At 42.9% G+C, this 55,347-nt stretch overlaps 2 protein-coding genes and 1 long non-coding RNA gene across 3 annotated transcripts; 1 reads left to right on the top strand and 2 right to left on the bottom strand.

Annotated features, from left to right (window-relative positions):
- Positions 1-12: 12 nt before the first annotated feature.
- On the bottom strand, positions 13-3,094 carry LOC129848759 (uncharacterized). The gene is made up of 4 exons (XR_008758544.1): positions 2,838-3,094; positions 2,529-2,737; positions 978-1,075; positions 13-688 (listed from the first exon to the last, which is right to left on the bottom strand). It is a non-coding gene; the product is annotated as an uncharacterized LOC129848759 (long non-coding RNA).
- A 4,741-nt stretch (positions 3,095-7,835) lies between these two features.
- On the top strand, positions 7,836-20,745 carry pex16 (peroxisomal biogenesis factor 16). The gene is made up of 11 exons (XM_055915860.1): positions 7,836-8,047; positions 8,720-8,755; positions 8,868-8,944; positions 11,387-11,520; positions 12,524-12,621; positions 12,931-13,011; positions 13,130-13,276; positions 13,642-13,714; positions 13,941-14,060; positions 18,532-18,596; positions 18,777-20,745. Exons 1-11 carry the CDS (start codon positions 7,921-7,923, stop codon positions 18,833-18,835), a joined length of 1,017 nt encoding a protein of 338 aa, XP_055771835.1. The 5' UTR covers positions 7,836-7,920; the 3' UTR covers positions 18,836-20,745.
- Positions 20,746-24,017: 3,272 nt separating this feature from the next.
- On the bottom strand, positions 24,018-55,318 carry LOC129848757 (ADP-ribosylation factor GTPase-activating protein 2-like; the record flags this gene model as incomplete). The annotated part of the gene is made up of 14 exons (XM_055915859.1): positions 24,018-24,397; positions 33,148-33,269; positions 33,458-33,548; positions 44,385-44,661; positions 45,619-45,747; positions 46,941-47,072; positions 47,512-47,648; positions 47,965-48,017; positions 50,786-50,830; positions 51,185-51,247; positions 51,365-51,470; positions 51,594-51,677; positions 53,314-53,445; positions 55,145-55,318. Coding segments are annotated over 14 exons (1,566 nt in total), but the record flags the coding sequence as incomplete, so codon positions are not given.
- Positions 55,319-55,347: the final 29 nt, after the last annotated feature.

Raw genomic sequence — 55,347 nt, 5'->3', positions numbered from 1 at the left:
TCTGTTAGAGGGCTGTCTAGTACAGTAGATCCTAGTACAGGAGGTCCTATAGGATCTGTTAGAGGGCTGTCTAGTACAGTAGATCCTAGTACAGTAGATCATATAGGATCTGTTAGAGGGCTGTCTAGTACAGTAGATCCTAGTACAGTAGATCACATAGTATCTGTTAGAGGGCTGTCTAGTACAGTAGATCCTAGTACAGGAGATACTATAGGATCTGTTAGAGGGCTGTCTAGTACAGTAGATACTATAGGATCTGTTAGAGGGCTGTCTAGTACAGTAGATCCTAGTACAGGAGGTCCTAAAGGATCTGTTAGAGGGCTGTCTAGTACAGTAGGTCCTAGGCACGGTACATACACTGGGGACTTATCTGGGAGTTTGAGTATGAAGGGAACAACAGTTAGTATATCTGTCTCTAACTGTGATTGTGTAATTGCTGTGGATCATGTCATGCAGGGCTCCCTTGAAAAAGAGACCTTGCTCTCAATGGGACTCCCTGCTAAAATAAAGGTTAAATAAACAACAGGCAGTGTAGCACTTACCAGGCAAGCCATGCATCAAGACAGCGGGGAGTTTGTGGATGAAGAGCATGAGAGGACTGTCAGCTATCGCTAGTAACCCATAGTAGACTACAGAGGCAGTGCAGGATAGACACATTGCTGCCCTGGCACCAAAAAGGTCTGCAAACCTACCGACAACAGAAAAATAACACTGATCTATATTGACATCTGCCAACATATGGCCACCAACACACACCAGCTGCGATCTTGTGTCTGGACTCAGGTCTGATAAGCCCTCTCTGTATGGTTCGTTGCCCCGAGTCATTGAACCATAACTCAATTACATTTAAGTGACAGCACTTTAAAACTCAATTTGCCGGCAGCAAATTGTGCATCTTTGACCAGGGTTGGAGATTAAAGATACAGACTGTGGTTATGTAACAGATTGTGTATTTCATTCAACAGAGTTTTGCTCACCTGCCAAATATCGGGCCTCCCAACAATTGGACGACACCAACCATGGTTTGCAAATAGCCAATCCATAGGGTGTCAAATCCCAGCTTCTTCGCCAAATACTGAATGGTGAGAGTTCAAACTTAAATACATATACTTTTTAAAATATTATAATAATTAATCAGTGGTGACCTGTCATTCAGGGCTGTTTTGAGCCCCACATTTTTTGCTAAATATAATTTAAAAAATGCTTTAAATTTTTTGGGCCTTGCCTGTTTTGCATGTTATTTTGACATTAATACGTGTAACATATCAGTTTGCAAACAATGTTAAAAATGTTTGTCATTGAGTTAATAAAGCTGCATACAAACATGGTCTCTCTTTAGTTTTCTTGAGTAAGGCAGTTGCAAAATGCAGGTGTTTCAGCCTAGTTCAGTGCTTTCTGTGGTGGTGGTGGTGGGGCAAGTCAGCGGAAAATACGGAGCGTTGAGCCGTGATTTGCCGCAAATTCAACAATGAGTTGTTTGGAATGAATCAGTGGCTAACTGCAAGCATTGCAAAGCAATAATGAAAGCCTGCTATTCAGTGGAGTGGCTGTGTGGTCCCAAGTCTAAGATTACGGGTCTCTTTTCCTAGTTTAAAATGATAAACATTCAACATTGGCCATGCTGTCAATGAAGCATGATTTGTGCCATGCTAAAAACGGCCCATGTTCTGAATTCTGTCGTTGTACATTTCAAAAGTGCTGAACAAATAGTTATATTGACTAAATCAGTCCTAGCTCGCTCATTAATGTCTTCATCGAAATTACGGATTGCCTCTTATCCTCTGGTCGTCCCCTTATGACATAGTTTGTACATCTCAATTGTCAGTAGAAACCACATTTGTTAAAGCAAGTCAGCCTGGTTTTTCCAGGGAGACATCAGCTATGTTTTTTTAAAGGCATTAAATGAGGCTGAATGAACTGTTTCGCTGCCAGACAAGGCTCCGCAGAAAGCCAGGTGTAGCAGTGGTAAGGTGTTGGGACAGATTTAGGTAGGCCCTAACAGTTTGTGGGCACCGTTTGTCAACGTTATAGTGCAATTCTTATATTGTTTAATGTTGTGTTGTGTTTTTGCTGGCATGTATCCCACACTATTTGTTTTGGTCGCACCAAGATTTACATACTAAAATCGCCACTGTAATTAATTCATACTAGATTGTCATAGATATACTGCTTTCAAAGCGCGTAGTCACAATCCTCTATCAAAAACGATGGTGCCCTCAAGAAGGCCTAGGTGAGGCCATTTTTCTATCTATTGTTTTAGATGTAGGCATATGTCAACAATCCCAAGGCCATTTATAACTGTTCAAACCTATTAGCAAATGGCAAATATCTACAATACATTTGAATAACAGCAAATGAATGCATAGGACACGTAGCCTACTTTTTGTAGCCATTCTGATATCGAAAGTATTGAAATAAACGGCATTGTTTTCTTTCTCATCTCTCAATATAGGCGAATCATATAACAGCAAAAACAACCACTTTTGTAACCTGGGTACTAGAATAGACATTAAAACACAAATACTTACAGGAGTGATGGAAAACTGTAAAAACATGCATGTGATATCCAGGACAGCTATGAGGTAAGTAACGTAAATTACTCTCTGCATCTTTGAGCCTGTATGTACATCGGTAACCGCGGTGGGTGAGTCTGATTTAACTCGTGACATTTTACTGTAACGTTAAGCCTAAACCCAATTCGGTACACCCTCTTGCATACAATAGCCTCCTGGAAAACCTGGAACAAGGATAAATAAATGATGAAATAACAAACAACGGCATAAGACAATATAATGCCAACACTGTGGCTGTCAAGTATTGAGATTAAACACACTTACCTTTGTTTATCTGAAGACGAAGTTCTTATAAATGCATAATACATCTGTCAAAAGTGTTCCTGCCGTTACTACCGATATATGTTGATTTCACACTATGAGCGCCCCACCGGAAAAGAAAGGTGACGGTCAAACGCCATCGTTCATTCAATAAAGCAATTCGTAAGGATTAACTTTAGGAATGATTTCTCACGCATAATATTTCCCTATGTTCTTGTACTTTGATCTTTAGATTATGTAATATGTTTGCCGGCAGCACAAAAACGGAACTTCCTGTTTTCAGGCTTCAAAATAAAAGCTCTCATGAACTCATGCTGTTGTGCCCTTGAGCAAGGCACTTAAAACCTCTTAAATGCTCCAGGGGCGCTGACCCTGTGCTATTCCTCCAAACTCCCTGTGTGTGTGTGTTTGTGTGTGTGTGTGTGTGTGTGTGTGTGTGTGTGTGTGTGTGTGTGTGTGTGTGTGTGTGTGTGTGTGTGTGTGTGTGTGTGTGTGTGTGTGTGTGTGTGTGAGAGAGAGAAGCGGGCGGGATATAGGATAAAGACCATAGATAATAGTCCTTCCTATTCATGATGAACTCATTGAAGTCGAATTAATTGCCATATTGTTCAAATATATTCAATTCTTAATAAAAAAATCAAATAACCATTTTTTTCAGTTGGGGACCTTGCTCTGTATTTGTATTAATTTCTTAATTTCCCTCTAGTTTCAGTAGTGGACTTTTATTCTGACTATTCAACCAGAAGTTCATTGGTGAAACCCAGCTAACTCCACATGAGTCCTCCCACTTTACACAACCACAAGCGGCGTGACTACTAGATTTCAGTTTTCTATTAGGTCGTCATGTACGGGTAGGCTTACATGTGACAAGTGTTGAGTTGGTTAAAGTTCATCATTGTTGAGAATTACTATGTTCATATTCAATGGTGACCCGTCATTCAGGACAGGTGTAGCAGAGCCTCACCTGTTTTGAGCACCACATTTTTAGCAAAAAATATAGATTGTTATTGTTATGTTATTTTGGCATTAATACGTGGCACATATCAGTTTGCAAACAATGTAAAAATATATATATTATAATTGAGTTAATAAAGCCGCATACAAAGTCTTTTTAGTTTTCTTGAGTAAGGCAGTTCCAAATGCAGGTGTTTCTGCCTAGCTCAGGGCTTTCTATGGTGGTGGGGCAAGCCAGCAGAAAATAGCTGGCGTTGCACCTTGATTGGCTCAGTGCTCTGTCACTCATGGGGACACTACGTCACCGCCAAGTCTAAGGGTAGAACTCGAAAATTCATAGAGTTACACTAGAAGTGCCCATACAAGAAGCCTCAAGGTCATTGGCCACAGATAAAATGATGTCAAATTACATTATATCTACAGTAGCTTTGATTCGATTGATCATGTCAACATCATACTTTCAAAATCTTAGCTAAATGATGACATCATGAATCAAGTCGACAATCTACTGGCAAATATTTTTTAATCCTTGTCATATGAAGAGAAATAATAAAGAGAAATTATAGATAAAACGTATCGGTGCTCATCGGCCATTGGACATAAACATTACACAACAAGTTGGAAATCGCAAATTCAACAATGAGTTGTTTGGAAGGAATCAGTGGCTAACTGCAAGCATTGCAAAGCAATCATTAGCCTACTATTCAGTGGAGTGGCTGTGTGGTCCTAAGTCTAAAATTAAGGGGGGTCTCTTTTCCTAGTTTAAAATGATAAACATTCAACATTGGCCATGCTGTCAATGAAGCATGATTTGTGCCATGCTCAAACCAACTGTTAACACGGAAGTGCAAAATCTGACTTTAGTGAGTTCAAGACAACTGGGACCTCGGGTAAACGAGTTTCGACTGGGAAAATACATTTAGAACTTTCATCCAACTCGGAATTGTAAATCGGGAACTCGGGTCTCTTTCTAGAGCTACGACCTGAAGATCACTGATAATTTCTTGAGTTCCCAGTTGTCTTGAAAGCCCCATAAATCCAGAGAATACAAGACTTTGCTGACAAAGTTTGATGACAAAATTTGCCCTCGGAGGACCGCCACGCCACCTTCCTGTTCAAGTGCCAGAGAGATATGTATACTGTAGCAAAGGAAGCAATACTAAGTGTATGTTGTGTAGTAAGCTGTTAGTAGCCCAAGTGCCTCACCCTAATAATTTGGTCTATTTTCACCTCTTAATTTTGCCTACTGTTCTGACTTGGTGGTGCACATGTAGCCTATAACCTGTTTTTGAGAAATGTAATCATCGAATATTGTAAGAGCTTTCATTGTCTGGTTATATGCCCCTTTTATTTATCCTACGATTCTGACTTGGTGTACAGAGAGAATACTGTAAGAATGGCCCATGTTCTGAATTCTGTTGCTGTACATTTCAAAAGTGCTGAACAAATAGTTATATTGACTACGTCCGTCCTAGCGCGCTCATTAATGTCTTAATTGAAATTACGGATTGCCTCTTATCCACTTGTCGTTCCCTTATGACATAGTTCGTACATCTCAATTGTCAGCCGTATCAGCTATGTTTTTATTAAAGGCATTAAATGAGGCTGAATGAACTGTTTCGCTGCCAGACAAGGCTCCGCTGATAGCCAGATGTAGCAGTGATAAGGTGTTGGGACTGCTGTTGGGACAGATTTATGTAGGCTCTAACAGTTTGTGGGCATCGTTTGCCACCGTTATAGTGCAATTAATGTATTGTTTAGTGTTGTGTTGTGGCTTTGCTGGTATGTGTAACGGATGTGAAATGGCTAGCTAGTTAGCGGTGGTCCACGCTAATAGCGTTTCAACCGGTTACGTCACTCGCTTTGAGACCTTGAAGTAGTGGTTCCCCTTGATCTGCAAGAGCCGTAGCTTTTGTGGAGCGATGGGTAACGATGCTTCGTGGGTGTCAGTTGTTGATGTGTGCAGAGGGTCCCTGGTTCGTGCCCGGGTCGGGGCTAGGGGACGGACTAAAGTTAAACTGTTACATATGCATCCCACTTCTTTTTGCCCCACCAAGATTTACATGCTATAATCGCAACTGTCCGTATTGTAAGCTAAGTTAACGATATTGCTTCTTCTCAAACATGGTTACTCTGACAATCTAACAAATACCGCTCAGGATATACAACCTCAGTCAGTAAAGATGTTCTAAATGTATTCTGTCACAACAAAACATGCTGTGCTATAAAAGGGAACATTGATTTACTCTGTGAATTGTTACCGGGGTCCTGGGCCGGGCGTAAAGGCCTGCTGGTCTGTCAGGATGTGTGTGGGGACGAGCTAGACCAGGTATGGGGGTCACAAAAAAATCAGAACTCTTCATGAGGGGCGCAGTGGCTCGCGGGTCTGTACACCCAAATCTATACCCACACATGCAGTCAGAGCATTTTTGGTGGCCTCACTAAATACCAACCATTTAAATCAGTTGATACGTTGATACAGCAAAACATAATTATAATAAAGCTAATAAAATAGTTTAAGACATAAGGCTAACATTTATACAACATGTTAGTTCCACACTCTCTTAAGGACTTGAAGCCCACCTGGGAGCAGTGTAAATTACTTAAGTAAAAATACTTTAAATTACTACTTAAGTCGTTTTTTGGGGTATCTGTACTTTACTTTACTATTTATATTCTTGACAACTATTACTTTTACTTCACTACATTACTAAAGAAAATATTTAACTTTTTACTCCATACAGTTTCCCTGACAACCCAAAGTACTTGTTACATTTTGAATGCTTAGCAGGACAGGACAATTGTGAAATTCACACACTTATCAAGAGAACACAGAGTCATCCCTACTGCCTCTGGTCTGGCGAACTCACTAAACACAAATGCATCTCTTATAAATAATGTCTGAGTGTTGGAGTGTGCCCCTGGCTATCCGTAAATTTTAAAAACAATAAAATGTTGCTGTCTGCTTTGCTTAATATAAGGAATTTGAAATTATTTATACTTTTACTTCTACTTTTGATACTTGAGTATATTTTAGCAATTACATGTACTTTTCATACTTAAGTATATTTAAAACCAAATACTTTTATACTTTTACTCAAGTACTATTTTACTGGGTGACTTTCACCTTTACTTGAGTAACTTCCTATTAAGGTATCTTTTACTCAAGTATGACAAATGGATACTTTTTCCCAACACTGCCTGGAAGGAACGTTTCTAGGGCTCCAAATAGACATTGTATCATTCAATTTTAAATTCCATGAGACCACAGCCGGTGTGTTGCATTATGTGTATACACATTTTAACAAATTGCAACTACATGTGGACTGCATGCACTTTACAAAAATCATATGATCAAAGATCATGCTGTTTTTATTTATTAAGTCGCTTCTCACCAACTGCACCATGCAGCCACCTACATTGTGGGAGGCACTATGTGCAAACCAATCATTTTGTGTTTTGTTTGATCCACGCGAACGTTGCCAAAGACTTGAATGAAACAGGAAACAACTTTACTGCTTTCTAAAGCTACAGGGAATACAAAATAAAGTTATATTTGAGACTTCTCTCTAACCAATTCATTGTAGTGTGTGATATGGAGGTAAACAAAAGTTTATTTTGACATGTATACAGAAAAACGTTTATAAACAATAGCAGCTATGTTGACACTACCATGATGATCTGAGCGCTGCCGTTGGAAAACCACTACAGTGTCCGACTGTTGGCTGTCGGAGATGCACCTCCCCGACTCCACTCGCCGACTTGTCTACAGTCGGCTTCGCTAGGCTTACTGCTCGAACACACTCAAAACCTTTGCCTTCGGCGCCCTGTCACAAGAAGGGACATACTATTTTCACGCCCCTTCGATAAAGCTACGACCGGAAGTGATTACCGTGGCAGGTTATGAGAGTGTTTTCGCCAACCCTAACCACAGATAACAATCTTATACAAATATTTGCCCTAACCCTTTTCCAAACATTAACCATAGTCTCATAACCTGCTACGTTTATTGTAACATAATACAAAAAAGTTACTTCCGGTGTTTTTCGTCACAGGAAGCAGACTTCAGTTGCGGAAGTATAATGTGTAGGTGATCGTTTCAGTACATGTTTTGATGTAGCAGTTTAGTGCAATGTCTAAACTGTACACAGAGAAACTGACCCGGCTCTACGAGCGGTATCGGGAGTACGTTACGAAGAACCCTGCAGCGACTGGACAACTGGAGAGCACCGTAAGAACGCTGTCGTACCTCATTTCAGGTGAGTTTAAAAGTGAAAGCCAGAGCGAATGGCTTGCTGCGTTCAAGAATAACTGGGAACTCGGAAAAATACGAGGTCAAATCACGACGTCAGTGATATTTTGGTCTGAAAGTCGGAGCTGCAGAAAGAGGCACGAATTCCCGAGTTGGATGACCGTTCAAAAAAGTTTTTCTGAGTCAGAACTCGATTTTTTTCCCCCGAGGTCACATTTGTTTTGAACGCACTGTAGTCGAAGTGGGAGATTCTGAATTCCCATTTGTTTTGAACGCAGCATCCTCTAAAATGTATCCAAGTTGCCAAGCTAATTGCCTACGCCTCTTCCCAAAACATTGACCATGCATCGCCTGATGTTCTTCTCAACACTACAATCTCGTGTTTGATCATGAAAACAAAGGAATGTTATTCTCTAATTCAGCATATGAAAAACAGTCACAGCCATGCATCTGGTGCATGATTCAGAGTGCAATCGTTAAATATAACTATTTGTTACATCGTGTTGTCAGTAGTCCTGTGTAGAGTCTGGCATGGCCCATGGCAGGCATAACTCTACCTTATGAAATGTAATTATTATCTGAAATATTTAGCCAAGTTCTTTGATTTGTTCTCTGTTGAAACAGCATTACATTAGTTTGACATACCATCAGTCCTCGAGTGTTTTTGTGTCTTTCACAGGGCGTTTCACTGACTCCCACGAAATCTCTGAATTGGGTAGGTTAGCACCTCACAGTTAAAGTTTTATTGACTGCAGTATAACCATGAACCAGAAGCATTCAGGAACTTCAACTGGTGGATCAGTTTGTTGTTGTGTGTGTTTTTGCAGTGTACTCTGCCTCCAACCTGCTGGTGCTGCTTAATGATGGCATTCTGCGCAAAGGGCTGTGTCGAACCCTACCCATGGTGAGGTTCACCTCCACCAGGTCAATCACAATAGTCTAACCTTACCCATGGTGAGGGTCACCTCCACCAGGTCAATCACAATAGTCTAACCTTACCCATGGTGAGGTCCACCTCCACCAGGTCAATCACAATAGTCTAACCTTACCCATGGTGAGGTCCACCTCCACCTGGTCAATCACACTAGTCTAACCCTACCCATGGTGAGGTCCACCTCCACCAGGTCAATCACAATAGTCGAATCCTACCCATGGTGAGGTCCACCTCCACCTGGTAAATCACAATAGTCTAACCCTACCCATGGTGAGGTCCACCTCCACCAGGTCAATCACAATAGTCTAACCCATGGTGAGGTCCACCTCCACCAGGTCAATCACAGTAGTCTTACCCATGGTGAGGTCCACCTCCACCAGGTCAATCACAGTAGTCTTACCCATGGTGAGGTCCACCTCCACCAGGTCAATCACAATAGTCGAATCCTACCCATGGTGAGGTCCACCTCCACCTGGTAAATCACAATAGTCTAACCCTACCCATGGTGAGGTCCACCTCCACCAGGTCAATCACAATAGTCTAACCCATGGTGAGGTCTTCCTCCACCAGGTCAATCACAATAGTCTAACCTTACCCATGGTGAGGTACATCTCCACCAGGTCAATCACAATAGTCGAATCCTACCCATGGTGAGGTCCACCTCCACCAGGTCAATCACAATAGTCTAACCTTACCCATGGTGAGGTCCACCTCCACCAGGTCAATCACAATAGTCTAACCTTACCCATGGTGAGGTCCACCTCCACCTGGTCAATCACAATAGTCTAACCTTACCCATGGTGAGGTCCACCTCCACCAGGTCAATCACAATAGTCTAACCTTACCCATGGTGAGGTCCACCTCCACCAGGTCAATCACAATAGTCTAACCTTACCCATGGTGAGGTCCACCTCCACCAGGTCAATCACAATAGTCGAACCCTACCCATGGTGAGGTCCACCTCCACCAGGTCAATCACAATAGTCGAACCCTACCCATGGTGAGGTCCACCTCCACCAGGTCAATCACAATAGTCTAACCTTACCCATGGTGAGGTCCACCTCCACCAGGTCAATCACAATAGTCTAACCCATGGTGAGGTTCACCTCCACCAGGTCAATCACAATAGTCTAACCTTACCCATGGTGAGGTCCACCTCCACCAGGTCAATCACAATAGTCTAACCTTACCCATGGTGAGGTCCACCTCCACCAGGTCAATCACAATAGTCTAACCCATGGTGAGGTCCACCTCCACCAGGTCAATCACAATAGTCTAACCTTACCCATGGCGAGGTCCACCTCCACCAGGTCAATCACAATAGTCTAACCTTACCCATAGTGAGGTCCACCTCCACCAGGTCAATCACAATAGTCTAACCTTACCCATGGTGAGGTCCACCTCCACCAGGTCAATCACAATAGTCTAACCTTACCCATGGCGAGGTCCACCTCCACCAGGTCAATCACAATAGTCGAACCCTACCCATGGTGAGGTCCACCTCCACCAGGTCAATCACAATAGTCTAACCTTACCCATGGTGAGGTCCACCTCCACCAGGTCAATCACAATAGTCTAACCCATGGTGAGGTTCACCTCCACCAGGTCAATCACAATAGTCTAACCTTACCCATGGTGAGGTCCACCTCCACCAGGTCAATCACAATAGTCTAACCTTACCCATGGTGAGGTCCACCTCCACCAGGTCAATCACAATAGTCTAACCCATGGTGAGGTCCACCTCCACCAGGTCAATCACAATAGTCTAACCTTACCCATGGTGAGGTCCACCTCCACCAGGTCAATCACAATAGTCTAACCCATGGTGAGGTCCACCTCCACCAGGTCAATCACAATAGTCTAACCTTACCCATGGCGAGGTCCACCTCCACCAGGTCAATCACAATAGTCTAACCTTACCCATAGTGAGGTCCACCTCCACCAGGTCAATCACAATAGTCTAACCTTACCCATGGTGAGGTCCACCTCCACCAGGTCAATCACAATAGTCTAACCTTACCCATGGCGAGGTCCACCTCCACCAGGTCAATCACAATAGTCTAACCTTACCCATGGTGAGGTCCACCTCCACCAGGTCAATCACAATAGTCTAACCTTACCCATGGTGAGGTTCACCTCCACCAGGTCAATCACAATAGTCTAACCCATGGTGAGGTCCACCTCCACCTGGTCAATCACAATAGTCTAACCCTACCCATGGTGAGGTCCACCTCCACCAGGTCAATCACAATAGTCTAACTTTACCCATGGTGAGGTCCACGATAGTCTACATATGTGCTGGGTTGTGTTCATTGGGCACAAAATGGAAGAAAACACTCTGAAACAGGGAAGTGCTATCGGAACTGACTGTGCAATCCCTGACCGTGTGTGTGTGTGCGGTATTTTGTTCAGTCTCTCTCTCAGCAGAGGCTTCTCACCTGGCTGTCAGTGGTGGAGTACGTGGAGGTGTTCCTGGAGATGGGGGCCACCAAGCTGTGGGGGGAGGGAGGTCGCTGGCTGGTCATAGTGCTCATCCAGATCACTAAGTAAGGAATGAAGGAGCCCCTCGTGGAGCGATATCTAACCAACGCTTTCACTTGATCCCTTTTGATCCATCTACAACATGCTGTATAGTTTGCAAAGTCAAATAAATATGCAGGGATACATGGATTAGTAAAGACAATGAGATATTCAGGGATACATGGATTAGTAAAGACAATGAGATATTCAGGGATACATGGATTAGTAAAGACAATGAGATATTCAGGGATACATGGATTAGTAAAGACAATGAGATATGCAGTGATACATGGATTAGTAAAGAGTGAGATATTCAGTGATATATGGATTAGTGAGATATTCAGTGATACATGGATTAGTAAAGAGTGAGATATTCAGTGATACTTGGATTAGTAAAGACAATGAGATATTAAGTGATACATGGATTAGTAAAGACAATGACATATTCAGTGATACATGGATTCGTAAAGAGTGAGATATTCACTGATACATGGATTAGTAAAGAGTGAGCTATTCAGTGATACATGGATTAGTAAAGAGTGAGATATTCAGTGATACATGTATTAGTAAAGAGTGAGATATTCAGTGATACATGGATTAGTAAAGAGTGAGATATTCAGTGATACTTGGATTAGTAAAGACAATGAGATATTCAGTGATACATGGATTAGTAAAGACAATGAGATATTCAGTGATACATGGATTAGTAAAGACAATGAGATATTCAGTGATACATGGATTAGTAAAGACAATGAGATATTCAGTGATACATGGATTAGTAAAGACAATGAGATATTCAGTGATACAGGGATTAGTAAAGGACAATGAGATATTCAGTGATACATGGATTAGTAAGGACAATGTCAGCCTGTTGGTCTAATATTATAAAGTGCTTTTCTTTAGATTGTCTCTGATGGTTGAAAAACGTCATGGTTACTGGGATGTTATGTTGCATGGTGTTACATTCCATTTCTCTCCTTCCACCTCACTCCTCTCTCTGTTCTTTCTCTCTGTCCAACATTTCTCCAGAGCCGTCTTGCGCTTCCTACTGCTCTTCTGGTACAAATCTGGCATGCAGACTTCCCCTCCTATTACCCCACTGGACAGGGAGGCACAGGGAGGCAACGGTAACAGAAGTCAAGAGTTTGCACGTCGGCATATATTTTATGTTGAACACATTTATTTTTAATAATGCAGGGTGTCTGGCAGATACCACTGTATCCAAACAATACGACTTAAACATGACTCTCTTTGTTCATTTGATTCAAAACAACTTTGGGGCAGTTCTGTGTCCGCTTCTTGTTCTGCTATCTCATTGGCTATAACCAATGTGCCAATGTCCTTGGTCGCACCATATACTGCAGAGTTCACAATCTAGACAACATGGAACTACTACCTGGACATAAATATATTTCTGTACCTCTCCCTCCTTACAGATGAGGACCATGATGACCACCAGGATGACAGCTCCTTCGTGGGCCAGCGGTCAGGGAGGGTGATGAGGCCGTTGGGCAATGGTAAGACTACACATGTTCCAGTACAATGTTTGCATTCAGGACCGTGCCAATACTATTTATCAGGAATGTACTATCTGTTCCTTACCTCTCTGTCTCTCTCGCTGTCTCTCTCTCTCAGCTCCCTCTCTGCAGGCCCGTCTGTGGGCAGCCCCCAGTAGGGAGAAGAGGTGTGCTGTGGAGGAGGATCTGACCTCTAGTCCCACTGCCCTGGGGGTCCAGGAGACCATAGCAGAGTCCATGTACATCGGACGCCCGCTGGTACACTGTATCCTTCCTACTCAGGGACTCTGCCACAAAAACACTAGATAATTAAACGTGCATAATGTCATCACATGATTACTGCCTCTATAGATTCTGGTCTGGTACGGCAGCTATAAAGTACATTGGCTGAAATGGTTGCATGATTCCATATCATACCTCTATATGGCCTAGAAGCATTCTGTTCATATTAACAGCACGTCCCTTACTAGTGGGATACATCACTGCACTGTATATACAGTATACTAGTATTTGACCTAATCAATGGTAAATGAAACCTCAAGGATTTCTCATTCTAACTCCAGTCAGTCTATACTTTGGAATGTGTTACTTCAGAGGGTGTGCTTTCCTCAACGCTGCTCCCAAACGCAGTGCTCTGCCTGGGAATGTGTGGGAGAGGCTCCTGGAAACCGTGGCTCGTATCTGGAGCCATGGAAATGACCAGGTAACCATGCTCTCTTCTCTTTACACTGACATGTGCTAAGAGGAATCACAAAAGAAATGCACACACTGACTGGGCACATGATATATGCATGATATGTGTTCCACTATTAAAACAAAATAGCCGTAGACATACTCTTCTATACAGGCCATTTAAAAGCTGTGTCATGAAGGAGGCACTGAAACATGAGTGGGATAAAGAGGTATCCCCTGGTCTGTTCTCTCCACAGTTTTGGTTTGATGAGTGACACTAAGTCTCTGAACCGGCGGGAGAGGGCGGAGGTGAGGAGGAGGGCCTTTCTGCTTCTGTACTACCTGCTCCGCTCCCCTTTCTACAACACATTCTCTGAGTGAGTAGAATCACAACAACAACACATTCTCTGAGTGAGTAGAATCACAACAACAACACATTCTCTGAGTGAGTAGAATCACAACACATTCTCTGAGTGAGTAGAATCACAACACATTCTCTGAGTGAGTAGAATCACAAAACATTCTCTGAGTGAGTAGAATCACAACACATTCTCTGAGTGAGTAGAATCACAACACATTCTCTGAGTGAGTAGAATCACAACACATTCTCTGAGTGAGTAGAATCACAACACATTCTCTGAGTGAGTAGAATCACAACACATTCTCTGAGTGAGTAGAATCACAACACATTCTCTGAGTGAGTAGAATCACAACACATTCTCTGAGTGAGTAGAATCACAACACATTCTCTGAGTGAGTAGAATCACAACACATTCTCTGAGTGAGTAGAATCACAACACATTCTCTGAGTGAGTAGAATCACAACACATTCTCTGAGTGAGTAGAATCACAACACATTCTCTGAGTGAGTAGAATCACAACACATTCTCTGAGTGAGTAGAATCACAACACATTCTCTGAGTGAGTAGAATCACAACACATTCTCTGAGTGAGTAGAATCACAACACATTCTCTGAGTGAGTAGAATCACAACACATTCTCTGAGTGAGTAGAATCACAACACATTCTCTGAGTGAGTAGAATCACAACACATTCTCTGAGTGAGTAGAATCACAACACATTCTCTGAGTGAGTAGAATCACAACACATTCTCTGAGTGAGTAGAATCACAACACATTCTCTGAGTGAGTAGAATCACAACACATTCTCTGAGTGAGTAGAATCACAACACATTCTCTGAGTGAGTAGAATCACAACACATTCTCTGAGTGAGTAGAATCACAACACATTCTCTGAGTGAGTAGAATCACAACACATTCTCTGAGTGAGTAGAATCACAACACATTCTCTGAGTGAGTAGAATCACAACACATTCTCTGAGTGAGTAGAATCACAACACATTCTCTGAGTGAGTAGAATCACAACACATTCTCTGAGTGAGTAGAATCACAACACATTCTCTGAGTGAGTAGAATCACAACACATTCTCTGAGTGAGTAGAATCACAACACATTCTCTGAGTGAGTAGAATCACAACACATTCTCTGAGTGAGTAGAATCACAACACATTCTCTGAGTGAGTAGAATCACAACACATTCTCTGAGTGAGTAGAATCACTACACATTCTCTGAGTGAGTAGAATCACTACACATTCTCTGAGTGAGTAGAATCACTACACATTCTCTGAGTGAGTAGAATCACTACACATTCTCTGAGTGAGTAGAATCACTACACATTCTCTGAGTGAGTAGAATCACTACACATTCTCTGAGTGAGTAGAATCACTACACATTCTCTGAGTGAGTAGAATCACTACACATTCTCTGAGTGAGTAGAATCACTACACATTCTCTGAGTGAGTAGAATCACTACACATTCTCTGAGTGAGTAGAACCACTACACATTCTCTGAGTGAGTAGAACCACTACACATTCTCTGAGTAGAACCACTACACATTCTCTGAGTAGAACCACTACACATTCTCTGAGTAGAATCACTACACATTCTCTGAGTAGAACCACTACACATTCTCTGAGTAGAACCACTACACATTCTCTGAGTAGAACCACTACACATTCTCTGAGTAGAACCACTACACATTCTCTGAGTAGAACCACTACACATTCTCTGAGTAGAACCACTACACATTCTCTGAGTAGAACCACTACACATTCTCTGAGTAGAACCACTACACATTCTCTGAGTAGAACCACTACACATTCTCTGAGTAGAACCACTACACATTCTCTGAGTAGAACCACTACACATTCTCTGAGTAGAACCACTACACATTCTCTGAGTAGAATCACTACACATTCTCTGAGTAGAATCACTACACATTCTCTGAGTGAGTAGAATCACTACACATTCTCTGAGTGAGTAGAATCACTACACATTCTCTGAGTGAGTAGAATCACTACACATTCTCTGAGTGAGTAGAATCACTACACATTCTCTGAGTGAGTAGAATCACTACACATTCTCTGAGTGAGTAGAATCACTACACATTCTCTGAGTGAGTAGAATCACTACACATTCTCTGAGTAGAATCACTACACATTCTCTGAGTAGAATCACTACACATTCTCTGAGTAGAACCACTACACATTCTCTGAGTAGAACCACTACACATTCTCTGAGTAGAATCACTACACATTCTCTGAGTAGAATCACTACACATTCTCTGAGTAGAATCACTACACATTCTCTGAGTAGAACCACTACACATTCTCTGAGTAGAACCACTACACATTCTCTGAGTGGAACCACTACACATTCTCTGAGTGGAACCACTACACATTCTCTGAGTGGAACCACTACACATTCTCTGAGTGGAACCACTACACATTCTCTGAGTGGAACCACTACACATTCTCTGAGTGGAACCACTACACATTCTCTGAGTGGAACCACTACACATTCTCTGAGTGAGTAGAACCACTACACATTCTCTGAGTGAGTAGAACCACTACACATTCTCTGAGTGAGTAGAACCACTACACATTCTCTGAGTGAGTAGAACCACTACACATTCTCTGAGTGAGTAGAACCACTACACATTCTCTGAGTGAGTAGAACCACTACACATTCTCTGAGTGAGTAGAACCACTACACATTCTCTGAGTGAGTAGAACCACTACACATTCTCTGAGTGAGTAGAACCACTACACATTCTCTGAGTGAGTAGAACCACTACACATTCTCTGAGTGAGTAGAACCACTACACATTCTCTGAGTGAGTAGAACCACTACACATTCTCTGAGTGAGTAGAACCACTACACATTCTCTGAGTGAGTAGAACCACTACACATTCTCTGAGTGAGTAGAACCACTACACATTCTCTGAGTGAGTAGAACCACTACACATTCTCTGAGTGAGTAGAACCACTACACATTCTCTGAGTGAGTAGAACCACTACACATTCTCTGAGTGAGTAGAACCACTACACATTCTCTGAGTGAGTAGAACCACTACACATTCTCTGAGTGAGTAGAACCACTACACATTCTCTGAGTGAGTAGAACCACTACACATTCTCTGAGTGAGTAGAACCACTACACATTCTCTGAGTGAGTAGAACCACTACACATTCTCTGAGTGAGTAGAACCACTACACATTCTCTGAGTGAGTAGAACCACTACACATTCTCTGAGTGAGTAGAACCACTACACATTCTCTGAGTGAGTAGAACCACTACACATTCTCTGAGTGAGTAGAACCACTACACATTCTCTGAGTGAGTAGAACCACTACACATTCTCTGAGTGAGTAGAACCACTACACATTCTCTGAGTGAGTAGAACCACTACACATTCTCTGAGTGAGTAGAACCACTACACATTCTCTGAGTGAGTAGAACCACTACACATTCTCTGAGTGAGTAGAACCACTACACATTCTCTGAGTGAGTAGAACCACTACACATTCTCTGAGTGAGTAGAACCACTACACATTCTCTGAGTGAGTAGAACCACTACACATTCTCTGAGTGAGTAGAACCACTACACATTCTCTGAGTGAGTAGAACCACTACACATTCTCTGAGTGAGTAGAACCACTACACATTCTCTGAGTGAGTAGAACCACTACACATTCTCTGAGTGAGTAGAACCACTACACATTCTCTGAGTGAGTAGAACCACTACACATTCTCTGAGTGAGTAGAACCACTACACATTCTCTGAGTGAGTAGAACCACTACACATTCTCTGAGTGAGTAGAACCACTACACATTCTCTGAGTGAGTAGAACCACTACACATTCTCTGAGTGAGTAGAACCACTACACATTCTCTGAGTGAGTAGAACCACTACACATTCAGAATCAGAACTACAACAGATTCTGAGTTAGTAGAATCAGAACTACAACAGAAAACTAAATGTATGCTGTTATCTAATTCTCGTAGATATATTTGATGGCTTACACATTTATGCATTGGATGGTTCTTTCATTGTGCATGTTCCCGCCTATAAATATCTGGGCTTATAGCCTACAAAACTCCCTACATCTCAACTCTCTAGTGCCTGTAGGGCAGTTTAGGACTTTAATGTTGAAGAAATGTAATGAGAATTGCAACTGTTTGGATTGAATGTAAATGATTGTACAGCATTTGTGGTGTTTGAAGCTGTAGTGTTGATTCTGTAATTTGTAGTTTATTTTATTTGTATTGATCATTTTGGATTTGTTGTATTGTTGTCCTCAGGGCACCATTGTAAACTAGACTCTGGTCTTAATGGGTTCCCCTGAATAAAATACATTCAAGTAAAATCAAAACCAACAGATTCTCTGGCTAGAGAAGTTCTTTACCATAATGACCATTGGAACGTGGCATATTTTCTATCATGTGTGCTGCTTTTTAAACCTTTTGATTTTGTTTCACGTAGGACAAAGATCCTGTTCCTACTCCGATTTCTGTCAGACAACGTTCCCGGCGTCGGGCTGGTTGCTCGTAAGTGTTTACTTTTTATAGAAACCAAGCATCTGAAAATGGCATGGGATGCATTTGTTCCATTGTTTACCTTTTTGGTGGTCCACTGTCTGCTGACATGCACTGTGGCTTCCAAATTCTGCCAATCAATGTGTTCATTGTCCTGATTGGCTTAACCTTAACCTCCACTTGTCCTTCCAGGACCTCTAATGGATTACCTACCTGTCTGGCAGAAGATCTACTTCTATAACTGGGGCTGAGGGCAAGAGGTGGTTGAAGGTCACCTGGCCAGCTGGATAGGGATCGACACTAAAGAGGGAGACCCTCAGTAAAATACAGAGACAGAGACACACAGGGACTCAAGTCCCCCACAGACTCACTGGAAAACCTGCGCTGGTTAATCTGCTCTATTTCAACTGGGACCCTCAAATAAGATCCAACATGCAGTTATGTTGCTAGGGCATGCCAGAGTACCTTACGGATCCTTCCGTTCTGTTGCTAGGGCATGCCAGAGTACCTTACGGATCCTTCCGTTCTGTTGCTAGGGCATGCCAGAGTACCTTACGGATCCTTCCGTTCTGTTGCTAGGGCATGCCAGAGTACCTTACGGATCGTTCTGTTGCTAGGGCATGCCAGAGTACCTTACGGATCCTTCCGTTCTGTTGCTAGGGCATGCCAGAGTATCTTACGGATCCTTGCCTTTTGCATTCCCTCCTTTATTTTTGTAATCTGAGTGATATCTGTCATATCTTCCTTCAGACTGATCTTGAACCAATGATTATATGATGAATTGATGCTGATTTAGTTTTCTTATTTTGTAAACTATACATTACCCAGTGGTGTTATTGACCGAGTGGTATGAGATATCTTTGGCACCGCTGGTGATGATCACCATCTTGTCAGTCAGTTTTGCTGTCTGTCACTGGGAACAATCCCTCCTAAATGTCTCCAGTTAAACAACCCACTACAGCTAGCCCTGATGGGTTCTGTGCAGTTGGTCCTACAGCATTACATCAAATGACTTTGAGGCTGGTTGAAGTTCTCTCTATGGGGCTGTCCCAATATCTAATTTCTCCCAAAGTGTGCACTTGTTCACGCCTTCCCACATCTAGATATGTATTTGGCATGGGCTAGTGGGAGTTTCCACCATATTTCGTATACTAGTCAATTCCTTTCAAATCTGTGAAGGGACATTAATTGGAAGGAGAGAATTGGGCCCTTATGTTTGTCAGATTGGGTAGAAAAACAAATGAACAATGTATGTGACCATGATATGGAATCTAACATTTGTATATTAAATATATGCTGTATTCTCATTTAACTAGGCAAGTCAGTTAAGAACAAATTCTTATTTACAATGACGGCCTAGGAACAGTGGGTTAACTGCCTTGTTCAGGGGCAAAACAACATTTTTACCTTGTCAGCTCGGGGATTAAATCCAGCAACCTTTCGGTTACTGGCCCAACGCTCTAACCACTAGACTACCTGCCGTCCCGTCTAATTGTTACTTAATTGAGGTTGAGAATTAAGAATCGATTTTTGTAGTTTATCCAGACTACTTGAAGACAACCATCTGGAAATACATTGAAACCGGGTTGTTTTCCCTGTGTGATAAAAGTGTTGATGATTGGGGGAAGTGGAATGTTGTGGCTGTTGAAGATGATTGGGGGAAGTGGAATGTTGTGGCTGTTGAAGATGATTGGGGGAAGTGGAATGTTGTGGCTGTTGAAGATGATTGGGGGAAGTGGAATGTTGTGGCTGTTGAAGATGATTGGGGGAAGTGGAATGTTGTGGCTGTTGAAGATGATTGGGGGAAGTGGAATGTTGTGGCTGTTGAAGATGATTGGGGGAAGTGGAATGTTGTGGCTGTTGAAGATGATTGGGGGAAGTGGAATGTTGTGGCTGTTGAAGATGATTGGGGGAAGTGGAATGTTGTGGCTGTTGAAGATGATTGGGGGAAGTGGAATGTTGTGGCTGTTGAAGATGATTGGGGGAAGTGGAATGTTGTGGCTGTTGAAGATGATTGGGGGAAGTGGAATGTTGTGGCTCTGAGTGCCTTTTCAAAAGTTGACTTACCAGAGGAAAAAGGAAAGGTCTAATGTACTTATTTGAAATTGTGTGAATGTTTATGAGTCCTATAAATGTGTTCAATAAATCAACAGAATAATAATCTGGTACCGCCCAGTCATTGTTTATTTTAGGTAGGTTTTCATAACTACCATTACTTTGCTGTTATGCAATGTGCTACTACGGCTGCATTTACACACACTGTACAAATGAGATCAGCTCTGATTGGGGGAAAAAAGATCCGAATTGGGCAGCATTTGTAAACACAGCCCTTGTCATGCAGACAATTAGGATTCAGTCCATGAACTTAACAGCGGGCAACCAGAGTGATGGATTTCAATCTTTATTGACACAAATCTAACTCTTTTTGTAGCCTACAATAAATAACTTTTGTTTTCATGGGTCATTGGGATAGCCATTCAGGCTTTATTCATCACTAGGGGGACAGACCGGGCCGCATGAGGGCATGGGTGAACACACTCAAACCCATGGTGACAGTCATGCCTTAAAAATAAATGAGAAGTTATCAACAGGTCAGTGGTGGTATAGTCCAGAGATTTCCTCCAAACTCAGTCCTGGGCTGCCCCGTGCACGTTTTGGTTTTTGCCCTAGCACTACACAGCTGATTAAAATATTCAAAGCTTGACAAGTTTTTTTAAACTCAGCTGTGTAGTGTTAGGGCGAAAACCAAAACGGGGCCCCAGGATCAAGTTTGGAGTTTACCATAAAACACTGATCTCAACAAACACACGGCTGTTAGAGAAACAGGAGATGCCTTTTGAATGTCCTTCCAACAGACAACCATCTAACATGTCCATCAGTGGAGGCTGCTGAGGGGAGGACGGCTCATAATGGTCGGACTGAACGGAATGGCATCAAACACCTGGAAACCATGTGTTTGATACCATTCCACAGATTCTGCTCCAGCCATTACCACGAGCCCATCCTCCCCAATTAAGGTGCCATCAACCTCCTGTGGTGTATATCAAACTAAGGGGACTGTCCAGGACGGTGTAACCTTCTCCAGTCCATTACTGCTGCCATCAGGGGACTGTCCAGGACGGTGTAACCTTCTCCAGTCCATTACTGCTGCCATCAGGGGACTGTCCAGGACGGTGTAACCTTCTCCAGTCCATTACTGCTGCCATCAGGGGACTGTCCAGGACGGTGTAACCTTCTCCAGTTCATTACTGCTGCCATCAGGGGACTGTCCAGGACGGTGTAACCTTCTCCAGTTCATTACTGCTGCCATCAGGGGACTGTCCAGGACTGTCCAGGACGGTGTAACCTTCTCCAGTCCATTACTGCTGCCATCAGGGGACTGTCCAGGACGGTGTAACCTTCTCCAGTTCATTACTGCTGCCATCAGGGGACTGTCCAGGACTGTCCAGGACGGTGTAACCTTCTCCAGTTCATTACTGCTGCCATCAGGGGACTGTCCAGGACGGTGTAACCTTCTCCAGTCCATTACTGCTGCCATCAGGGGACTGTCCAGGACGGTGTAACCTTCTCCAGTCCATTACTGCTGCCGCGATGCAGCCCAGGAATGAGAGCCTCAACTCTGTAATGATCATCTCAGCAAGCACCAATAAAATAGACGGAAAGGGGACCTCCATACAAAAACAGACAATGGCGTTAAATGACTTTGAACCAAGTGCATATCTAGTGCTATGGAAGGTGCTAGATCAACCCCCGCTACTACTACCAATGGTGACATTCAAGGTCATCTTTTTTTGTAGTCGCAGAATATATATATATCAATCTTCTGAGATGAGCAACTACAAAACAGACATCCTGGAACACCAACCGTTGGTATAATGCAATTCCACCTTCCAGGCTCTGTGATACCAGACACCCTTTCTGTTCATGATGAGATATCAGATAGAAATGTATTGTGTAGAACATACACTAGTCAGGAACAAGAGATAATCACGTCACCTCTATATGTATTATATAGTATTTTTACCTGTTACATCCATTCATATATTTTCTTTGCCAAATAAGACATTCGTGACTGGACCTTCTCAAATAGTACTGAGGTACCCCTGTTCTAGACGTTACACCTCACTGAATTTACCCCCCGGGTTCCAAGGGTGGTAGGCTCCTCTTCCCCGTTCTCTCATTTTGATAGGCAGGTCACCAGAAATGAACATAAAACGACAAGGGACTGAGTGGCAGCCAGGCTCTGTCCAGTCACAGGTTTTACAACAATCTGATCAGCATGCCTTCCATTAGTCATTGCTCCTGCCATTCAACAAGACGGTACAGAATGAGGGATCAAACTCCCATTTAGAACAGAATGGAGGGATCAAACTCCCATTTAGAACAGAATGAGGGATCAAACTCCCATTTAGAACAGAATGAGGGATCAAACTCCCATTTAGAACAGAATGGAGGGATCAAACTCCCATTTAGAACAGAATGAGGGATCAAACTCCCATTTAGAACAGAATGAGGGATCAAACTCCCATTTAGAACAGAATGGAGGGATCAAACTCCCATTTAGAACAGAATGAGGGATCAAACTCCCATTTAGAACAGAATGAGGGATCAAACTCCCATTTAGACCAGAATGAGGGATCAAACTCCCATTTAGAACAGAATGAGGGATCAAACTCCCATTTAGTACAGAATGAGGGATCAAACTCCCATTTAGAACAGAATGAGGGATCAAACTCCCATTTAGAACAGAATGAGGGATCAAACTCCCATTTAGAACAGAATGAGGGATCAAACTCCCATTTAGAACAGAATGAGGGATCAAAGTGTGTTTCTCGACATCGGAGGTTAATATGGCTTCCCAAAGTTTGTGTGGTGTGATTGTGTAAACCCAGTGACTGGACAAGCATAGACTGAAGGAGACCACCATCCACATTCTTACCAGCATCACCATTCAGTCGAAGCACCCGATCATTCCTAACACACACTGAACTCTTTCTGTTGAAAAAGGCTGAAAGCCAACCTTTCTTCTGACCCGACTGAAAACCTTTCAGACCCTGGTGAAGAACTCACATTACACTGCAAGATGGGCTAGGTCATTTTGTTTTTAAAATATACCCCCCGGTCCATCTCCTGACCTTGGTAGATTGCGTCACTCAGTCAGAGTGGAGGTGTTGCGTTTGATTCCTGCTGTGTGGAGTTCAGTTAAAACATCCTTACAATTTAACTTGGTGTGATTAACCCCATTCGACCAGAGAATGTCATCCATTGTCGTGGTAACTAAAATGGAAACGGATAAATCAACCGTACTGGACCACTGCTTCCCTTTGATGATGTTAATGCTGAATGGTTAAACATCAACGTCTGTTCAAATAGTGAGACACGGTTGAAAACACACAGGAAAAACAATGTCAAAAAGCATAGTACGAGAGAGGATTGGTTATCATATCATTCGTAGAGAATACTTTATATCATTAATATTTGTTGAAATCAGAGACCAAAACAGTATAGAAAACAAGACTAGTTAGAACAGGAAAAAAAACACTTTACACCTTCCAGAGCTTTCTTCGCTGAAAATAAAACTTTGTCTCACTCTCTATAAAGTGGATGGACAGAAACGGGGTTGGGGGGGGGGGGGGTGTAGGGTCCCCCTCCATTCATGCAATCTCTCTTCCCTTCTCTCACTACAGATACCAGTCAGTAGTGATTTGCTCTGTCCCCCCCTCCACTCTCTGTCAGTATGACGTCATGGCTCCCTCTCCCCCTGCAGCTGGGTGTTGGTCGTCCTGGTCTCTTCAGTAAGCGCCATAGCGATCCTAAAAACAAACACAAGAAGCTGGGTCAGCACATTAAGATCCATCTAGTGACGTTTTCCTACCAATACTAGAGAACAGAGCGGTATGTTTTCCTACCAATACTAGAGAACAGAGCGGTATGTTTTCCTACCAATACTAGAGAACAGAGCGGTATGTTTTCCTACCAATACTAGAGAACAGAGCGGTATGTTTTCCTACCAATACTAGAGAACAGAGCGGTATGTTTTCCTACCAATACTAGAGAACAGAGCGGTATGTTTACCTACCAATACTAGAGAACAGAGCAGTATGTTTTCCTACCAATACTAGAGAACAGAGCGGTATGTTTTCCTACCAATACTAGAGAACAGAGCGGTATGTTTTCCTACCAATACTAGAGAACAGAGCGGTATGTTTTCCTACCAATACTAGAGAACAGAGCGGTATGTTTTCCTACCAATACTAGAGAACAGAGCGGTATGTTTTCCTACCAATACTAGAGAACAGAGCGGTATGTTTACCTACCAATACTAGAGAACAGAGCGGTATGTTTTCCTACCAATACTAGAGAACAGAGCGGTACGTTTTCCTACCAATACTAGAGAACAGAGTGGTATGTTTACCTACCAATACTAGAGAACAGAGTGGAATTAATACTAGAGAACAGAGCGGTATGTTTTCCTACCAATACTAGAGAACAGAGCGGTATGTTTTCCTACCAATACTAGAGAACAGAGCGGTATGTTTTCCTACCAATACTAGAGAACAGAGCGGTATGTTTTCCTACCAATACTAGAGAACAGAGCGGTATGTTTTCCTACCAATACTAGAGAACACAGCGGTATGTTTTCCTACCAATACTAGAGAACAGAGCGGTATGTTTACCTACCAATACTAGAGAACAGAGTGGAATTAATACTAGAGAACAGAGCGGTATGTTTACCTACCAAAACTAGAGAACAGAGTGGAATTAATACTAGAGAACAGAGCGGTATGTTTACCTACCAATACTAGAGAACAGAGTGGAATTAATACTAGAGAACAGAGCGGTATGTTTTCCTACCAATACTAGAGAACAGAGCGGTATGTTTTCCTACCAATACTAGAGAACAGAGCGGTATGTTTTCCTACCAATACTAGAGAACAGAGCGGTATGTTTTCCTACCAATACTAGAGAACAGAGCGGTATGTTTTCCTACCAATACTAGAGAACAGAGCGGTATGTTTTCCTACCAATACTAGAGAACAGAGCGGTATGTTTTCCTACCAATACTAGAGAACAGAGCGGAATGTTTTCCTACCAATACTAGAGAACAGAGCGGTATGTTTTCCTACCAATACTAGAGAACAGAGCGGTATGTTTTCCTACCAATACTAGAGAACAGAGCGGTATGTTTTCCTACCAATACTAGAGAACACAGCGGTATGTTTTCCTACCAATACTAGAGAACACAGCGGTACGTTTTCCTACCAATACTAGAGAACAGAGCGGTACGTTTTCCTACCAATACTAGAGAACAGAGCGGAATGTTTTCCTACCAATACTAGAGAACACAGCGGTATGTTTTCCTACCAATACTAGAGAACAGAGCGGTATGTTTTCCTACCAATACTAGAGAACAGAGCGGTACGTTTTCCTACCAATACTAGAGAACAGAGCGGTACGTTTTCCTACCAATACTAGAGAACAGAGCGGTACGTTTTCCTACCAATACTAGAGAACAGAGCGGAATGTTTTCCTACCAATACTAGAGAACAGAGCAGTATGTTTTCCTACCAATACTAGAGAACAGAGCGGTATGTTTACCTACCAATACTAGAGAACAGAGCGGAATGTTTTCCTACCAATACTAGAGAACAGAGCGGTATGTTTACCTACCAATACTAGAGAACAGAGCGGTACGTTTTCCTACCAATACTAGAGAACAGAGCGGTATGTTTTCCTACCAATACTAGAGAACAGAGCGGTATGTTTACCTACCAATACTAGAGAACAGAGCGGTATGTTTACCTACCAATACTAGAGAACAGAGCGGTATGTTTTCCTACCAATACTAGAGAACAGAGCGGTATGTTTTCCTACCAATACTAGAGAACAGAGCGGTATGTTTTCCTACCAATACTAGAGAACAGAGCGGTATGTTTTCCTACCAATACTAGAGAACACAGCGGTATGTTTTCCTACCAATACTAGAGAACAGAGCGGTATGTTTTCCTACCAATACTAGAGAACAGAGCGGTATGTTTTCCTACCAATACTAGAGAACACAGTGGTATGTTTACCTACCAATACTAGAGAACAGAGTGGAATTAATACTAGAGAACAGAGCGGTATGTTTTCCTACCAATACTAGAGAACAGAGCGGTATGTTTTCCTACCAATACTAGAGAACAGAGCGGTATGTTTTCCTACCAATACTAGAGAACAGAGCGGTATGTTTTCCTACCAATACTAGAGAACAGAGCGGTATGTTTTCCTACCAATACTAGAGAACAGAGCGGTATGTTTTCCTACCAATACTAGAGAACAGAGCGGTATGTTTTCCTACCAATACTAGAGAACAGAGCGGTATGTTTTCCTACCAATACTAGAGAACACAGCGGTATGTTTTCCTACCAATACTAGAGAACAGAGCGGTATGTTTACCTACCAATACTAGAGAACAGAGTGGAATTAATACTAGAGAACAGAGCGGTATGTTTACCTACCAAAACTAGAGAACAGAGTGGAATTAATACTAGAGAACAGAGCGGTATGTTTACCTACCAATACTAGAGAACAGAGTGGAATTAATACTAGAGAACAGAGCGGTATGTTTTCCTACCAATACTAGAGAACAGAGCGGTATGTTTTCCTACCAATACTAGAGAACAGAGCGGTATGTTTTCCTACCAATACTAGAGAACAGAGCGGTATGTTTTCCTACCAATACTAGAGAACAGAGCGGTATGTTTTCCTACCAATACTAGAGAACAGAGCGGTATGTTTTCCTACCAATACTAGAGAACAGAGCGGTATGTTTTCCTACCAATACTAGAGAACAGAGCGGAATGTTTTCCTACCAATACTAGAGAACAGAGCGGTATGTTTTCCTACCAATACTAGAGAACAGAGCGGTATGTTTTCCTACCAATACTAGAGAACAGAGCGGTATGTTTTCCTACCAATACTAGAGAACAGAGCGGTATGTTTTCCTACCAATACTAGAGAACAGAGCGGTATGTTTTCCTACCAATACTAGAGAACACAGCGGTACGTTTTCCTACCAATACTAGAGAACAGAGCGGTACGTTTTCCTACCAATACTAGAGAACAGAGCGGTACGTTTTCCTACCAATACTAGAGAACAGAGCGGAATGTTTTCCTACCAATACTAGAGAACACAGCGGTATGTTTTCCTACCAATACTAGAGAACAGAGCGGTATGTTTTCCTACCAATACTAGAGAACAGAGCGGTACGTTTTCCTACCAATACTAGAGAACAGAGCGGTACGTTTTCCTACCAATACTAGAGAACAGAGCGGTACGTTTTCCTACCAATACTAGAGAACAGAGCGGAATGTTTTCCTACCAATACTAGAGAACAGAGCAGTATGTTTTCCTACCAATACTAGAGAACAGAGCGGTATGTTTACCTACCAATACTAGAGAACAGAGCGGAATGTTTACCTACCAATACTAGAGAACAGAGCGGAATGTTTTCCTACCAATACTAGAGAACAGAGCGGTATGTTTACCTACCAATACTAGAGAACAGAGCGGTACGTTTTCCTACCAATACTAGAGAACAGAGCGGTATGTTTACCTACCAATACTAGAGAACAGAGCGGTATGTTTACCTACCAATACTAGAGAACAGAGCGGTATGTTTACCTACCAATACTAGAGAACAGAGCGGTATGTTTTCCTACCAATACTAGAGAACAGAGCGGTATGTTTTCCTACCAATACTAGAGAACAGAGCGGTATGTTTTCCTACCAATACTAGAGAACAGAGCGGTATGTTTTCCTACCAATACTAGAGAACACAGCGGTATGTTTTCCTACCAATACTAGAGAACAGAGCGGTATGTTTTCCTACCAATACTAGAGAACAGAGCGGTATGTTTTCCTACCAATACTAGAGAACAGAGTGGAATTAATACTAGAGAACAGAGCGGTATGTTTTCCTACCAATACTAGAGAACAGAGTGGAATTAATACTAGAGAACAGAGCGGTATGTTTTCCTACCAATACTAGAGAACAGAGTGGAATTAATACTAGAGAACAGAGCGGTATGTTTTCCTACCAATACTAGAGAACAGAGTGGAATTAATACTAGAGAACAGAGCGGTATGTTTTCCTACCAATACTAGAGAACAGAGTGGAATTAATACTAGAGAACAGAGCGGTATGTTTTCCTACCAATACTAGAGAACAGAGCGGTATGTTTTCCTACCAATACTAGAGAACAGAGCGGTATGTTTTCCTACCAATACTAGAGAACAGAGCGGTATGTTTTCCTACCAATACTAGAGAACAGAGCAGTATGTTTTCCTACCAATACTAGAGAACAGAGCGGTATGTTTTCCTACCAATACTAGAGAACAGAGCGGTATGTTTTCCTACCAATACTAGAGAACAGAGCGGTATGTTTTCCTACCAATACTAGAGAACAGAGTGGAATTAATACTAGAGAACAGAGCGGTATGTTTTCCTACCAATACTAGAGAACAGAGCGGTATGTTTTCCTACCAATACTAGAGAACAGAGCGGTATGTTTTCCTACCAATACTAGAGAACAGAGCGGTATGTTTTCCTACCAATACTAGAGAACAGAGCGGTACGTTTTCCTACCAATACTAGAGAACAGAGCGGTACGTTTTCCTACCAATACTAGAGAACAGAGCGGTACGTTTTCCTACCAATACTAGAGAACAGAGCGGTACGTTTTCCTACCAATACTAGAGAACAGAGCGGTACGTTTTCCTACCAATACTAGAGAACAGAGCGGTATGTTTTCCTACCAATACTAGAGAACAGAGCGGTATGTTTACCTACCAATACTAGAGAACAGAGCGGTATGTTTACCTACCAATACTAGAGAACACAGCGGTATGTTTTCCTACCAATACTAGAGAACAGAGCGGTATGTTTACCTACCAATACTAGAGAACAGAGCGGTATGTTTTCCTACCAATACTAGAGAACAGAGCGGTATGTTTTCCTACCAATACTAGAGAACAGAGCGGTATGTTTTCCTACCAATACTAGAGAACAGAGCGGTATGTTTACCTACCAATACTAGAGAACAGAGCGGTATGTTTTCCTACCAATACAGAGAACAGAGCGGTATGTTTTCCTACCAATACTAGAGAACAGAGCGGTATGTTTTCCTACCAATACTAGAGAACACAGCGGTATGTTTTCCTACCAATACTAGAGAACAGAGCGGTATGTTTTCCTACCAATACTAGAGAACAGAGCAGTATGTTTTCCTACCAATACTAGAGAACAGAGCGGTATGTTTACCTACCAATACTAGAGAACAGAGCGGTATGTTTTCCTACCAATACTAGAGAACAGAGCGGTACGTTTTCCTACCAATACTAGAGAACAGAGTGGAATTAATACTAGAGAACAGAGCGGTATGTTTTCCTACCAATACTAGAGAACAGAGCAGTATGTTTTCCTACCAATACTAGAGAACAGAGCGGTATGTTTTCCTACCAATACTAGAGAACAGAGCGGTATGTTTTCCTACCAATACTAGAGAACAGAGCGGTATGTTTTCCTACCAATACTAGAGAACAGAGCGGTATGTTTTCCTACCAATACTAGAGAACAGAGCGGTATGTTTACCTACCAATACTAGAGAACAGAGCGGTATGTTTTCCTACCAATACTAGAGAACAGAGCGGTATGTTTTCCTACCAATACTAGAGAACAGAGCGGTATGTTTTCCTACCAATACTAGAGAACAGAGCGGTATGTTTTCCTACCAATACTAGAGAACAGAGCGGTATGTTTTCCTACCAATACTAGAGAACAGAGCGGTATGTTTTCCTACCAATACTAGAGAACAGAGCGGTATGTTTTCCTACCAATACTAGAGAACACAGCGGTATGTTTTCCTACCAATACTAGAGAACAGAGCGGTATGTTTTCCTACCAATACTAGAGAACAGAGTGGAATTAATACTAGAGAACACAGCGGTATGTTTTCCTACCAATACTAGAGAACAGAGCGGTATGTTTTCCTACCAATACTAGAGAACAGAGCGGTATGTTTTCCTACCAATACTAGAGAACAGAGCGGTATGTTTTCCTACCAATACTAGAGAACAGAGCGGTATGTTTTCCTACCAATACTAGAGAACAGAGTGGAATTAATACTAGAGAACACAGCGGTATGTTTTCCTACCAATACTAGAGAACAGAGCGGTATGTTTTCCTACCAATACTAGAGAACAGAGCGGTATGTTTTCCTACCAATACTAGAGAACAGAGCGGTATGTTTTCCTACCAATACTAGAGAACAGAGCGGAATGTTTTCCTACCAATACTAGAGAACAGAGCGGTACGTTTTCCTACCAATACTAGAGAACAGAGCGGAATGTTTTCCTACCAATACTAGAGAACACAGCGGTACGTTTACCTACCAATACTAGAGAACAGAGCGGTATGTTTTCCTACCAATACTAGAGAACAGAGCGGTACGTTTTCCTACCAATACTAGAGAACAGAGCGGTATGTTTTCCTACCAATACTAGAGAACAGAGCGGTATGTTTTCCTACCCATACTAGAGTACAGAGCGGTACGTTTTCCTACCAATACTAGAGAACAGAGCGGTATGTTTTCCTACCAATACTAGAGAACAGAGCGGTATGTTTACCTACCAATACTAGAGAACAGAGCGGTATGTTTTCCTACCAATACTAGAGAACAGAGCGGTACGTTTTCCTACCAATACTAGAGAACAGAGTGGAATTAATACTAGAGAACAGAGCGGTATGTTTTCCTACCAATACTAGAGAACAGAGCAGTATGTTTTCCTACCAATACTAGAGAACAGAGCGGTATGTTTTCCTACCAATACTAGAGAACAGAGCGGTATGTTTTCCTACCAATACTAGAGAACAGAGCGGTATGTTTTCCTACCAATACTAGAGAACAGAGCGGTATGTTTTCCTACCAATACTAGAGAACAGAGCGGTATGTTTTCCTACCAATACTAGAGAACAGAGTGGAATTAATACTAGAGAACAGAGCGGTATGTTTTCCTACCAATACTAGAGAACAGAGCAGTATGTTTTCCTACCAATACTAGAGAACAGAGCGGTATGTTTTCCTACCAATACTAGAGAACAGAGCGGTATGTTTTCCTACCAATACTAGAGAACAGAGCGGTATGTTTTCCTACCAATACTAGAGAACAGAGCGGTATGTTTTCCTACCAATACTAGAGAACAGAGCGGTATGTTTTCCTACCAATACTAGAGAACAGAGCGGTATGTTTTCCTACCAATACTAGAGAACAGAGCGGTACGTTTTCCTACCAATACTAGAGAACAGAGCGGTATGTTTTCCTACCAATACTAGAGAACAGAGCGGTATGTTTTCCTACCAATACTAGAGAACAGAGCGGTATGTTTTCCTACCAATACTAGAGAAAAGAGCAGTGATCATTAGGAACCAAACTGAAGAAAACTGACAAACAGGGAGAGACCACCTGGACTTGTTCAAAACAAATGCTCAATTCATGTTTTCAGTTGCAAAACCTTTTCCGTTGTGTGTCCTACTAGACAATAGACAGGACAATAGAGTTTCTCTGTATGTGTAATTGTATTGTGTTGAGGCGTCTCTGGTCCTGTAGAGTTTCTCTGTATGTGTAATTGTATTGTGTTGAGGTGTCTCTGGTCCTGTAGAGTTTCTCTGTATGTGTAATTGTATTGTGTTGAGGTGTCTCTGGTCCTGTAGAGTTTCTCTGTATGTGTAATTGTATTGTGTTGAGGTGTCTCTGGTCCCGTAGAGTTTCTCTGTATGTCTAATTGTATTGTGTTGAGGTGTCTCTGGTCCCATAGAGTTTCTCTGTATGTGTAATTGTATTGAGGTGTCTCTGGTCCTGTAGAGTTTCTCTGTATGTGTAATTGTATTGTGTTGAGGTGTCTCTGGTCCCATAGAGTTTCTCTGTATGTGTAATTGTATTGTGTTGAGGTGTCTCTGGTCCCATAGAGTTTCTCTGTATGTCTAATTGTATTGTGTTGAGGTGTCTCTGGTCCCATAGAGTTTCTCTGTATGTGTAATTGTATTGAGGTGTCTCTGGTCCTGTAGAGTTTCTCTGTATGTGTAATTGTATTGTGTTGAGGTGTCTCTGGTCCCATAGAGTTTCTCTGTATGTGTAATTGTATTGTGTTGAGGTGTCTCTGGTCCCATAGAGTTTCTCTGTATGTCTAATTGTATTGTGTTGAGGTGTCTCTGGTCCTGTAGAGTTTCTCTGTATGTGTAATTGTATTGAGGCGTCTCTGGTCCTGTAGAGTTTCTCTGTATGTGTAATTGTATTGAGGCGTCTCTGGTCCTGTAGAGTTTCTCTGTATGTGTAATTGTATTGAGGTGTCTCTGGTCCTGTAGAGTTTCTCTGTATGTGTAATTGTATTGTGTTTAGGTGTCTCTGGTCCTGTAGAGTTTCTCTGTATGTGTAATTGTATTGTGTTGAGGTGTCTCTGGTCCTGTAGAGTTTCTCTGTATGTGTAATTGTATTGTGTTGAGGCGTCTCTGGTCCTGTCACCTGTATGGTGTTCATGACGCCGTTGGCCAGCACGGCCATCTTGCCCGCCACAGTCTTCACCCCCTGTTTGAACTGAGCAATGTCTGGCCCCGTCGGCAGCACACTCTCATAACCTGCTGCCCCTACAGAGACAGAGAACACACACACACATTACCAAATAGTCAAACACACTCATAACCTACCGCCCCTACAGAGACAGAGATCACAAACACAAACACACACACACATTACCAAATAGTCAAACACACTCATAACCTGCTGCCCCTACAGAGACAGACAGAGATCACAAACACACAACATTAACCCTTACCTGTGTCACGGTCACTCCCGTCCCCAAACAGGTCAGCAGAGCTGATGGACGTGTTGCCAGACAGGCCCTCCAGACGTGTCTTAGCCTCATACTGGGGAATGACATAATGACACCATCTCATTAGACAACACCATCTCATTAGACTAGTCAACACCATCTCATTAGACAACACCATCGCATTTGCTTGACTAGCCAACACCAACAACACCATCCTTAGACTAGACAACACCATCTCATTAGACTAGTCAACACCATCTCATTAGACTAGACAACACCATCTCATTAGACTAGACAACACCATCTCATTAGACTAGACAACACCATCTCATTAGACTAGACAACACCATCTCATTAGACTAGACAACACCATCTCATTAGACTAGACAACACCATCTCATTAGACTAGACAACACCATCTCATTAGACTAGTGAACACCATCTCATTAGACTAGTCAACACCATCTCATTAGACTAGTCAACACCATCTCATTAGACTAGACAACACCATCTCATTAGACTAGACAACACCATCTCATTAGACTAGTCAACACCATCTCATTAGACTAGACAACACCATCTCATTAGACTAGTCAACACCATCTCATTAGACTAGTCAACACCATCTCATTAGACTAGACAACACCATCTCATTAGACTAGTCAACACCATCTCATTAGACTAGACAACACCATCTCATTAGACTAGACAACACCATCTCAGACTAGACAACACCATCTCAGACTAGTCAACACCATCTCATTAGACAACACCATCTCATTAGACAACACCATCTCATTAGACAACACCATCTCATTAGACAACACCATCTCATTAGACAACACCATCTCATTAGACTAGACAACACCATCTCATTAGACTAGACAACACCATCTCATTAGACTAGACAACACCATCTCATTAGACTAGACAACACCATCTCATTAGACTAGACAACACCATCCCATTAGACTAGACAACACCATCTCATTAGACTAGACAACACCATCTCATTAGACTAGACAACACCATCTCATTAGACTAGACAACACCATCTCATTAGACTAGACAACACCATCTCATTAGACTAGACAACACCATCTCATTAGACTAGACAACACCATCTCATTAGACTAGACAACACCATCTCATTAGACTAGACAACACCATCTCATTAGACTAGACAACACCATCTCATTAGACTAGACAACACCATCTCATTAGACTAGACAACACCATCTCATTAGACTAGACAACACCATCTCATTAGACTAGTCAACACCAACAACACCATCCTTAGACTAGACAACACCATCTCATTAGACTAGTCAACACCATCTCATTAGACTAGTCAACACCATCTCATTAGACTAGTCAACACCATCTCATTAGACAACACCATCGCATTCCCTTGACTAGTCAACACCATAGACACCATCTCATTAGTTTAGGGTTGATCCCATTTAAACTGGTCGATTGTTTGGTCGATATGCTGTTGGTCGACCGATATTTCTTTAGTTGAGCAGTCAGCCGCAATACTATAATAATTTTTTAATGGTGTACAAGACACCGGTCTGATTGGCGCCTGTCTGATTGGACTGATCCATTGTGGAGGCCGTGGGGATGGAACAGTCCATCACTAAGACATGTGCTGCTGAAATTCTATATGGTTATATTACATAAGAACAATGGTGCAACACTAATAGAAATAGTCTTTTATCACAAATGCGCTTGGATAGCGGTCGCTGTCCGCGGTTCTGAAACATCAGTGCACTGTTGAATTGGAGCCTTTTCCTAGACCATGTTGCTATGTGGATAATAGCAGAGTTAACCAGCATATTGGTGTTGAGAACAATGTGGCGGAGACAGCAGCGGAGTGAGGAGACGAGGAAACAGCCCTGGCCTAAATTGTCTAATCACAAAATGTCGGATACAGCAATTTCACAAATTAGGCAATTTAAAAAAAACTATGCTATGCTTAAAGGATGTAGAATTTGTTTCATGATAAGAGCCTCTGGTATTACACTGGACAAAAAAAGAAAGGTCCCAGAAATGTTTCATACGCCACCTTACTTCTCTCAAATTTTGTGCACAAATTTGTAGACATCCCTGTTAGTGAGCATTTCTCATTCGCCAAGATAATCCATCCACCTGACAGGTGTGGCATATCAAGAAGCTGATTAAACAACATGATCATTACACAGGTGAACCTTGTGCCAGGGACAATAAAAGGCCACTCAACACAATGCCACAGATGTCTCAAGTTGAATTGGCATACTAGCTGCAGGAAAGTCCACCAGAGCTGTTGCCAGAGAATTGAATGTTAATTTCTCTACCATAAGCCGCCTCCAACATCGTTTTAGAGAATTTGGCAGTACGTCCATCCTGCCTCACAACCGCAGACCACGTGTGTGGCGTCTTGTGGGCGAGCGGTTTACTGATGTCAACATTGAGAACAGAGTGCCCCACACATGTAGTGGGGGGATGGTATGGGCAGGCATAAGCTACGGACAACACACACAATTGCATTTTATCGATGGCAATAAGAATGCACAGAGACACCGTGACGAGACCCTGTGGCCCAATGTCGTGCCATTCATCTGCCGCCATCACCTCGGCCCCATGTCGCAAGGATCTGTACACAATTCCTGGAAGCTGAAAATTTCCCACTTCTTCCATGTTGCCCAATGAGCATGTTTGGGATGCTATGGATCGACGTGTACGACAGCGTGTTCCAGTTCCCGCCAATATCCAGCAACCTTGACAGCCATTGAAGAGCAGTGGGACAACATCCCACAGGCCACAATCAACAGCCTGATCAACTCGATGTGAAGGAGATGTGTCACGCTGCATGAGGCAAATGGTGGTCACACCAGATAGTGACTGGTTTCCTGATCCACACCCCTACATTAAAAAAAAAAAAAGTATATTTTGGTAGAAAGAACAGACGACTCTCGGTCGACCAATTGTATTTGTATTTATTTTACGGGGACAGCCCTACATTAGCTAGACTAGTCAACACCAACAACACCATCTCATTAGACTAGACAACACCATCTCATTAGACTAGTCAACACCATCTCATTAGACTAGTCAACACCATCTCATTAGACTAGTCAACACCATCTCATTAGACTAGTCAACACCATCTCATTAGACAACACCATCTCATTAGACAACACCATCTCATTAGACAACACCATCTCATTAGACAACACCATCTCATTAGACAACACCATCTCATTAGACAACACCATCTCATTAGACAACACCATCTCATTAGACAACACCATCTCATTAGACTAGTCAACACCATCTAATTAGACTAGTCAACACCATCTCATTAGACTAGTCAACACCATCTCATTAGACTAGACAACACCATCTCATTAGACTAGACAACACCATCTCATTAGACTAGTCAACACCATCTCATTAGACTAGTCAACACCATCTCATTAGACTAGTCAACACCATCTCATTAGACTAGTCAACACCATCTCATTAGACTAGTCAACACCATCTCATTAGACTAGACAACACCATCTCATTAGACTAGACAACACCATCTCATTAGACTAGACAACACCATCTCATTAGACTAGTCAACACCATCTCATTAGACTAGTCAACACCATCTCATTAGACTAGACAACACCAACAACACCATCGCATTAGACTAGTCAACACCATCGCATTAGACGAGTCAACACCATCGCATTAGACGAGTCAACACCATCGCATTAGACGAGTCAACACCATCTCATTAGACTAGTCAACACCATCTCATTAGACTAGTCAACACCAACAACACCATCTCATTAGACTAGACAACACCATCTCATTAGACTAGACAACACCATCTCACTAGACAACACCATCTCACTAGACAACACCATCTCACTAGACAACACCATCTCACTAGACAACACCATCTCACTAGACAACACCATCTCACTAGACAACACCATCTCACTAGACAACACCATCTCACTAGACAACACCATCTCATTAGACTAGACAACACCATCTCATTAGACTAGACAACACCATCTCATTAGACTAGACAACACCATCTCATTAGACTAGACAACACCATCTCATTAGACTAGACAACACCATCTCATTAGACTAGACAACACCATCTCATTAGACTAGACAACACCATCTCATTAGACTAGACAACACCATCTCATTAGACTAGACAACACCATCTCATTAGACTAGACAACACCATCTCATTAGACTAGTCAACACCATCTCATTAGACTAGTCAACACCATCTCATTAGACTAGACAACACCATCTCATTAGACTAGACAACACCATCTCATTAGACTAGACAACACCATCTCATTAGACTAGTCAACACCATCTCATTAGACCAGTCAACACCATCTCATTAGACAACACCATCGCATTCCCTTGACTAGTCAACACCATCGTCACCATCTCATTAGTTTAGGGTTGATCCCATTTAAACTGGTCGATTGTTTGGTCGATATGTTGTTGGTCGACCGATATTTCTTTAGTTGAGCAGTCAGCCGCAATATCATAATTTTTTAATGGTGTACAAGACCCCGGTCTGATTGGCGCCTGTCTGATTGGACTGATCCATTGTGGAGGCCGTGGGGATGGAACAGTCCATCACTAAGACATGTGCTGCTGAAATTCTATATGGTTATATTACATAAGAACAATGGTGCAACACTAATAGAAATAGTCTTTTATCACAAATGCGCTTGGATAGCGGTCGCTGTCCGCGGTTCTGAAACATCAGTGCACTGTTGAATTGGAGCCTTTTCCTAGACCGTGTTGCTATGTGGATAATAGCAGAGTTAACCAGCATATTGGTGTTGAGAACAATGTGGCGGAGACAGCAGCGGAGTGAGGAGACGAGGAAACAGCCCTGGCCTAAATTGTCTAATCACAAAATGTCGGATACAGCAATTTCACAAATTAGGCAATAAAAAAAAAAACTAATCTTTGCTATGCTTAAAGGATGTAGAATTTGTTTCATGATAAGAGCCTCTGGTATTACACTGGACAAAAAAAGAAAGGTCCCAGAAATGTTTCATACGCCACCTTACTTCTCTCAAATTTTGTGCACAAATTTGTAGACATCCCTGTTAGTGAGCATTTCTCATTCGCCAAGATAATCCATCCACCTGACAGGTGTGGCATATCAAGAAGCTGATTAAACAACATGATCATTACACAGGTGAACCTTGTGCTAGGGACAATAAAAGGCCACTCAACACAATGCCACAGATGTCTCAAGTTGAGGGAGCGTGCAATTGGCATACTAGCTGCAGGAAAGTCCACCAGAGCTGTTGCCAGAGAATTGAATGTTAATTTCTCTACCATAAGCCGCCTCCAACATCGTTTCAGAGAATTTGGCAGTACGTCCATCCTGCCTCACAACCGCAGACCACGTGTGTGGCGTCTTGTGGGCGAGCGGTTTACTGATGTCAACATTGAGAACAGAGTGCCCCACACATGTAGTGGGGGGATGGTATGGGCAGGCATAAGCTACGGACAACAAACACAATTGCATTTTATCGATGGCAATAAGAATGCACAGAGACACCGTGACGAGACCCTGTGGCCCAATGTCGTGCCATTCATCTGCCGCCATCACCTCGGCCCCATGTCGCAAGGATCTGTACACAATTCCTGGAAGCTGAAAATTTCCCACTTCTTCCATGTTGCCCAATGAGCATGTTTGGGATGCTATGGATCGACGTGTACGACAGCGTGTTCCAGTTCCCGCCAATATCCAGCAACCTTGACAGCCATTGAAGAGAAGTGGGACAACATCCCACAGGCCACAATCAACAGCCTGATCAACTCGATGTGAAGGAGATGTGTCACACTATATGAGGCAAATGGTGGTCACACCAGATAGTGACTGGTTTCCTGATCCACACCCCTACATTTAAAAAAAAAAAAAGTATATTTTGGTAGAAAGAACAGACGACTCTCGGTCGACCAATTGTATTTGTATTTATTTTACGGGGACAGCCCTACATTAGCTAGACTAGACAACACCAACAACACCATCTCATTAGACTAGTCAACACCATCTCATTAGACTAGTCAACACCATCTCATTAGACTAGTCAACACCATCTCATTAGACTAGTCAACACCATCTCATTAGACTAGTCAACACCATCTCATTAGACTAGTCAACACCATCTCATTAGTCAACACCATCTCATTAGACAACACCATCTCATTAGACAACACCATCTCATTAGTCAACACCATCTCATTAGTCAACACCATCTCATTAGACTAGTCAACACCATCTCATTAGACAACACCATCTCATTAGACAACACCATCTCATTAGACAACACCATCTCATTAGACAACACCATCTCATTAGACAACACCATCTCATTAGTCAACACCATCGCATTAGACTAGTCAACACCATCGCATTAGACTAGTCAACACCATCGCATTAGACTAGTCAACACCATCGCATTAGACTAGTCAACACCATCGCATTAGACTAGACAACACCATCTCATTAGACTAGACAACACCATCTCATTAGACTAGACAACACCATCTCATTAGACTAGTCAACACCATCTCATTAGACTAGTCAACACCATCTCATTAGACTAGTCAACACCATCTCATTAGACTAGTCAACACCATCTCATTAGACTAGTCAACACCATCTCATTAGACTAGTCAACACCATCTGATTAGACTAGTCAACACCATCTCATTAGACTAGTCAACACCATCTCATTAGACTAGTCAACACCATCTCATTAGACTAGTCAACACCATCTCATAAGACTAGACAACACCATCTCATTAGACTAGTCAACACCATCTCATTAGACTAGTCAACACCATCTCATTAGACTAGTCAACACCATCTCATTAGACTAGTCAACACCAACAACACCATCTCATTAGACTAGACAACACCATCTCATTAGACTAGACAACACCATCTCATTAGACTAGACAACACCATCTCATTAGACTAGTCAACACCATCTCATTAGACTAGTCAACACCATCTCATTAGACTAGTCAACACCATCTCATTAGACTAGTCAACACCATCTCATTAGACTAGTCAACACCATCTCATTAGACTAGACAACACCATCTCATTAGACTAGACAACACCATCTCATTAGACTAGACAACACCATCTCATTAGACTAGACAACACCATCTCATTAGACTAGACAACACCATCTCATTAGACTAGACAACACCATCTCATTAGACTAGTCAACACCATCTCATTAGACTAGTCAACACCATCTCATTAGACAACACCATCTCATTAGACAACACCATCTCATTAGACTAGTCAACACCAACAACACCATCTCATTAGACTAGACAACACCATCTCATTAGACAACACCATCTCATTAGACTAGACAACACCATCTCATTAGACTAGTCAACACCATCTCATTTGACTAGTCAACACCATCTCATTAGACTAGTCAACACCATCTCATTAGACTAGTCAACACCATCTCATTAGACTAGTCAACACCATCTCATTAGACTAGTCAACACCATCTCATTAGACTAGTCAACACCATCTCATTAGACTAGTCAACACCATCTCATTAGACTAGTCAACACCATCTCATTAGACTAGACAACACCATCTCATTAGACTAGACAACACCATCTCATTAGACTAGACAACACCATCTCATTAGACTAGACAACACCATCTCATTAGACTAGTCAACACCATCTCATTAGACTAGTCAACACCATCTGATTAGACTAGTCAACACCATCTGATTAGACTAGTCAACACCATCTCATTAGACTAGTCAACACCATCTCATTAGACTAGTCAACACCATCTCATTAGACTAGTCAACACCATCTCATTAGACTAGTCAACACCATCTCATTAGACTAGTCAACACCATCTCATTAGACTAGACAACACCATCTCATTAGACTAGACAACACCATCTCATTAGACTAGACAACACCATCTCATTAGACTAGACAACACCATCTCATTAGACTAGTCAACACCATCTCATTAGACTAGTCAACACCATCTGATTAGACTAGTCAACACCATCTGATTAGACTAGTCAACACCATCTCATTAGACTAGTCAACACCATCTCATTAGACTAGTCAACACCATCTCATTAGACTAGTCAACACCATCTCATTAGACTAGTCAACACCATCTCATTAGACTAGTCAACACCATCTCATTAGACTAGACAACACCATCTCATTAGACTAGACAACACCATCTCATTAGACTAGACAACACCATCTCATTAGACTAGACAACACCATCTCATTAGACTAGTCAACACCATCTCATTAGACAACACCATCTCATTAGACAACACCATCTCATTAGACAACACCATCTCATTAGACTAGTCAACACCATCTCATTAGACTAGTCAACACCATCTCATTAGACTAGTCAACACCATCTCATTAGACTAGTCAACACCATCTCATTAGATTAGTCAACACCATCTCATTAGACTAGTCAACACCATCTCATTAGACTAGTCAACACCATCTCATTAGACTAGACAACACCATCGCATTAGACTAGTCAACACCATCGCATTAGACTAGTCAACAACATCTCATTAGACTAGTCAACACCATCTCATTAAACTAGACAACACCATCTCATCTTAAAAGTAGAAATAGAATGAAACAGAAATTATATTTTTGCTCTATTATAGTGGCCACTATAGTAGACATCGATCAAGAGCACAAGACTGCATGTGTGCAAAAATAACATTCACTGAGTAAAAAATATAATATATATTCACACACAAGTGTTACTGTCAAGTTCAACACAACTAAGCAATATCTGTGGACTACACATTATTGTATTGTGCACTATCTGCCTGTGGACATCTGTTCTACAATGTTCCAGCAGAGCAGGATACCCTTTGTTGGCATAATTGATCTCTTTCAGGTAGAGACCTGGCCTACCCCTTTTTATCAACAGTATTGAAAAAGAGGGAAAGTGTGTAGTGTTTGTCGTGGCAATTTCCTGTATTACCAAATGATAAGAGAGCAAACCACACACCAGCCACAGTTATACTTAAACTTCACCTTTAATAATAATTAAGCTTTTGCAATAGCATTTAACTTTCAACATTTCAGTATCTCTAATGAAAAGTTGAGAGTGGCCAACATAATGGCAACTGAGATCTTTTATAGCAAAGATCCACCCCCTAGTTGACATGACAAACCACAGATAATAGGAACTGCTTCACAAAGAAAGACTTTTACTTGAGAGAGTATCCCATAGCTAGACAGCATTCGCTATAAATTATCGTTCAGTTTGGTCTCCTAAACAAGGTTCTAATCTCCTTCTTGGTACTTCACAGAGTACCAAAACATTACCTCATCCAATGGCATTTATCAATTCTAGATACTCCCATCTCAAATACACCCAAACCTGGACAAACTCACTGAAGACAGTGAGCCTCTTAGGTCATATACTAGGTCAAGATAAGGGCAACCTCAGAGGGGACATACAATGGTTCCAGACACTGCCATACTCCTTCCCCCAATGAGAAAAGGAGGGAGTGACTGGCGTACAGACATTGTATGAGATAACTAACTGGTTCCCCATTAATCACGCCATCCCTTCACATGGTTTAGGAATAGTTAGACACATTCCCATAAGAAAACAATGTTCCATTCTGTCCTCCTCCACTTCTGATATTCTACGTAGCACCACATGGTTTAACAGATACATTGACATATGAAGACAAGCCTGGCCTCTCCCCTCTCTGGCCCCAAGTGACTAAGCCCTGGCTGAGAAGGGACAAGTGCAACTGCCAACCCTATAGTCCAAAGGGAACCATTCTAATGACAAGTATCTCACAAGCATATGATGAAAATAACATCTTATCTATGTTACCCATCTAATTCTGATTCATCCCCAACATGTTCCTTTCACCTCTATAGTGGCATACAGCTTAAGCCAGACCCAAGTCCAGCTACACTTGATCCCTGAATCCACTTGTTTAACAAGCAACGCCTCATTTTCACCAAATTCTCTCATTCTGAAAATGAATACTATAGCGAATTGGTTAGGTTACTAATGTTAGCTCATCTGATGTTGTAACGTCAGCTAGCTAATGTTAGCTGTCTGACTTTAATAGCCAGCTAATTTTCCTAAACTCAATTATTTGATCAGTTAAGTTGGTTAATGTTGCTCAACATTTCTCTGGCTGGCTAGCTAACGGAGAATTCAATCAAGCTAGCAAGATAACGTTACTTAGCAATGCTAACAATACTTGTTCCACCACATTTTCTCCCTCACCTCAAACTATCCAAATGCCAGTTGTTTTTCGGTTACAGCTCATGAGGTCGCTGATGATGTAACCAGCAAATTGGTTGTCTCTTGTCTCTTCAGTCGCGTGCTGCATTCTGTAGTTATGTGAACGATTGGCTGAGTCTTGGATACAGCCAGTATTGCTCCAAACGCGCATCACTCTTTCGCTTACAGCCAGTAGTGTGATCCAAGGCCAAGGCACCCCCAAACTTTTCTCATCGGATCTACACGAATCACGTAGGTCACCTATTTCTGATTCAGAACGGAGAATTTTGCCGAAAGGTGACTAGTTTGCATGCCTGCATACTAGTCAACATCATACTAGACTAGTCAACATCATACTAGACTAGTCAACATCATACTAGTCAACATCATACTAGACTAGTCAACATCATACTAGACTAGTCAACATCATACTAGTCAACATCATACTAGTCAACACAATATTAGACAACACCATACTAGACCAGAGCAGCGGTTGTCTTACTAAATGCGGCCTGCCTTGCTCTAGAGGTTTCCGTTCAGTTGACAGGTGGCTTCTTATTTGTTGGTAATACAGCGGTGTAACTTTACCTCGCCGTAGTTCTCACGGCCGAAGAACATGTCGGAAGAGATGGCCTTGGCGTTGGAAAACTTCTGCCGGGCCTCGCTCGACTCGGACACGGGCGCCGCCACCTCCGCCTTCCGCCGACTGGGCCGTTCTCCGATAGGCTGGATGCTGGATATGGTCACCTCCTCTTTAGGCTCCTCCTTCTCCAGGGCCCAGGAGGAGGTGAAGGAGGCCACGCCCCCATCAGAGTCCCACCGCGAGCCGAAGCCGTCGCCCGCCGTGAACGGGTTGTCCTTGTACCTGTCCCGACAAAACACACACAGAGGCAGGGACAATGGTGGTCAGGTAGGGATACACAAGGATACATTCATAATGGATTAGATCTGAGGAAACAGAGGTAGATGAAGGGATATATTACCCATAGACCCAAGGCTCTACCGCTAACCCATAGACCCAAGGCTCTACCGCTAACCCATAGACCCAAGGCTCTACCGCTAACCCATAGACCCAAGGCTCTACCGCTAACCCATAGACCCAAGGCTCTACCGCTAACCCATAGACCCAAGGCTCTACCGCTAACCCATAGACCCAAGGCTCTACCCCTAACCCATAGACCCAAGGCTCTACCCCTAACCCATAGACCCAAGGCTCTACCCCTAACCCATAGACCCAAGGCTCTACCCCTAACCCATAGACCCAAGGCTCTACCCCTAACCCATAGACCCAAGGCTCTACCCCTAACCCATAGACCCAAGGCTCTACCCCTAACCCATAGACCCAAGGCTCTACCCCTAACCCATAGACCCAAGGCTCTACCCCTAACCCATAGACCCAAGGCTCTACCCCTAACCCATAGACCCAAGGCTCTACCCCTAACCCATAGACCCAAGGCTCTACCCCTAACCCATAGACCCAAGGCTCTACCCCTAACCCATAGACCCAAGGCTCTACCCCTAACCCATAGACCCAAGGCTCTACCCCTAACCCATAGACCCAAGACTCTTAGATAATTATGAAATGATTGGATAGGTGTCTTAGCAAGATGAAGACAAGTATATCAAGCCTATCTGAAGGCAAGTTGGATCCATTACCATATTGTTAATACCAATCCAATCCTTTCAGCTGTATACAACAACCCCAGTGCCTGGGAGGTAGCTAGCTTGGGGGTGGAAGTCCATTTGGAATTGGACAGAAACCCATTTTTCCACTACTACTCCTTAGGAGAAGACATTCTGATCTGTTTGGGGTGTGACGTACTTAGGGGGTCCGGAGGAGAAGCCCGGCTCATCCAACATGTCCAGTTTGGAGCGAGGCGAGGACTTGGCCCCCAAGGGCGTCTCCTGCTCAATCACCTGCATCTCTGACATCACTGAGTGAGATATGGTGCTGGAATACACAGAATACACACACACTTAAGTCATGTCCACACACAATAATGTACTGCAACACAATCTACACACACACAGACACCGTAAACACACAAACACCACTGAAGTTAAAACCACACTCTGTAACATGGCATCCCATTAAAGAGTGGGACACCAACCAAAAGCATAAATAATTAAAGGGATACTTCTGGATTTTGGCAATTAGGACCTTTATCTACTTCCCCAGAGTCGGATCGACTCCTTTATCTACTTCCCCAGAGTCGGATCGACTCCTTTATCTACTTCCCCAGAGTCGGATCGACTCCTTTATCTACTTCCCCAGAGTCGGATCGACTCCTTTATCTACTTCCCCAGAGTCGGATCGACTCCTTTATCTACTTCCCCAGAGTCGGATCGACTCCTTTATCTACTTCCCCAGAGTCGGATCGACTCCTTTATCTACTTCCCCAGAGTCGGATCGACTCCTTTATCTACTTCCCCAGAGTCGGATCGACTCCTTTATCTACTTCCCCAGAGTCGGATCGACTCCTTTATCTACTTCCCCAGAGTCGGATCGACTCCTTTATCCACTTCCCCAGAGTCGGATCAACTCCTTTATCCACTTCCCCAGAGTCATATCAACTCCTTTATATACTTCCCCAGAGTCAGATCAACTCCTTTATCTACTTCCCCAGAGTCAGATCAACTCCTTTATCTACTTCCCCAGAGTCATATCAACTCCTTTATCTACTTCCCCAGAGTCAGATCAACTCCTTTATCTACTTCCCCAGAGTCATATCAACTCCTTTATCTACTTCCCCAGAGTCATATCAACTCCTTGATACCATTTTATGTCTCTGCATGCAGTTGGAAGGAAGTTGCTAATTAGCCCTGCTAGCAGATACCCATAAACTTCCAGTCATTGCACTAACGCTAGTTAGCATTGGCTCACAAAACTCTCTAACTTCCTTCAAACTTGACACGGACTATAAATATGGTATCCACGAGTCCATCTGACTCTGGGGAAGTAGATAAAGGGCCTGATTGCCAAAATCCCAAAGTATCGTTTAAGCAGGAATACTATAGCCTACATTAGCACATGCAAACAGGCAGCACTCATGTGCTATTTGTAGAGCTCAAGGAACGCTTATTCCATGAGAGAAACATTACTGTTGTTTGAGAACATGGTTTGAACACTGATAACGTGATTACCTGCGGTTGCCGAAGCCCATGCCCAGTCTCTCAGCCTGCTCTCTCTTCTTACCCTCCATGTTCTGCATCTTCTTGTTGTCCATCTTCCTGTCAATCTCCAGCTCCTTGTAGGCCAGGCGCATGGAGGCCACACTGCAAAGAGAGACACATTTGTCAATTGTTCTACATTCATTTGCAACAATTTTGCCCGCTTGGAATTTGAGGAAACTCTCCTCCCGACCATGTCGATCTCCTCATAAAATGATTACCAACATTACCCTCCGTGTGTAAAATGTATGAAGACATTTTGTCCCCCCCACGGTTATGGTCCATAATTGTCGGTTACACGATAATAGGATTATTGTGCCAGCGGATGTCACTACTTGCTGTCCTCAAGGATCCCCTCTATTCACTTCCTGTACGCAGAAGTAGGCTCCATATTTCGCAGCATGATATATACAACCACTGAACAGTCTGACCATGAGAAGACAGCAAATATTAATTTAGTGTAAACACTAAAACAGCAGTAAGAGCAGAATGTGGGGCGGAGGTGTTTCCCTGCTCTCTGACTGTCAAACTGTGGTTCACTCACATGGACTCCTCTGCCTGTTTCTTAGCATCAGCTGCTTGCTCCTCTCTCAGCTTCTCAGCTACCTGGGCCTGTTTCTCCACCTCCGAGAAGCTCTTACTGCTCACCTTCTGGGCCCCCAGGCCCTTCTTAGCACCCAGCTGGAGGGAGAGGAGCACAGAGGAGATGGTTACACACAGCTGGGGACAGATGAAATGACTGCCCCCCAGTGGACAAGTGGTTGTATTACATTCATGGTTTGATCAACGCACTCTTGATTCATTAGCCAGGTTTGGTGGTTCTGATTTGGGACATTTGTTTTTCTGGTCAACGTGACTTATCCAGGAACAACACCGAGCCCTAACTACATGCCATATCTAGGGCTCCACGTGTTTCCTAGTCAGGTCACGTGACCAGCCTAAACCTTGCTCCTCACGCGGAGCCCCCTGTCTAAGTGCTGAAGGGGGTGTAACTTACCCCTTTCTTAGTAGTGCTGGGCTTCTTTTTCCCAATGATGGATTGCTTCACATCTGTAACACAAAGCTCATCATTAGAACACTGGTGGACAGCGACAGGCCAGGGACTCCCGAGTTGTAATCGCTCTGCAGAACTTTGAAAAAGGAATGCAAGTTGCACACACACCAATGTTAACCCCTACAAATGCATAGGCGTGCCACCATACATGTGAATGCACAAACCGCTGTACGTTTCCCCTCTGTTAAAAGGTGCAAACATTCAGTACCCTTAGCAGACGCTACGCAAAGAACTTGTCAACACACTCGGATGAGAAATAGCATTCCAACAGTCCTTTTATCCAGTCAGAGCAGTTTCAAGACATGTGTTACAGTCAGCAGTGTTATATCACTGCAGCTGAAGGACAGCACCATTGTCATACACCTGACAGAAATAGTTTCATTTGTTTACGTCATTCTAAAGTTACGGGACAGACAGTTCCTATAATAAGTATTCACCCCATTGGACTTTCACATTTTGATACGAAGTAGAACTGAAATGATAAGCACCAAATCATTGATCCCTACCAAATACTCCATGTCAAACTGAAAATAAAATAAAATGTTCACAAATTAAGAAAAATTTATAACTCAAATATCTTGATTGTTGAGCAGAAAACATTTGTGTAGCAAATCACACAATAAGTTGCATGGCCTCAGTGTGTGAAATAATAGTGGTCAACGTGATTTGAATGACCCTTTCTTGGTTCCCCAAACATACAACCTCTGTAAGGTCAGACACATTTCAGTTGAATACATTCAGTTGTACAACTGACTAGGTATCCCCCTTTCCCTCAGTGAAGTAGTGCATTTCAAACAGAGATTCAACCAACGGGAGCTTTTCAAATGCCTCATAAAGAAGGGCAGCGACTGGTAGATGGGTAGAAAAAAAAAGCAGGCACTGAATATCCCTTTAAGCTTGATCAAGTTATTACAAAGATACAGACGTCCTTTCTAACTGAGCTGCCGGACGGGAAGGGAACCGTGCAGTGATGTCATCATGAGTCCTACTGTGACTTTAAAACAGCTTCAGGGTTTACGGCTGTGATGGGACAAAACTAAGGATGGCTCAACCACATTGTAGTCACTCCACAATACTGATCTACTGAGGATGGCTCAACCACATTGTAGTCACTCCACAATACTGATATACTAAGGATGGCTCAACCACATTGTAGTCACTCCCCAATAATGATCTACTAAGGATGGCTCAACCACATTGTAGTCACTCCACAATACTGATCTACTAAGGATGGCTCAACCACATTGTAGTCACTCCCCAATAATGATCTACTAAGGATGGCTCAACCACATTGTAGTCACTCCACAATACTGATCTAAATGACAGTCAAAAGGAGGAAGTCTGTACAGAATTGTATCCCTCACTTTGACTATTTTGTGTAGATCAGTGATGTATTTATATATAAAAATAAATTACAAATTAAAAAAACATTTTAACCCCAATTTGTAACACAATACAACATGAAGAAGTCCAACGGGAGTGAAAACTTATGATAGACACTGAGTCTGCTAGGTCTGTGACCGAGGCTACATGTTGAATGAAAGACACTGAGTCTGCTAGGTCTGTGACCGAGGCTACATGTTGAATGAAAGGCACTGTAAGCCTGCTAGGTCTGTGACCGAGGCTAGGTGTTGAATGAAAGGCACTGTAAGCCTGCTAGGTCTGTGACCGAGGCTACATGTTGAATGAAAGGCACTGAGTCTGCTAGGTCTGTGACCGAGGCGACATGTTGAATGAAAGGCACTGAGTCTGCTAGGTCTGTGACCGAGGCTACATGTTGAATGAAAGACACTGAGTCTGCTAGGTCTGTGACCGAGGCTACGTGTTGAATGAAAGACACTGAGTCTGCTAGGTCTGTGACCGAGGCTACATGTTGAATGAAAGACACTGAGTCTGCTAGGTCTGTGACCGAGGCTACGTGTTGAATGAAAGACACTGAGTCTGCTAGGTCTGTGACCGAGGCTACGTGTTGAATGAAAGACACTGAGTCTGCTAGGTCTGTGACCGAGGCTACGTGTTGAATGAAAGACACTGAGTCTGCTAGGTCTGTGACCGAGGCTACGTGTTGAATGAAAGGCACCGAGTCTGCTAGGTCTGTGACCGAGGCTACATGTTGAATGAAAGGCACCGAGTCTGCTAGGTCTGTGACCGAGGCTATGTGTTGAATGAAAGGCACTGAGTCTGCTAGGTCTGTGACCGAGGCTACATGTTGAATGAAAGACACTGAGTCTGCTAGGTCTGTGACCGAGGCTACGTGTTGAATGAAAGACACTGAGTCTGCTAGGTCTGTGACCGAGGCTACGTGTTGAATGAAAGGCACCGAGTCTGCTAGGTCTGTGACCGAGGCTACATGTTGAATGAAAGGCACCGAGTCTGCTAGGTCTGTGACCGAGGCTACGTGTTGAATGAAAGACACTGAGTCTGTTAGGTCTGTGACCGAGGCTACGTGTTGAATGAAAGGCACTGTAAGCCTGCTAGGTCTGTGACCGAGGCTACATGTTGAATGAAAGGCACGGAGTCTGCTAGGTCTGTGACCGAGGCTATGTGTTGAATAGGGGTTGTCTGACTGTATTAATGTTAGGAGACTGGAAGAAGGAAGAAAGCCTTGGCAGTCACACATTTTACTTAGAGCAGGGAGGGAGGGGCTTACGCTTGCGTGTCACAATCAGGTGAGGTGTCAGTCAAGCACAGAACCAACCATGCTTCCTGAAAATCTGGCCAGCCAATGGGCTAACGGCAGCTTTTAAAAAGGCGTTCCAATCACCTTTGGGTAGCTGTGGTTGATCTGACGACAAACGCATGGAGTCCTCTACGGACAAAGCAGACACAGGTGTTACTGAGGGCTCCATGGTCATATGGACAACCTCCAGTGACTGTATTACAGGGTGGGCTATGTATGGGAGGGCTAGGGACAATTTGGTGTCTGGTCCAAATGTCTAAATAAGGGGGGGGGGGGGGGGTCTCCAATTCTGGGAAGAGCCAACAAGAGCAGCCTTGACAGAATATCAGGGGTGGGGTTACTGTGGATGTTGAGGTCTGGAAATGGCTGTGACCATCACCTATTCCGTGTTTTTAAGGTCAGCAAAGATCCTTGAGAGGTGAGGGGAGGAGCTGTTGTCATGTGAAAGGAGGCAGAGGAACAGGATATTGGCTGATGACTTACCTATAGCGACTTTGGGAGACTGCTCAGTGCTCAGTCCCTCAATGCTTGGTCCTTCCTCCAGCTCTGAGAATGTCAAATACAAATCACAGATCAACTGTCTAATTCAACCTCAGAAACATATGGGAAAGCTCCAGACGAAAGGATAGGAGAGGGGGGACTGTGTGTGTGTGTGAGACTCACGAGTGCTGGCGGTGTGGGGGGCTTTGGGTGTGTCCTCCAATAGTTGAGTGAGGGTTCCATTGTGTTCTGTCAGGGAAGGAACCGTCACGTCCCAGCTGTTTGAAGGCTGCAAATACACCAATTCAGTCACATTAAATAACACAACACGTACACACAGAACCAACACTACTGCACACACAGAAAACACTTGTGTGATTGGTGTGATTTGAACAGTAGACCTCAGGCCTACCTGAGTATGCTCAGCAAAGAAGTCTGTCTGTCTCTTCTCTGGGGCTGCAGGCTGGCTGCTCACACTGAATGGGTCAATCCACAACTGAAAGAGAAAGAGGAAGGGTTCACGGACGCCATTCACAAAGCCAACTGACATTTACTCCTGAGGTGCTGACCTGCTGCACCCTCGACAACCACTGTGATTATTATTTGACCCTGCTGGTCATATATGAACGTCTTAACATCTTGAAGAACGATCTGGCCTTAATGGTCATGTACATTTATAATCTCCATCTGGCACAGCCATAAGAGGACTGGCCTCCCCCCAGAGCCTGGTTCCTCTCTAGGTTTCTTCCTAGGTTCCTGCCTTTCTAGGGAGTTTGTCCTAGCCACTGTGCTTCTATATCTGCATTGCTTGCTGTTTGGGGTTTTAGGCTGGGTTTCTGAAGAAGCACTTTGTGACATCAGCTTATGTAAGAAGGGCTTTATAAATACATGTGATTTAGATGGCCCAGAGCCAAATCAACCCTGGCCTCTATAGATATAGACATCATAAGTCTATACCCACTAGATTTGGGAAAGGAATATGTTGGTCACAGGGAACGTATTGATTTCCCATTTTAAATATAGCTCAGCTCTATCACACCTGCTTAAACCGTTTGGCCCAAACGGAAGACCATTGTTGATGATTTGAAACTCGTGAGTTAAAATATGAAACACCTCTACACACTCACAGCACATTCAAATCTGAATTGGTATTTGCAAAAGCCTTGTGAGGACCTGGAAGTGCATCTGCATGCAGCTGCACCAATGAGAACAGATATGGTGTTTGTGGGTAATTATGTATCGTGTGGTCTATCCACAAGACATGAATTAATGCTGCTGGTGACATCACACGTGGAGTTTGCCCACTCGCTGGTGACTCAACAGGCCAATATGTAGCTGATATGGGTGGCTGTGAGAGGGACGAGAGAGTGGGAGTTCGTTGCCTTCTCAGTGGAGGAATAATATCACAGTAGGAATATATAGACCTATATAGATAACCATAAGACATAATAAAATATAGACCTATATAGATAACCATAAGAAATAATATATAGATCTATATAGATAACCATAAGACATTATAATAATATATAGATCTATATAGATAACCATAAGACATAATAATAATATATAGATCTATATAGATAACCATAAGACATAATATATAGATCTATATAGATAACCATAAGACATTATAATAATATATAGATCTATATAGATAACCATAAGACATAATATATAGATCTATATAGATAACCATAAGACATTATAATAATATATAGATCTATATAGATAACCATAAGACATAATAATAATAATAATAATATATAGACCTATATAGATAACCATAAGAAATAATAATAATATATAGATCTATATAGATAACCATAAGACATAATATATAGATCTATATAGATAACCATAAGACATAATATATAGATCTATATAGATAACCATAAGACATAATAATAATATCAGTAGGAATTTAAACAACTCAATAAACATGGAGTAATTCCAAAAGCTCAATGTTCAGTGGTATAGTGGTTACAACCACAACTTGGGAGTAGGGATATATCACCGTGAGCCTCGTTTAAAAAGCTGGGTTAAGGGTGAGTTGTTACATGCATACATGCTACATAAACGTATGGTACGTTTGGGTGACCGTTGAAGCTGCGCTCACAGCCCACACTCACGTCAGACCCATATTTAGACAGCGCCGTGTTGGCTTGCTGTCGGATCTTCTCTCGGTACATCTGTGCCGCGCGGCTGTTGTACTTGGCGGTCGTGTCATTGGTGGAGCAGCCATGCTGGCGGAAGAAGGCCGTCTTCACCAGGAGGACACAGACAAGAGGGGGAGAGAGTCAGATCCACAGCAGGTCCTGTTTAAAGTGGTGTGTTGTTCCAACGTCTATATACACTGCTCAAAAAAATAAAGGGAACACTTAAACAACACAATGTAACTCCAAGTCAATCACACTTCTGTGAAATCAAACTGTCCACTTAGGAAGCAACACTGATTGACAATAAATTTCACATGCTGTTGTGCAAATGGAATAGACAAAAGGTGGAAATTATAGGCAATTAACAAGACACCCCCCAAAACAGGAGTGATTCTGCAGGTGGTGACCACAGACCACTTCTCAGTTCCTATGCTTCCTGGCTGATGTTTTGGTCACTTTTGAATGCTGGCGGTGCTCTCACTCTAGTGGTAGCATGAGACGGAGTCTACAACCCACACAAGTGGCTCAGGTAGTGCAGTTCATCCAGGATGGCACATCAATGCGAACTGTGGCAAAAAGGTTTGCTGTGTCTGTCAGCGTAGTGTCCAGAGCATGGAGGCGCTACCAGGAGACAGGCCAGTACATCAGGAGACGTGGAGGAGGCCGTAGGAGGACAACAACCCAGCAGTAGGACCGCTACCTCCACCTTTGTGCAAGGAGGTGCACTGCCAGAGCCCTGCAAAATGACCTCCAGCAGGCCACAAATGTGCATGTGTCTGCTCAAACAGTCATAAACAGACTCCATGAGGGTGGTATGAGGGCCCGACGTCCACAGGTGGGGGTTGTGCTTACAGCCCAACACCGTGCAGGACGTTTGGCATTTGCCAGAGAACACCAAGATTGGCAAATTCGCCACTGGCGCCCTGTGCTCTTCACAGATGAAAGCTGGTTCACACTGAGCACAGGAGCACATGTGACAGACGTGACAGAGTCTGGAGACGCCGTGGAGAACGTTCTGCTGCCTGCAACATCCTCCAGCATGACCGGTTTGGCGATGGGTCAGTCATGGTGTGGGGTGACACTTCTTTGTGGGGCCGCACAGCCCTCCATGTGCTCGCCAGAGGTAGCCTGACTGCCATTAGGTACCGAGATGAGATCCTCAGACCCCTTGTGAGACCATATTCTGACACATGCACATTTGTGGCCTGCTGGAGGTCATTTTGCAGGGCTCTGGCAGTGCACCTCCTTGCACTAAGGCGGAGGTACCGGTCCTGCTGCTGGGTTGTTGCCCTCCTACGGCCTCCTCCACGTTTCCTGATGTACTGGCCTGTCTCCTGGTAGCGCCTGCATGCTCTGGACACTACGCTGACAGACACAGCAAACCTTTTTGCCACAGTTCGCATTGATGTGCCATCCTGGATGAACTGCACTACCTGAGCCACTTGTGTGGGTTGTAGACTCCGTCTCATGCTACCACTAGAGTGAGAGCACCGCCAGCATTCAAAAGTGACCAAAACATCAGCCAGGAAGCATAGGAACTGAGAAGTGGTCTGTGGTCACCACCTGCAGAATCACTCCTGTTTTGGGGGGTGTCTTGCTAATTGCCTATAATTTCCACCTTTTGTCTATTCCATTTGCACAACAGCATGTGAAATTTATTGTCAATCAGTGTTGCTTCCTAAGTGGACAGTTTGATTTCACAGAAGTGTGATTGATTTGGAGTTACATTGTGTTGTTTAAGTGTTCCCTTTATTTTTTTGAGCAGTGTATATATATATAGTGGAATGTTATGGTGTTGACGTACCGCGTTGGCGTTTCCTCCGACCTGCATACATCTCAGCTGAAACCAGCTCCAGTTGGAGTCCAGCTCAGTGGATCTGAGATGAACAACAAAACAACATGGGGATTGTATCAAATGTTCTCCTTGACAGTGTATGACAGTAAAACTTGTGATTGTCGCGTCATGACGTGTGTTGTGTTGTGTTGTGTTGTGGTGTGTGTGTGTGA

Source organism: Salvelinus fontinalis, unplaced genomic scaffold (assembly GCF_029448725.1).
Source record: "Salvelinus fontinalis isolate EN_2023a unplaced genomic scaffold, ASM2944872v1 scaffold_1160, whole genome shotgun sequence".
Taxonomy (NCBI): domain Eukaryota; kingdom Metazoa; phylum Chordata; class Actinopteri; order Salmoniformes; family Salmonidae; genus Salvelinus; species Salvelinus fontinalis.
Note: the sequence above shows the minus strand (reverse complement) of the source record. Positions and strands in the feature narration are given on the sequence as shown.

Excerpts from the sequence above, each read along its gene's own strand:
- pex16 (XM_055915860.1), top strand. The coding sequence starts at position 7,921 with ATGTCTAAACTGTACACAGAGAAACTGACCCGGCTCTACGAGCGGTAT. Across the intron at positions 13,012-13,129 it reads GATGAGGCCGTTGGGCAATG|CTCCCTCTCTGCAGGCCCGT; the intron begins GTAAGACTACAC and ends TCTCTCTCTCAG. Across the intron at positions 13,715-13,940 it reads GGAGCCATGGAAATGACCAG|TTTTGGTTTGATGAGTGACA; the intron begins GTAACCATGCTC and ends TTCTCTCCACAG.